The sequence below is a fragment of the Gorilla gorilla genome, chromosome 8, assembly GCF_029281585.2.
Source record: "Gorilla gorilla gorilla isolate KB3781 chromosome 8, NHGRI_mGorGor1-v2.1_pri, whole genome shotgun sequence".
Taxonomy (NCBI): Eukaryota; Metazoa; Chordata; class Mammalia; order Primates; family Hominidae; genus Gorilla; species Gorilla gorilla.
In genome coordinates, this window is record NC_073232.2 from 73,835,783 (window position 1) to 73,907,871 (window position 72,089).

Below are 72,089 nucleotides of genomic sequence, written 5' to 3' on the forward strand. Positions count from 1 at the left end.
TGAGAATGAGTCTCTCTAGTTTTTGAACGAGGATATATCCTTTTCTACCGTTGGCCCGAAAACGCTTGAAATCTCCACATGCAAATTCCTGAAAAAGAGGGTTTCCAATCTTCTCTGTCTAAAGGAAGGTTGTACTCTGTTAGTTGAACACACACAAACCAAAGAAGTTTCTGGTAATTCTTCCTTCTAGCATTAGATGAAGAAATCCCGCTTCGAACGAAATCCTCAAAGAGGTCCAAATATCCGCTTGCAGACTTCACAAACAGAGTGTTTCCAAACTGCTCTATGAAAGGAAAGGTTAAACTCTGTGAGTGGAACGCATGCATCATAAATTGGTTTCTGAGAATGATTATCACTAGTTTTTATACGAGGATATTTCCTTTTCTACCGTTGGCCCCAAAGCGCTTGAAATCTCCACTCGCACATTCCACAAAAAGAGGGTTTCCTATCTGCTATGTCTAAAGGAAGTTTGAACTCTGTTATTTGAACACATACAAATCAACGAAGTTACTGAGAAATCTTCTGTGTAGCATTAGATGAAGAAATCCCACTTCCAACGAAATCCTCTAAGAGGTCCAAATATCCACTTGCAGACTTTACAAACAGAGTGTTTCCAAACTGCTCTATGAAAAGAAAGGTTAAACTCTGTGCCTGGAACGCACACATCAAAAAGTGGTTTCTGAGAATGATTCTCTCTAATTTTTATGCGAGGATATTTCCTTTTCTACCGTTGGCCCCAAAGCGCTTGAAATCTCCACTCGCAAATTCCACAAAAGGAGGGTTTCCAATCTGCTATGTCTAAAGGAAGGTTGAACTCTGTTAGTTGAACACACACAAATCAACGAAGTTACTGAGAAATATTCTGTGTCGCATTAGATGAAGAAATCCCACTTCCAACGAAATCCTCAAAGAGGTCCTAATATCCACTAGCAGACTTTACAAACAGAGTGTTTCCAAACTGCTCTATGAAAAGAAAGGTTGAACTCTGTGAGTGGAATGCACACATCACAAAGTGCTTTCTGAGAATGATTCTCTCTAGTTTTTGAACGAGGATATTTCCTTTTCTACCGCTGACCCGAACACGCTTGAAATCTCCACATGCAAATTCCTCAAAAAGAGGGTTTCCCATCTGCTCTGTCTAAAGGAAGGTTCAACTCTGTTAGTTGAACACACGCAAATCAACGAAGTTTCTGAGAATTCTTCCTTCTAGCATTAGATGAAGAAATCCAGCTTCCAACGAAATCCTCAAAGAGGTCCAAATATCCGCTTGCAGACTTCACAAACAGAGTGTTTCCAAACTCCTCTATGAAAGGAAAGGTTAAACTCTGTGAGTGGAACGCACACATCACAAAGTGGTTTCTGAGAATGATTCTCTCTAGTTTTTATACGAGGATATTTCCTTTTCTACCGTTGGCCCCAAAACGCTTGAAATCTCCACATGCAAATTCCTCAAAAAGAGGCTTTCCTATCTGCTCTGTCTAAGGAAGGTTCAACACTGTTAGTTGAACACACACAAATCAAAGAAGTTTCTGAGAATTCTTCAATCTAGCATTAGATGAAGAAATCCCACTTCCAACGAAATCCTCAAAGTGGTCCAAATATCCGCTTGCAGACATCACAAACAGAGTGTTTCCAAACTGCTCTATGAAAGGAAAGGTTAAACTCTGTGAGTGGAACGCACACATCACAAAGTGGTTTCTGAGAATGATTCTCTCTAGTTTTCATACGAGGATATTTCGTTTTCTACCGTTGGCTCCAAAGCGCTTGAAATCTCCACTTGTAAATTCCACAAAAAGAGGGTTTCCAATCTGCTATGTCTAAAGGAAGGTTGAACACTGTTAATTGAACACACAGAAATCAACGAAGTTACTGAGAAATCTTCTGTGTAGCATTAGATGAAGAAATCCCGCTTCCAACGAAATCCTCAAAGAGGTCCAAATATCCACTTGCAGACTTTACAAACAGAGTGTTTCCAAAATGCTCTATGAAAGGAAAGGTTAAACTCTGTTACTGGAACGTACAGATCACAAAGTCGTTTCAGAGAATGATTCTCTCTAGTTTTTCTACGAGGATATTTCCTTTTCTACCGTTGGCCCCAAAACGCTTGAAATCTCAACATGCAAATCCCTCAAAAAGAGGGTTTCCAATCTGCTCTGTCTAAAGAATGGTTCAACTCTGTTTGTTGAACACACACAAATCAAAGTAGTTTCTGAGAATTCTTCCTTCTTGCATTAGATGAAGAAATCCCGTTTCCAACAAAATCCTCAAAGAGGTCCAAATATCCACTTGCAGACTTCACAAACAGAGTGTTTCCAAACTGCTCTATGAAAGGAAAGGTTAAACTTTGTGAGTGGAACGCACACATCCCAAAGTGGTTTCTGAGAATAATTCTCCCAAGTTTTTATAGAAGGATATTACCTTTTCTACCGTTGGCCCGAAAACGCTTGAAATCTCCACATGCAAATTCCTGAAAAAGAGGGTTTCCAATCTTCTCTGTCTAAAGGAAGGTTGTACTCTGTTAGTTGAACACACACAAACCAAAGAAGTTTCTGGTAATTCTTCCTTCTAGCATTAGATGAAGAAATCCCGCTTCGAACGAAATCCTCAAAGAGGTCCAAATATCCGCTTGCAGACTTCACAAACAGAGTGTTTCCAAACTGCTCTATGAAAGGAAAGGTTAAACTCTGTGAGTGGAACGCATGCATCATAAATTGGTTTCTGAGAATGATTATCACTAGTTTTTATACGAGGATATTTCCTTTTCTACCGTTGGCCCCAAAGCGCTTGAAATCTCCACTCGCACATTCCACATAAAGAGGGTTTCCTATCTGCTATGTCTAAAGGAAGTTTGAACTCTGTTATTTGAACACATACAAATCAACGAAGTTACTGAGAAATCTTCTGTGTAGCATTAGATGAAGAAATCCCACTTCCAACGAAATCCTCTAAGAGGTCCAAATATCCACTTGCAGACTTTACAAACAGAGTGTTTCCAAACTGCTCTATGAAAAGAAAGGTTAAACTCTGTGCCTGGAACGCACACATCAAAAAGTGGTTTCTGAGAATGATTCTCTCTAATTTTTATACGAGGATATTTCCTTTTCTACCGTTGGCCCCAAAGCGCTTGAAATCTCCACTCGCAAATTCCACAAAAGGTGGGTTTCCAATCTGCTATGTCTAAAGGAAGGTTGAACTCTGTTAGCTGAACACACACAAATCAACAAAGTTACTGATAAATATTCTGTGTCGCATTAGATGAAGAAATCCCACTTCCAAAGAAATCCTCAAAGAGGTCCTAATATCCACTAGCAGACTTTACAAACAGAGTGTTTCCAAACTGCTCTATGAAAAGAAAGGTTGAACTCTGTGAGTGGAATGCACACATCACAAAGTGCTTTCTGAGAATGATTCTCTCTAGTTTTTGAACGAGGATATTTCCTTTTCTACCGCTGACTCGAACACGCTTGAAATCTCCACATGCAAATTCCTCAAAAAGAGGGTTTCCCATCTGCTCTGTCTAAAGGAAGGTTCAACTCTGTTAGTTGAACACACGCAAATCAACGAAGTTTCTGAGAATTCTTCCTTCTAGCATTAGATGAAGAAATCCAGCTTCCAACGAAATCCTCAAAGAGGTCCAAATATCCGCTTGCAGACTTCACAAACAGAGTGTTTCCAAACTCCTCTATGAAAGGAAAGGTTAAACTCTGTGAGTGGAACGCACACATCACAAAGTGGTTTCTGAGAATGATTCTCTCTAGTTTTTATACGAGGATATTTCCTTTTCTACCGTTGGCCCCAAAACGCTTGAAATCTCCACATGCAAATTCCTCAAAAAGAGGCTTTCCTATCTGCTCTGTCTAAGGAAGGTTCAACGCTGTTAGTTGAACACACACAAATCAAAGAAGTTTCTGAGAATTCTTCAATCTAGCATTAGATGAAGAAATCCCACTTCCAACGAAATCCTCAAAGTGGTCCAAATATCCGCTTGCAGACATCACAAACAGAGTGTTTCCAAACTGCTCTATGAAAGGAAAGGTTAAACTCTGTGAGTGGAATGCACACATCAAAAAGTGGTTTCTGAGAATGATTCTCTCTAGTTTTAATAGGAGGATATTTCCTTTTCTACCGTTGGCCCCAAAGCGCTAGAAATATCCACTTGCAAATTCCACAAAAAGAGGGTTTCCATTCTGCTATGTCTAAAGGAAGGTTGAACAATGTTAGTTGAACACACACAAATCAACGAAGATACTGAGAAATCTTCTGTGTAGCATTAGATGAAGAAATACCGCTTCCAAAGAAATCCTCAAAGAGGTCCAAATATTCACTTGCAGACTTTACAAACAGAGTGTTTCCAAACTGCTCTATGAAAAGAGAGGTTAACTCTGTGAGTGGAACGCACACATCACAAAATGGTTTCTCAGAATGATTCTCTCTAATTTTTATACGAGGATATTTCCTTTTCTACTATTGGCCACAAAACGCTTCAAATCTCCACATGCAAATTCCTCAAAAAGAGGGTTTCCCATCTGCTCTGTCTAAAGGAAGTTTGTACTCTGTTAGTTGAACACACACAAATCAAAGAAGTTTCTGGGAATTCTTCCTTCTAGCATTACATGAAGAAATCCCGTATCCAACAAAATCCTCAAAGAGGTCCAAATATCCACTTCCAGACTTTACAAACAGAGTGTTTCCAAACTGCTCTATGAAAAGAAAGGTTAAACTCTGTGACTGGAACGCATACATCACAAAGTGGTTTCTGAGAATGATTCTCTCTAGTTTTTATACGAGGATATTTCTTTTTCTACCGTTGGCCCCAAAACGCTTGAAATCTCCACAGGCAAATCCCTCAAAAAGAGGGTTTCCAATCTGCTCTGTCCAAAGGAAGGTTCAACGCTGTTACTTGAACACACACAGATCAAAGAAGTTTCTGAGAATTCTTCGGTGTAGCATTAGATGAAGAAATCCCGCTTCCAACGAAATCGTCAAAGAGGTCCAAATATCCGCTTGCAGACTTCACAAACAGAGTGTTTCCAAACTGCTCAATTAGAGGAAAGGTTAAACTCTGTGAGTGGAACGCACACATCACAAAGTGGTTTCTGAGAATGATTCTCTCTAGTTTTTATACGAGGATATTTCCTTTTCTTCCGTTGGCCCCAAAACACTTGAAATCTCAACATGCAAATTCCTCAAAAAGAGGGATTCCAATCTGCTCTGTCTAAAGGAAGGTTCAACGCTGTTAGTTGAACACACACAGATCAAAGAAGTTTCTGAGAATTCTTCGGTGTAGCATTAGATGAAGAAATCCCACTTCCAACGAAATCCTCTAAGAGGTCCAAATATCCGCTTGCAGACATTACAAACAGAGTGTTTCCAAACTGCTCTATGAAAAGAAAGGTTAAACTCTGTGAGTGGAACGCACACATCACAAAGTGGTTTCTGAGAATGATTCTCTCTAGTTTTTATACGAGGATATTTCCTTTTCTACCGTTGGCCCCAAAGCGCTTGAAATCTCCACATGCAAATTCCTCAAAAAGGGGGTTTCCAATCTGCTCTGTCTAAAGGAACGTTCAACGCTGTTAGTTGAACACACACAAATCAAAGAAGTTTCTGAGAATTCTTCGGTGTAGCATTAGATGAAGAAATCCCGCTTCCAACGAAATCCTCAAAGAGGTCAAAATATCCACTTGCAGACTTTACAAACAGAGTGTTTCCAAACTGCTCTATCAAAAGAAAGGTTAAACTCTCTGAGTGTAACGCCCACATCACAAAGTGGTTTCTGAGAATGATTCTCTCTAGTTTTTAAAAGAGGATACTTCCTTTTCTACCGTTGGCCTCAAAGCGCTTGAAATCTCCACTCGCATATTCCACAAAAAGAGGGTTTCCAATCTGCTATGTCTAAAGGAAGGTTCAACTCTGTTAGTTGAACACACACAAATCAAAGAAGTCTCTGAGAATTCTTCCTTCTTGCATTAGATGAAGAAATCCGGCTTCCAACGAAATCCTCAAAGAGGTCCAAATATCCGCTTGCAGACGTCACAAACAGAGTTTTTCGAAACTGTTTTATGAAAGGAAAGGTTAAACCCTGTGAGAGGAACGCGCACATCACAAAGTGGTTTCTGAGAATGATTCTCTCTAGTTTTTATACGAGGATATTTCCTTTTCTACCGTTGGCCCAAAGCGCTTGAAATCTCCTCTTGCAAATGCCACAAAAAGAGGGTTTCCAATCTGCTCTGTCTAAAGGAAGGTTGAACACTGTTAGGGGAACACACACAAATCAACGAAGTTACTGAGAAATCTTCTGTATAGCATTAGATGAAGAAATACCGCTTCCAAAGAAATCCTCAAAGAGGTCAAAATATTCAGTTGCAGACTTTACAAACAGAGTGTTTCCAAACTGCACTATGAAATGAAAGGTTAACTCTGTGAGTGGAACGCACACATCACAAAGCTGTTTCTGAGAATGATTCTCTCTAGTTTTTATACGAGGACATTTCGTTTTCTACCGTTGGCCCCAAAGCGCTTGAAATCTCCACTCGCAAATTCCACAAAAAGAGGGTTTCCAATCTGCTATGTCTAAAGGAAGGTTGAACTCTGTTAGCTGAACACTCACAAATCAACCAAGTTACTGAGAAATCTTCTGAGTAGCATTAGATGAAGAAATGCCGCTTCCAACGAAATCCTCAAAGAGGTCCAAATATCCAATGGCAGACTTTACAAACAGAGTGTTTCCCAACTGCTCTATGAAAAGAAAGGTTAACTCTGTAAGTGGAACGCACACATCACAAGGTGGTTTCTGAGAAGGATTCTCTCTAGTTTTTATACGAGGATATTTCCTTTTCTACCGTTGGCCCCAAAACGCTTGAAATCTCCACATGCAAATTCCTCAAAAAGAGGCTTTCCTATCTGCTCTGTCTAAGGAAGGTTCAACGCTGTTAGTTGAACACACACAAATCAAAGAAGTTTCTGAGAATTCTTCAATCTAGCATTAGATGAAGAAATCCCACTTCCAACGAAATCCTCAAAGTGGTCCAAATATCCGCTTGCAGACATCACAAACAGAGTGTTTCCAAACTGCTCTATGAAAGGAAAGGTTAAACTCTGTGAGTGGAACGCACACATCACAAAGTGGTTTCTGAGAATGATTCTCTCTAGTTTTCATACGAGGATATTTCGTTTTCTACCGTTGGCCCCAAAGCGCTTGAAATCTCCACTTGTAAATTCCACAAAAAGAGGGTTTCCAATCTGCTATGTCTAAAGGAAGGTTGAACACTGTTAGTTGAACACACAGAAATCAACGAAGTTACTGAGAAATCTTCTGTGTAGCATTAGATGAAGAAATCCCGCTTCCAACGAAATCCTAAAAGAGGTCCAAATATCCACTTGCAGACTTTACAAACAGAGTGTTTCCAAACTGCTCTATGAAAGGAAAGGTTAAACTCTGTTACTGGAACGTAGAGATCACAAAGTCGTTTCAGAGAATGATTCTCTCTAGTTTTTCTACGAGGATATTTCCTTTTCTACCGTTGGCCCCAAAACGCTTGAAATCTCAACATGCAAATCCCTCAAAAAGAGGGTTTCCAATCTGCTCTGTCTAAAGGATGGTTCAACTCTGTTTGTTGAACACACACAAATCAAAGTAGTTTCTGAGAATTCTTCCTTCTTGCATTAGATGAAGAAATCCCGTTTCCAACAAAATCCTCAAAGAGGTCCAAATATCCACTTGCAGACTTCACAAACAGAGTGTTTCCAAACTGCTCTATGAAAGGAAAGGTTAAACTTTGTGAGTGGAACGCACACATCCCAAAGTGGTTTCTGAGAATAATTCTCCCAAGTTTTTATAGAAGGATATTTCCTTTTCTACTGTTGGCCCGAAAACGCTTGAAATCTCCACATGCAAATTCCTGAAAAAGAGGGTTTCCAATCTTCTCTGTCTAAAGGAAGGTTGTACTCTGTTAGTTGAACACACACAAACCAAAGAAGTTTCTGGTAATTCTTCCTTCTAGCATTAGATGAAGAAATCCCGCTTCGAACGAAATCCTCAAAGAGGTCCAAATATCCGCTTGCAGACTTCACAAACAGAGTGTTTCCAAACTGCTCTATGAAAGGAAAGGTTAAACTCTGTGAGTGGAACGCATGCATCATAAATTGGTTTCTGAGAATGATTATCACTAGTTTTTATACGAGGATATTTCCTTTTCTACCGTTGGCCCCAAAGCGCTTGAAATCTCCAATCGCACATTCCACAAAAAGAGGGTTTCCTATCTGCTATGTCTAAAGGAAGTTTGAACTCTGTTATTTGAACACATACAAATCAACGAAGTTACTGAGAAATCTTCTGTGTAGCATTAGATGAAGAAATCCCACTTCCAACGAAATCCTCTAAGAGGTCCAAATATCCACTTGCAGACTTTACAAACAGAGTGTTTCCAAACTGCTCTATGAAAAGAAAGGTTAAACTCTGTGCCTGGAACGCACACATCAAAAAGTGGTTTCTGAGAATGATTCTCTCTAATTTTTATACGAGGATATTTCCTTTTCTACCGTTGGCCCCAAAGCGCTTGAAATCTCCACTCGCAAATTCCACAAAAGGAGGGTTTCCAATCTGCTATGTCTAAAGGAAGGTTGAACTCTGTTAGTTGAACACACACAAATCAACGAAGTTACTGAGAAATATTCTGTGTCGCATTAGATGAAGAAATCCCACTTCCAACGAAATCCTCAAAGAGGTCCTAATATCCACTAGCAGACTTTACAAACAGAGTGTTTCCAAACTGCTCTATGAAAAGAAAGGTTGAACTCTGTGAGTGGAATGCACACATCACAAAGTGCTTTCTGAGAATGATTCTCTCTAGTTTTTGAACGAGGATATTTCCTTTTCTACCGCTGACCCGAACACGCTTGAAATCTCCACATGCAAATTCCTGAAAAAGAGGGTTTCCAATCTGCTCTGTCTAAAGGAAGGTTCAACTCTGTTAGTTGAACACACGCAAATCAACGAAGTTTCTGAGAATTCTTCCTTCTAGCATTAGATGAAGAAATCCAGCTTCCAACGAAATCCTCAAAGAGGTCCAAATATCCGCTTGCAGACTTCACAAACAGAGTGTTTCCAAACTCCTCTATGAAAGGAAAGGTTAAACTCTGTGAGTGGAACGCACACATCACAAAGTGGTTTCTGAGAATGATTCTCTCTAGTTTTTATACGAGGATATTTCCTTTTCTACCGTTGGCCCCAAAACGCTTGAAATCTCCACATGCAAATTCCTCAAAAAGAGGCTTTCCTATCTGCTCTGTCTAAGGAAGGTTCAACGCTGTTAGTTGAACACACACAAATCAAAGAAGTTTCTGAGAATTCTTCAATCTAGCATTAGATGAAGAAATCCCACTTCCAACGAAATCCTCAAAGTGGTCCAAATATCCGCTTGCAGACATCACAAACAGAGTGTTTCCAAACTGCTCTATGAAAGGAAAGGTTAAACTCTGTGAGTGGAACGCACACATCACAAAGTGGTTTCTGAGAATGATTCTCTCTAGTTTTCATACGAGGATATTTCGTTTTCTACCGTTGGCCCCAAAGCGCTTGAAATCTCCACTTGTAAATTCCACAAAAAGAGGGTTTCCAATCTGCTATGTCTAAAGGAAGGTTGAACACTGTTAGTTGAACACACAGAAATCAACGAAGTTACTGAGAAATCTTCTGTGTAGCATTAGATGAAGAAATCCCGCTTCCAATGAAATCCTCAAAGAGGTCCAAATATCCACTTGCAGACTTTACACACAGAGTGTTTCCAAACTGCTCTATGAAAGGAAAGGTTAAACTCTGTTACTGGAACGTACAGATCACAAAGTCGTTTCAGAGAATGATTCTCTCTAGTTTTTCTACGAGGATATTTCCTTTTCTACCGTTGGCCCCAAAACGCTTGAAATCTCAACATGCAAATCCCTCAAAAAGAGGGTTTCCAATCTGCTCTGTCTAAAGGATGGTTCAACTCTGTTTGTTGAACACACACAAATCAAAGTAGTTTCTGAGAATTCTTCCTTCTTGCATTAGATGAAGAAATCCCGTTTCCAACAAAATCCTCAAAGAGGTCCAAATATCCACTTGCAGACTTCACAAACAGAGTGTTTCCAAACTGCTCTATGAAAGGAAAGGTTAAACATTGTGAATGGAACGCACACATCCCAAAGTGGTTTCTGAGAATAATTCTCCCAAGTTTTTATAGAAGGATATTACCTTTTCTACAGTTGGCCCGAAAACGCTTGAAATCTCCACATGCAAATTCCACAAAAAGAGGGTTTCCTATCTGCTATGTCTAAAGGAAGTTTGAACTCTGTTATTTGAACACATACAAATCAACGAAGTTACTGAGAAATCTTCTGTGTAGCATTAGATGAAGAAATCCCACTTCCAACGAAATCCTCTAAGAGGTCCAAATATCCACTTGCAGACTTTACAAACAGAGTGCTTCCAAACTGCTCTATGAAAAGAAAGGTTAAACTCTGTGCCTGGAACGCACACATCAAAAAGTGGTTTCTGAGAATGATTCTCTCTAATTTTTATACGAGGATATTTCCTTTTCTACCGTTGGCCCCAAAGCGCTTGAAATCTCCACTCGCAAATTCCACAAAAGGAGGGTTTCCAATGTGCTATGTCTAAAGGAAGGTTGAACTCTGTTAGTTGAACACACACAAATCAACGAAGTTACTGATAAATATTCTGTGTCGCATTAGATGAAGAAATCCCACTTCCAAAGAAATCCTCAAAGAGGTCCTAATATCCACTAGCAGACTTTACAAACAGAGTGTTTCCAAACTGCTCTATGAAAAGAAAGGTTGAACTCTGTGAGTGGAATGCACACATCACAAAGTGCTTTCTGAGAATGATTCTCTCTAGTTTTTGAACGAGGATATTTCCTTTTCTACCGCTGACCCGAACACGCTTGAAATCTCCACATGCAAATTCCTCAAAAAGAGGGTTTCCCATCTGCTCTGTCTAAAGGAAGGTTCAACTCTGTTAGTTGAACACACGCAAATCAACGAAGTTTCTGAGAATTCTTCCTTCTAGCATTAGATGAAGAAATCCAGCTTCCAACGAAATCCTCAAAGAGGTCCAAATATCCGCTTGCAGACTTCACAAACAGAGTGTTTCCAAACTCCTCTATGAAAGGAAAGGTTAAACTCTGTGAGTGGAACGCACACATCACAAAGTGGTTTCTGAGAATGATTCTCTCTAGTTTTTATACGAGGATATTTCCTTTTCTACCGTTGGCCCCAAAACGCTTGAAATCTCCACATGCAAATTCCTCAAAAAGAGGCTTTCCTATCTGCTCTGTCTAAGGAAGGTTCAACGCTGTTAGTTGAACACACACAAATCAAAGAAGTTTCTGAGAATTCTTCAATCTAGCATTAGATGAAGAAATCCCACTTCCAACGAAATCCTCAAAGTGGTCCAAATATCCGCTTGCAGACATCACAAACAGAGTGTTTCCAAACTGCTCTATGAAAGGAAAGGTTAAACTCTGTGAGTGGAACGCACACATCACAAAGTGGTTTCTGAGAATGATTCTCTCTAGTTTTCATACGAGGATATTTCGTTTTCTACCGTTGGCCCCAAAGCGCTTGAAATCTCCACTTGTAAATTCCACAAAAAGAGGGTTTCCAATCTGCTATGTCTAAAGGAAGGTTGAACACTGTTAGTTGAACACACAGAAATCAACGAAGTTACTGAGAAATCTTCTGTGTAGCATTAGATGAAGAAATCCCGCTTCCAACGAAATCCTCAAAGAGGTCCAAATATCCACTTGCAGACTTTACAAACAGAGTGTTTCCAAACTGCTCTATGAAAGGAAAGGTTAAACTCTGTGAGTGGAACGCACACATCACAAAGTGGTTTCTGAGAATGATTCTCTCTAGTTTTTATAGAAGGATATTTCCTTTTCTACCGTTGGCCCCAAAACGCTTGAAATCTCCACATGCAAATTCCTCAAAAAGAGGGTTTCCAATCTGCCCTGTCTAAAGGAAGGTTCAACGCTCTTAGTTGAACACACGCAGATCAAAGAAGTTTCTGAGAATTCTTCGGTGTAGCATTAGATGAAGAAATCCCGCTTCCAACGAAATCCTCAAAGAGGTCGAAATATCCACTTGCAGACTTCACAAACAGAGTGTTTCCAAACTGCTCTATGAAAGGAAAGGTTAAACTCTGTGAGTGGAACGCACACATCAAAAAGTGGTTTCTGAGAATGATTCTCTCTAGTTTTAATAGGAGGATATTTCCTTTTCTACCGTTGGCCCCAAAGCGCTTGAAATATCCACTTGCAAATTCCACAAAAAGAGGGTTTCCATTCTGCTATGTCTAAAGGAAGGTTGAACAATGTTAGTTGAACACACACAAATCAACGAAGATACTGAGAAATCTTCTGTGTAGCATTAGATGAAGAAATACCGCTTCCAAAGAAATCCTCAAAGAGGTCCAAATATTCACTTGCAGACTTTACAAACAGAGTGTTTCCAAACTGCTCTATGAAAAGAGAGGTTAACTCTGTGAGTGGAACGCACACATCACAAAGTGGTTTCTCAGAATGATTCTCTCTAATTTTTATACGAGGATATTTCCTTTTCTACTATTGGCCACAAAACGCTTCAAATCTCCACATGCAAATTCCTCAAAAAGAGGGTTTCCCATCTGCTCTGTCTAAAGGAAGTTTGTACTCTGTTAGTTGAACACACACAAATCAAAGAAGTTTCTGGGAATTCTTCCTTCTAGCATTACATGAAGAAATCCCGTATCCAACAAAATCCTCAAAGAGGTCCAAATATCCACTTCCAGACTTTACAAACAGAGTGTTTCCAAACTGCTCTATGAAAAGAAAGGTTAAACTCTGTGACTGGAACGCATACATCACAAAGTGGTTTCTGAGAATGATTCTCTCTAGTTTTTATACGAGGATATTTCTTTTTCTACCGTTGGCCCCAAAACGCTTGAAATCTCCACAGGCAAATCCCTCAAAAAGAGGGTTTCCAATCTGCTCTGTCCAAAGGAAGGTTCAACGCTGTTACTTGAACACACACAGATCAAAGAAGTTTCTGAGAATTCTTCGGTGTAGCATTAGATGAAGAAATCCCGCTTCCAACGAAATCGTCAAAGAGGTCCAAATATCCGCTTGCAGACTTCACAAACAGAGTGTTTCCAAACTGCTCAATTAGAGGAAAGGTTAAACTCTGTGAGTGGAACGCACACATCACAAAGTGGTTTCTGTGAATGATTCTCTCTAGTTTTTATACGAGGATATTTCCTTTTCTACCGTTGGCCACAAAACACTTGAAATCTCAACATGCAAATTCCTCAAAAAGAGGGATTCCAATCTGCTCTGTCTAAAGGAAGGTTCAACCCTGTTAGTTGAACACACACAGATCAAAGAAGTTTCTGAGAATTCTTCGGTGTAGCATTAGATGAAGAAATCCCACTTCCAACGAAATCCTCTAAGAGGTCCAAATATCCGCTTGCAGACATTACAAACAGAGTGTTTCCAAACTGCTCTATGAAAAGAAAGGTTAAACTCTGTGAGTGGAACGCACACATCACAAAGTGGTTTCTGAGAATGATTCTCTCTAGTTTTTATACGAGGATATTTCCTTTTCTACCGTTGGCCCCAAAGCGCTTGAAATCTCCACATGCAAATTCCTCAAAAAGGGGGTTTCCAATCTGCTCTGTCTAAAGGAACGTTCAACGCTGTTAGTTGAACACACACAAATCAAAGAAGTTTCTGAGAATTCTTCGGTGTAGCATTAGATGAAGAAATCCCGCTTCCAACGAAATCCTCAAAGAGGTCCAAATATCCACTTGCAGACTTTACAAACAGAGTGTTTCCAAACTGCTCTATCAAAAGAAAGGTTAAACTCTCTGAGTGTAACGCACACATCACAAAGTGGTTTCTGAGAATGATTCTCTCTAGTTTTTAAAAGAGGATATTTCCTTTTCTACCGTTGGCCTCAAAGCGCTTGAAATCTCCACTCGCATATTCCACAAAAAGAGGGTTTCCAATCTGCTATGTCTAAAGGAAGGTTCAACTCTGTTAGTTGAACACACACAAATCAAAGAAGTCTCTGAGAATTCTTCCTTCTTGCATTAGATGAAGAAATCCGGCTTCCAACGAAATCCTCAAAGAGGTCCAAATATCCGCTTGCAGACGTCACAAACAGAGTTTTTCGAAACTGTTTTATGAAAGGAAAGGTTAAACCCTGTGAGAGGAACGCGCACATCACAAAGTGGATTCTGAGAATGATTCTCTCTAGTTTTTATACGAGGATATTTCCTTTTCTACCGTTGGCCCAAAGCGCTTGAAATCTCCTCTTGCAAATGCCACAAAAAGAGGGTTTCCAATCTGCTCTGTCTAAAGGAAGGTTGAACACTGTTAGGGGAACACACACAAATCAACGAAGTTACTGAGAAATCTTCTGTATAGCATTAGATGAAGAAATACCGCTTCCAAAGAAATCCTCAAAGAGGTCAAAATATTCAGTTGCAGACTTTACAAACAGAGTGTTTCCAAACTGCACTATGAAATGAAAGGTTAACTCTGTGAGTGGAACGCACACATCACAAAGCTGTTTCTGAGAATGATTCTCTCTAGTTTTTATACGAGGACATTTCGTTTTCTACCGTTGGCCCCAAAGCGCTTGAAATCTCCACTCGCAAATTCCACAAAAAGAGGGTTTCCAATCTGCTATGTCTAAAGGAAGGTTGAACTCTGTTAGCTGAACACTCACAAATCAACCAAGTTACTGAGAAATCTTCTGAGTAGCATTAGATGAAGAAATGCCGCTTCCAACGAAATCCTCAAAGAGGTCCAAATATCCAATGGCAGACTTTACAAACAGAGTGTTTCCCAACTGCTCTATGAAAAGAAAGGTTAACTCTGTAAGTGGAACGCACACATCACAAAGTGGTTTCTGAGAAGGATTCTCTCTAGTTTTTATACGAGGATATTTCCTTTTCTACCGTTGGCCCCAAAACGCTTGAAATCTCCACATGCAAATTCCTCAAAAAGAGGCTTTCCTATCTGCTCTGTCTAAGGAAGGTTCAACGCTGTTAGTTGAACACACACAAATCAAAGAAGTTTCTGAGAATTCTTCAATCTAGCATTAGATGAAGAAATCCCACTTCCAACGAAATCCTCAAAGTGGTCCAAATATCCGCTTGCAGACATCACAAACAGAGTGTTTCCAAACTGCTCTATGAAAGGAAAGGTTAAACTCTGTGAGTGGAACGCACACATCACAAAGTGGTTTCTGAGAATGATTCTCTCTAGTTTTCATACGAGGATATTTCGTTTTCTACCGTTGGCCCCAAAGCGCTTGAAATCTCCACTTGTAAATTCCACAAAAAGAGGGTTTCCAATCTGCTATGTCTAAAGGAAGGTTGAACACTGTTAGTTGAACACACAGAAATCAACGAAGTTACTGAGAAATCTTCTGTGTAGCATTAGATGAAGAAATCTCGCTTCCAACGAAATCCTCAAAGAGGTCCAAATATCCACTTGCAGACTTTACAAACAGAGTGTTTCCAAACTGCTCTATGAAAGGAAAGGTTAAACTCTGTTACTGGAACGTACAGATCACAAAGTCGTTTCAGAGAATGATTCTCTCTAGTTTTTCTACGAGGATATTTCCTTTTCTACCGTTGGCCCCAAAACGCTTGAAATCTCAACATGCAAATCCCTCAAAAAGAGGGTTTCCAATCTGCTCTGTCTAAAGGATGGTTCAACTCTGTTTGTTGAACACACACAAATCAAAGTAGTTTCTGAGAATTCTTCCTTCTTGCATTAGATGAAGAAATCCCGTTTCCAAAAAAATCCTCAAAGAGGTCCAAATATCCACTTGCAGACTTCACAAACAGAGTGTTTCCAAACTGCTCTATGAAAGGAAAGGTTAAACTTTGTGAGTGGAACGCACACATCCCAAAGTGGTTTCTGAGAATAATTCTCCCAAGTTTTTATAGAAGGATATTTCCTTTTCTACCGTTGGCCCGAAAACGCTTGAAATCTCCACATGCAAATTCCTGAAAAAGAGGGTTTCCAATCTTCTCTGTCTAAAGGAAGGTTGTACTCTGTTAGTTGAACACACACAAACCAAAGAAGTTTCTGGTAATTCTTCCTTCTAGCATTAGATGAAGAAATCCCGCTTCGAACGAAATCCTCAAAGAGGTCCAAATATCCGCTTGCAGACTTCACAAACAGAGTGTTTCCAAACTGCTCTATGAAAGGAAAGGTTAAACTCTGTGAGTGGAACGCATGCATCATAAATTGGTTTCTGAGAATGATTATCACTAGTTTTTATACGAGGATATTTCCTTTTCTACCGTTGGCCCCAAAGCGCTTGAAATCTCCACTCGCAAATTCCACAAAAGGAGGGTTTCCAATCTGCTATGTCTAAAGGAAGGTTGAACTCTGTTAGTTGAACACACACAAATCAACGAAGTTACTGAGAAATATTCTGTGTCGCATTAGATGAAGAAATCCCACTTCCAACGAAATCCTCAAAGAGGTCCTAATATCCACTAGCAGACTTTACAAACAGAGTGTTTCCAAACTGCTCTATGAAAAGAAAGGTTGAACTCTGTGAGTGGAATGCACACATCACAAAGTGCTTTCTGAGAATGATTCTCTCTAGTTTTTGAACGAGGATATTTCCTTTTCTACCGCTGACCCGAACACGCTTGAAATCTCCACATGCAAATTCCTCAAAAAGAGGGTTTCCCATCTGCTCTGTCTAAAGGAAGGTTCAACTCTGTTAGTTGAACACACGCAAATCAACGAAGTTTCTGAGAATTCTTCCTTCTAGCATTAGATGAAGAAATCCAGCTTCCAACGAAATCCTCAAAGAGGTCCAAATATCCGCTTGCAGACTTCACAAACAGAGTGTTTCCAAACTCCTCTATAAAAGGAAAGGTTAAACTCTGTGAGTGGAACGCACACGTCAAAAAGTGGTTTCTGAGAATGATTCTCTCTAATTTTTATACGAGGATATTTCCTTTTCTACCGTTGGCCCCAAAGCGCTTGAAATCTCCACTCGCAAATTCCACAAAAGGAGGGTTTCCAATCTGCTATGTCTAAAGGAAGGTTGAACTCTGTTAGTTGAACACACACAAATCAACGAAGTTACTGAGAAATATTCTGTGTCGCATTAGATGAAGAAATCCCACTTCCAACGAAATCCTCAAAGAGGTCCTAATATCCACTAGCAGACTTTACAAACAGAGTGTTTCCAAACTGCTCTATGAAAAGAAAGGTTGAACTCTGTGAGTGGAATGCACACATCACAAAGTGCTTTCTGAGAATGATTCTCTCTAGTTTTTGAACGAGGATATTTCCTTTTCTACCGCTGACCCGAACACGCTTGAAATCTCCACATGCAAATTCCTCAAAAAGAGGGTTTCCCATCTGCTCTGTCTAAAGGAAGGTTCAACTCTGTTAGTTGAACACACGCAAATCAACGAAGTTTCTGAGAATTCTTCCTTCTAGCATTAGATGAAGAAATCCAGCTTCCAACGAAATCCTCAAAGAGGTCCAAATATCCGCTTGCAGACTTCACAAACAGAGTGTTTCCAAACTCCTCTATGAAAGGAAAGGTTAAACTCTGTGAGTGGAACGCACACATCACAAAGTGGTTTCTGAGAATGATTCTCTCTAGTTTTTATACGAGGATATTTCCTTTTCTACCGTTGGCCCCAAAACGCTTGAAATCTCCACATGCAAATTCCTCAAAAAGAGGCTTTCCTATCTGCTCTGTCTAAGGAAGGTTCAACGCTGTTAGTTGAACACACACAAATCAAAGAAGTTTCTGAGAATTCTTCAATCTAGCATTAGATGAAGAAATCCCACTTCCAACGAAATCCTCAAAGTGGTCCAAATATCCGCTTGCAGACATCACAAACAGAGTGTTTCCAAACTGCTCTATGAAAGGAAAGGTTAAACTCTGTGAGTGGAACGCACACATCACAAAGTGGTTTCTGAGAATGATTCTCTCTAGTTTTCATACGAGGATATTTCGTTTTCTACCGTTGGCCCCAAAGCGCTTGAAATCTCCACTTGTAAATTCCACAAAAAGAGGGTTTCCAATCTGCTATGTCTAAAGGAAGGTTGAACACTGTTAGTTGAACACACAGAAATCAACGAAGTTACTGAGAAATCTTCTGTGTAGCATTAGATGAAGAAATCCCGCTTCCAATGAAATCCTCAAAGAGGTCCAAATATCCACTTGCAGACTTTACACACAGAGTGTTTCCAAACTGCTCTATGAAAGGAAAGGTTAAACTCTGTTACTGGAACGTACAGATCACAAAGTCGTTTCAGAGAATGATTCTCTCTAGTTTTTCTACGAGGATATTTCCTTTTCTACCGTTGGCCCCAAAACGCTTGAAATCTCAACATGCAAATCCCTCAAAAAGAGGGTTTCCAATCTGCTCTGTCTAAAGGATGGTTCAACTCTGTTTGTTGAACACACACAAATCAAAGTAGTTTCTGAGAATTCTTCCTTCTTGCATTAGATGAAGAAATCCCGTTTCCAACAAAATCCTCAAAGAGGTCCAAATATCCACTTGCAGACTTCACAAACAGAGTGTTTCCAAACTGCTCTATGAAAGGAAAGGTTAAACTTTGTGAGTGGAACGCACACATCCCAAAGTGGTTTCTGAGAATAATTCTCCCAAGTTTTTATAGAAGGATATTTCCTTTTCTACCGTTGACCCGAAAACGCTTGAAATCTCCACATGCAAATTCCTGAAAAAGAGGGTTTCCAATCTTCTCTGTCTAAAGGAAGGTTGTACTCTGTTAGTTGAACACACACAAACCAAAGTAGTTTCTGGTAATTCTTCCTTCTAGCATTAGATGAAGAAATCCCGCTTCGAACGAAATCCTCAAAGAGGTCCAAATATCCGCTTGCAGACTTCACAAACAGAGTGTTTCCAAACTGCTCTATGAAAGGAAAGGTTAAACTCTGTGAGTGGAACGCATGCATCATAAATTGGTTTCTGAGAATGATTATCACTAGTTTTTATACGAGGATATTTCCTTTTCTACCGTTGGCCCCAAAGCGCTTGAAATCTCCACTCGCACATTCCACAAAAAGAGGGTTTCCTATCTGCTATGTCTAAAGGAAGTTTGAACTCTGTTATTTGAACACATACAAATCAACGAAGTTACTGAGAAATCTTCTGTGTAGCATTAGATGAAGAAATCCCACTTCCAACGAAATCCTCTAAGAGGTCCAAATATCCACTTGCAGACTTTACAAACAGAGTGTTTCCAAACTGCTCTATGAAAAGAAAGGTTAAACTCTGTGCCTGGAACGCACACATCAAAAAGTGGTTTCTGAGAATGATTCTCTCTAATTTTTATACGAGGATATTTCCTTTTCTACCGTTGGCCCCAAAGCGCTTGAAATCTCCACTCGCAAATTCCACAAAAGGAGGGTTTCCAATCTGCTATGTCTAAAGGAAGGTTGAACTCTGTTAGTTGAACACACACAAATCAACGAAGTTACTGAGAAATATTCTGTGTCGCATTAGATGAAGAAATCCCACTTCCAACGAAATCCTCAAAGAGGTCCTAATATCCACTAGCAGACTTTACAAACAGAGTGTTTCCAAACTGCTCTATGAAAAGAAAGGTTGAACTCTGTGAGTGGAATGCACACATCACAAAGTGCTTTCTGAGAATGATTCTCTCTAGTTTTTGAACGAGGATATTTCCTTTTCTACCGCTGACCCGAACACGCTTGAAATCTCCACATGCAAATTCCTCAAAAAGAGGGTTTCCCATCTGCTCTGTCTAAAGGAAGGTTCAACTCTGTTAGTTGAACACACGCAAATCAACGAAGTTTCTGAGAATTCTTCCTTCTAGCATTAGATGAAGAAATCCAGCTTCCAACGAAATCCTCAAAGAGGTCCAAATATCCGCTTGCAGACTTCACAAACAGAGTGTTTCCAAACTCCTCTATGAAAGGAAAGGTTAAACTCTGTGAGTGGAACGCACACATCACAAAGTGGTTTCTGAGAATGATTCTCTCTAGTTTTTATACGAGGATATTTCCTTTTCTACCGTTGGCCCCAAAACGCTTGAAATCTCCACATGCAAATTCCTCAAAAAGAGGCTTTCCTATCTGCTCTGTCTAAGGAAGGTTCAACGCTGTTAGTTGAACACACACAAATCAAAGAAGTTTCTGAGAATTCTTCAATCTAGCATTAGATGAAGAAATCCCACTTCCAACGAAATCCTCAAAGTGGTCCAAATATCCGCTTGCAGACATCACAAACAGAGTGTTTCCAAACTGCTCTATGAAAGGAAAGGTTAAACTCTGTGAGTGGAACGCACACATCACAAAGTGGTTTCTGAGAATGATTCTCTCTAGTTTTCATACGAGGATATTTCGTTTTCTACCGTTGGCCCCAAAGCGCTTGAAATCTCCACTTGTAAATTCCACAAAAAGAGGGTTTCCAATCTGCTATGTCTAAAGGAAGGTTGAACACTGTTAGTTGAACACACAGAAATCAACGAAGTTACTGAGAAATCTTCTGTGTAGCATTAGATGAAGAAATCCCGCTTCCAACGAAATCCTCAAAGAGGTCCAAATATCCACTTGCAGACTTTACAAACAGAGTGTTTCCAAACTGCTCTATGAAAGGAAAGGTTAAACTCTGTGAGTGGAACGCACACATCACAAAGTGGTTTCTGAGAATGATTCTCTCTAGTTTTTATAGAAGGATATTTCCTTTTCTACCGTTGGCCCCAAAACGCTTGAAATCTCCACATGCAAATTCCTCAAAAAGAGGGTTTCCAATCTGCCCTGTCTAAAGGAAGGTTCAACGCTCTTAGTTGAACACACGCAGATCAAAGAAGTTTCTGAGAATTCTTCGGTGTAGCATTAGATGAAGAAATCCCGCTTCCAACGAAATCCTCAAAGAGGTCGAAATATCCACTTGCAGAATTCACAAACAGAGTGTTTCCAAACTGCTCTATGAAAGGAAAGGTTAAACTCTGTGAGTGGAACGCACACATCAAAAAGTGGTTTCTGAGAATGATTCTCTCTAGTTTTAATAGGAGGATATTTCCTTTTCTACCGTTGGCCCCAAAGCGCTTGAAATATCCACTTGCAAATTCCACAAAAAGAGGGTTTCCATTCTGCTATGTCTAAAGGAAGGTTGAACAATGTTAGTTGAACACACACAAATCAACGAAGATACTGAGAAATCTTCTGTGTAGCATTAGATGAAGAAATACCGCTTCCAAAGAAATCCTCAAAGAGGTCCAAATATTCACTTGCAGACTTTACAAACAGAGTGTTTCCAAACTGCTCTATGAAAAGAGAGGTTAACTCTGTGAGTGGAACGCACACATCACAAAGTGGTTTCTCAGAATGATTCTCTCTAATTTTTATACGAGGATATTTCCTTTTCTACTATTGGCCACAAAACGCTTCAAATCTCCACATGCAAATTCCTCAAAAAGAGGGTTTCCCATCTGCTCTGTCTAAAGGAAGTTTGTACTCTGTTAGTTGAACACACACAAATCAAAGAAGTTTCTGGGAATTCTTCCTTCTAGCATTACATGAAGAAATCCCGTATCCAACAAAATCCTCAAAGAGGTCCAAATATCCACTTCCAGACTTTACAAACAGAGTGTTTCCAAACTGCTCTATGAAAAGAAAGGTTAAACTCTGTGACTGGAACGCATACATCACAAAGTGGTTTCTGAGAATGATTCTCTCTAGTTTTTATACGAGGATATTTCTTTTTCTACCGTTGGCCCCAAAACGCTTGAAATCTCCACAGGCAAATCCCTCAAAAAGAGGGTTTCCAATCTGCTCTGTCCAAAGGAAGGTTCAACGCTGTTACTTGAACACACACAGATCAAAGAAGTTTCTGAGAATTCTTCGGTGTAGCATTAGATGAAGAAATCCCGCTTCCAACGAAATCGTCAAAGAGGTCCAAATATCCGCTTGCAGACTTCACAAACAGAGTGTTTCCAAACTGCTCAATTAGAGGAAAGGTTAAACTCTGTGAGTGGAACGCACACATCACAAAGTGGTTTCTGAGAATGATTCTCTCTAGTTTTTATACGAGGATATTTCCTTTTCTACCGTTGGCCACAAAACACTTGAAATCTCAACATGCAAATTCCTCAAAAAGAGGGATTCCAATCTGCTCTGTCTAAAGGAAGGTTCAACGCTGTTAGTTGAACACACACAGATCAAAGAAGTTTCTGAGAATTCTTCGGTGTAGCATTAGATGAAGAAATCCCACTTCCAACGAAATCCTCTAAGAGGTCCAAATATCCGCTTGCAGACGTCACAAACAGAGTTTTTCGAAACTGTTTTATGAAAGGAAAGGTTAAACCCTGTGAGAGGAACGCGCACATCACAAAGTGGTTTCTGAGAAGGATTCTCTCTAGTTTTTATACGAGGAAATTTCCTTTTCTACCGTTGGCCCAAAGCGCTTGAAATCTCCTCTTGCAAATGCCACAAAAAGAGGGTTTCCAATCTGCTCTGTCTAAAGGAAGGTTGAACACTGTTAGGGGAACACACACAAATCAACGAAGTTACTGAGAAATCTTCTGTATAGCATTAGATGAAGAAATACCGCTTCCAAAGAAATCCTCAAAGAGGTCAAAATATTCAGTTGCAGACTTTACAAACAGAGTGTTTCCAAACTGCACTATGAAATGAAAGGTTAACTCTGTGAGTGGAACGCACACATCACAAAGCTGTTTCTGAGAATGATTCTCTCTAGTTTTTATACGAGGACATTTCGTTTTCTACCGTTGGCCCCAAAGCGCTTGAAATCTCCACTCGCAAATTCCACAAAAAGAGGGTTTCCAATCTGCTATGTCTAAAGGAAGGTTGAACTCTGTTAGCTGAACACTCACAAATCAACCAAGTTACTGAGAAATCTTCTGAGTAGCATTAGATGAAGAAATGCCGCTTCCAACGAAATCCTCAAAGAGGTCCAAATATCCAATGGCAGACTTTACAAACAGAGTGTTTCCCAACTGCTCTATGAAAAGAAAGGTTAACTCTGTAAGTGGAACGCACACATCACAAAGTGGTTTCTCAGAAGGATTCTCTCTAGTTTTTATACGAGGATATTTCCTTTTCTACCGTTGGCCCCAAAACGCTTGAAATCTCCACATGCAAATTCCTCAAAAAGAGGCTTTCCTATCTGCTCTGTCTAAGGAAGGTTCAACGCTGTTAGTTGAACACACACAAATCAAAGAAGTTTCTGAGAATTCTTCAATCTAGCATTAGATGAAGAAATCCCACTTCCAACGAAATCCTCAAAGTGGTCCAAATATCCGCTTGCAGACATCACAAACAGAGTGTTTCCAAACTGCTCTATGAAAGGAAAGGTTAAACTCTGTGAGTGGAACGCACACATCACAAAGTGGTTTCTGAGAATGATTCTCTCTAGTTTTCATACGAGGATATTTCGTTTTCTACCGTTGGCCCCAAAGCGCTTGAAATCTCCACTTGTAAATTCCACAAAAAGAGGGTTTCCAATCTGCTATGTCTAAAGGAAGGTTGAACACTGTTAGTTGAACACACAGAAATCAACGAAGTTACTGAGAAATCTTCTGTGTAGCATTAGATGAAGAAATCTCGCTTCCAACGAAATCCTCAAAGAGGTCCAAATATCCACTTGCAGACTTTACAAACAGAGTGTTTCCAAACTGCTCTATGAAAGGAAAGGTTAAACTCTGTTACTGGAACGTACAGATCACAAAGTCGTTTCAGAGAATGATTCTCTCTAGTTTTTCTACGAGGATATTTCCTTTTCTACCGTTGGCCCCAAAACGCTTGAAATCTCAACATGCAAATCCCTCAAAAAGAGGGTTTCCAATCTGCTCTGTCTAAAGGATGGTTCAACTCTGTTTGTTGAACACACACAAATCAAAGTAGTTTCTGAGAATTCTTCCTTCTTGCATTAGATGAAGAAATCCCGTTTCCAACAAAATCCTCAAAGAGGTCCAAATATCCACTTGCAGACTTCACAAACAGAGTGTTTCCAAACTGCTCTATGAAAGGAAAGGTTAAACTTTGTGAGTGGAACGCACACATCCCAAAGTGGTTTCTGAGAATAATTCTCCCAAGTTTTTATAGAAGGATATTTCCTTTTCTACCGTTGGCCTGAAAACGCTTGAAATCTCCACATGCAAATTCCTGAAAAAGAGGGTTTCCAATCTTCTCTGTCTAAAGGAAGGTTGTACTCTGTTAGTTGAACACACACAAACCAAAGAAGTTTCTGGTAATTCTTCCTTCTAGCATTAGATGAAGAAATCCCGCTTCGAACGAAATCCTCAAAGAGGTCCAAATATCCGCTTGCAGACTTCACAAACAGAGTGTTTCCAAACTGCTCTATGAAAGGAAAGGTTAAACTCTGTGAGTGGAACGCATGCATCATAAATTGGTTTCTGAGAATGATTATCACTAGTTTTTATACGAGGATATTTCCTTTTCTACCGTTGGCCCCAAAGCGCTTGAAATCTCCACTCGCACATTCCACAAAAAGAGGGTTTCCTATCTGCTATGTCTAAAGGAAGTTTGAACTCTGTTATTTGAACACATACAAATCAACGAAGTTACTGAGAAATCTTCTGTGTAGCATTAGATGAAGAAATCCCACTTCCAACGAAATCCTCTAAGAGGTCCAAATATCCACTTGCAGACTTTACAAACAGAGTGTTTCCAAACTGCTCTATGAAAAGAAAGGTTAAACTCTGTGCCTGGAACGCACACATCAAAAAGTGGTTTCTGAGAATGATTCTCTCTAATTTTTATACGAGGATATTTCCTTTTCTACCGTTGGCCCCAAAGCGCTTGAAATCTCCACTCGCAAATTCCACAAAAGGAGGGTTTCCAATCTGCTATGTCTAAAGGAAGGTTGAACTCTGTTAGTTGAACACACACAAATCAACGAAGTTACTGAGAAATATTCTGTGTCGCATTAGGTGAAGAAATCCCACTTCCAATGAAATCCTCAAAGAGGTCCTAATATCCACTAGCAGACTTTACAAACAGAGTGTTTCCAAACTGCTCTATGAAAAGAAAGGTTGAACTCTGTGAGTGGAATGCACACATCACAAAGTGCTTTCTGAGAATGATTCTCTCTAGTTTTTGAACGAGGATATTTCCTTTTCTACCGCTGACCCGAACACGCTTGAAATCTCCACATGCAAATTCCTCAAAAAGAGGGTTTCCCATCTGCTCTGTCTAAAGGAAGGTTCAACTCTGTTAGTTGAACACACGCAAATCAACGAAGTTTCTGAGAATTCTTCCTTCTAGCATTAGATGAAGAAATCCAGCTTCCAACGAAATCCTCAAAGAGGTCCAAATATCCGCTTGCAGACTTCACAAACAGAGCGTTTCCAAACTCCTCTATGAAAGGAAAGGTTAAACTCTGTGAGTGGAACGCACACATCACAAAGTGGTTTCTGAGAATGATTCTCTCTAGTTTTTATACGAGGATATTTCCTTTTCTACCGTTGGCCCCAAAACGCTTGAAATCTCCACATGCAAATTCCTCAAAAAGAGGCTTTCCTATCTGCTCTGTCTAAGGAAGGTTCAACGCTGTTAGATGAACACACACAAATCAAAGAAGTTTCTGAGAATTCTTCAATCTAGCATTAGATGAAGAAATCCCACTTCCAATGAAATCCTCAAAGTGGTCCAAATATCCGCTTGCAGACATCACAAACAGAGTGTTTCCAAACTGCTCTATGAAAGGAAAGGTTAAACTCTGTGAGTGGAACGCACACATCACAAAGTGGTTTCTGAGAATGATTCTCTCTAGTTTTCATACGAGGATATTTCGTTTTCTACCGTTGGCCCCAAAGCGCTTGAAATCTCCACTTGTAAATTCCACAAAAAGAGGGTTTCCAATCTGCTATGTCTAAAGGAAGGTTGAACACTGTTAGTTGAACACACAGAAATCAACGAAGTTACTGAGAAATCTTCTGTGTAGCATTAGATGAAGAAATCCCGCTTCCAACGAAATCCTCAAAGAGGTCCAAATATCCACTTGCAGACTTTACAAACAGAGTGTTTCCAAACTGCTCTATGAAAGGAAAGGTTAAACTCTGTGAGTGGAACGCACACATCACAAAGTGGTTTCTGAGAATGATTCTCTCTAGTTTTTATAGAAGGATATTTCCTTTTCTACCGTTGGCCCCAAAACGCTTGAAATCTCCACATGCAAATTCCTCAAAAAGAGGGTTTCCAATCTGCCCTGTCTAAAGGAAGGTTCAACGCTCTTAGTTGAACACACGCAGATCAAAGAAGTTTCTGAGAATTCTTCGGTGTAGCATTAGATGAAGAAATCCCGCTTCCAACCAAATCCTCAAAGAGGTCGAAATATCCACTTGCAGAGTTCACAAACAGAGTGTTTCCAAACTGCTCTATGAAAGGAAAGGTTAAACTCTGTGAGTGGAACGCACACATCAAAAAGTGGTTTCTGAGAATGATTCTCTCTAGTTTTAATAGGAGGATATTTCCTTTTCTACCGTTGGCCCCAAAGCGCTTGAAATATCCACTTGCAAATTCCACAAAAAGAGGGTTTCCATTCTGCTATGTCTAAAGGAAGGTTGAACAATGTTAGTTGAACACACACAAATCAACGAAGATACTGAGAAATCTTCTGTGTAGCATTAGATGAAGAAATACCGCTTCCAAAGAAATCCTCAAAGAGGTCCAAATATTCACTTGCAGACTTTACAAACAGAGTGTTTCCAAACTGCTCTATGAAAAGAAACCTTAAACTCTCTGAGTGGAACGCACACATCACAAAGTGGTTTCTCAGAATGATTCTCTCTAATTTTTATACGAGGATATTTCCTTTTCTACTATTGGCCACAAAACGCTTCAAATCTCCACATGCAAATTCCTCAAAAAGAGGGTTTCCCATCTGCTCTGTCTAAAGGAAGTTTGTACTCTGTTAGTTGAACACACACAAATCAAAGAAGTTTCTGGGAATTCTTCCTTCTAGCATTACATGAAGAAATCCCGTATCCAACAAAATCCTCAAAGAGGTCCAAATATCCACTTCCAGACTTTACAAACAGAGTGTTTCCAAACTGCTCTATGAAAAGAAAGGTTAAACTCTGTGACTGGAACGCATAAATCACAAAGTGGTTTCTGAGAATGATTCTCTCTAGTTTTTATACGAGGATATTTCTTTTTCTACCGTTGGCCCCAAAACGCTTGAAATCTCCACAGGCAAATCCCTCAAAAAGAGGGTTTCCAATCTGCTCTGTCCAAAGGAAGGTTCAACGCTGTTACTTGAACACACACAGATCAAAGAAGTTTCTGAGAATTCTTCGGTGTAGCATTAGATGAAGAAATCCCGCTTCCAACGAAATCGTCAAAGAGGTCCAAATATCCGCTTGCAGACTTCACAAACAGAGTGTTTCCAAACTGCTCAATTAGAGGAAAGGTTAAACTCTGTGAGTGGAACGCACACATCACAAAGTGGTTTCTGAGAATGATTCTCTCTAGTTTTTATACGAGGATATTTCCTTTTCTACCGTTGGCCCCAAAACACTTGAAATCTCAACATGCAAATACCTCAAAAAGAGGGATTCCAATCTGCTCTGTCTAAAGGAAGGTTCAACGCTGTTAGTTGAACACACACAGATCAAAGAAGTTTCTGAGAATTCTTCGGTGTAGCATTAGATGAAGAAATCCCACTTCCAAAGAAATCCTCTAAGAGGTCCAAATATCCGCTTGCAGACATTACAAACAGAGTGGTTCCAAACTGCTCTATGAAAAGAAAGGTTAAACTCTGTGAGTGGAACGCACACATCACAAAGTGGTTTCTGAGAATGATTCTCTCTAGTTTTTATACGAGGATATTTCCTTTTCTACCGTTGGCCCCAAAGCGCTTGAAATCTCCACATGCAAATTCCTCAAAAAGGGGGTTTCCAATCTGCTCTGTCTAAAGGAAGGTTCAACGCTGTTAGTTGAACACACACAAATCAAAGAAGTTTCTGAGAATTCTTCGGTGTAGCATTAGATGAAGAAATCCCGCTTCCAACGAAATCCTCAAAGAGGTCAAAATATCCACTTGCAGACTTTACAAACAGAGTGTTTCCAAACTGCTCTATCAAAAGAAAGGTTAAACTCTCTGAGTGTAACGCACACATCACAAAGTGGTTTCTGAGAATGATTCTCTCTAGTTTTTAAAAGAGGATATTTCCTTTTCTACCGTTGGCCTCAAAGCGCTTGAAATCTCCACTCGCATATTCCACAAAAAGAGGGTTTCCAATCTGCTATGTCTAAAGGAAGGTTCAACTCTGTTAGTTGAACACACACAAATCAAAGAAGTCTCTGAGAATTCTTCCTTCTTGCATTAGATGATGAAATCCGGCTTCCAACGAAATCCTCAAAGAGGTCCAAATATCCGCTTGCAGACGTCACAAACAGAGTTTTTCGAAACTGTTTTATGAAAGGAAAGGTTAAACCCTGTGAGAGGAACGCGCACATCACAAAGTGGTTTCTGAGAAGGATTCTCTCTAGTTTTTATACGAGGATATTTCCTTTTCTACCGTTGGCCCAAAGCGCTTGAAATCTCCTCTTGCAAATGCCACAAAAAGAGGGTTTCCAATCTGCTCTGTCTAAAGGAAGGTTGAACACTGTTAGGGGAACACACACAAATCAACGAAGTTACTGAGAAATCTTCTGTATAGCATTAGATGAAGAAATACCGCTTCCAAAGAAATCCTCAAAGAGGTCAAAATATTCAGTTGCAGACTTTACAAACAGAGTGTTTCCAAACTGCACTATGAAATGAAAGGTTAACTCTGTGAGTGGAACGCACACATCACAAAGCTGTTTCTGAGAATGATTCTCTCTAGTTTTTATACGAGGACATTTCGTTTTCTACCGTTGGCCCCAAAGCGCTTGAAATCTCCACTCGCAAATTCCACAAAAAGAGGGTTTCCAATCTGCTATGTCTAAAGGAAGGTTGAACTCTGTTAGCTGAACACTCACAAATCAACCAAGTTACTGAGAAATCTTCTGAGTAGCATTAGATGAAGAAATGCCGCTTCCAACGAAATCCTCAAAGAGGTCCAAATATCCAATGGCAGACTTTACAAACAGAGTGTTTCCCAACTGCTCTATGAAAAGAAAGTTTAACTCTGTAAGTGGAACGCACACATCACAAAGTGGTTTCTGAGAAGGATTCTCTCTAGTTTTTATACGAGGATATTTCCTTTTCTACCGTTGGCCCCCAAACGCTTGAAATCTCCACATGCAAATTCCTCAAAAAGAGTTTTTCCAATCTCCACTTTCTAAAGGAAGGTTCAACGCTGTTAGTTGAACACACACAAATCAAAGAAGTTTCTGAGAATTCTACCTTCTAGCATTAGATGAAGAAATCCCGCTTCCAACGAAATCCTCAAAGAGGTCCAAATATCCAATTGCAGACTTTACAAACAGAGTGTTTCCAAACTCATCTATGAAAAGAAAGGTTAAACTCTGTGAGTGTAACTCACAAATCGCAAAGTGGTTTCTGAGAATGATTCTCTCTTCTCTTTATAGGAGGATATTTCCTTTTCTACCGTTGGCCCCAAAACGCTTGAAATCTCCACATGCAGATTCCTCAAAAAGTGGGTTTCCAAACTGCTCTGTCTAAAGGAAGGTTGAACTATGTTAGTTGAACACACACAAGTCAAAGAAGTTTCTGAGAATTCTTCCTTCTTGCATTAGATGAAGAAATCCCGTTTCCAACAAAATCCTCAAAGAGGTCCAAATATCCCCTTGCAGAGTTCACAAACAGAGTGTTTCCAAACTGCTCTATGAAAGGAAAGGTTAACCTCTGTGAGTGGAACGCACGCATCACAAAGTGTTTTCTGAGAATGATTCTCTCTAGTTTTTATACGAGGATATTTCCTTTTCTACCGTTGGCCCCAAAGCGCTTGAAATCTCCACATGCAAATTCCTCAAAAAGAGGGTTTCCAATCTGCTCTGTCTAAAGGAAGGTTCAACGCTGTTAGTTGAACACAAACAAATCAAAGAAGTTTCTGAGAATTCTTCCTTCTAGCATTAGATGAAGAAATCCGGCTTCCAACGAAATCCTCAAATTGGTCCAAATATCCGCTTGCAGAGTTCACAAACAGAGTGTTTCCAAACTGCTCTATGAAAGGAAAGGTTAAACTCTGTGAGTGGAACGCACACATCACAAAGTGGTTTCTGAGAATGATTCTCTCTAGTTTTTATACGAGGATAGTTCCTTTTCTACTGTTGGCCCCAAAGCGCTTGAAATCTCCACTTGCAAATTCCCCAAAAAGAGGGTTTCCAATCTGCTATGTCTAAAGGAAGGTTGAACACCGTTAGTGGAAAACACACAAATCAACGAAGTTACTGAGAAATCTTCTGTGTAGCATTAGATGAAGAAATCCCGCTTCCAACGAAATCCTCAAAGAGGTCCAAATATTCACCTGCAGACTTTACAAACAGAGTGTTTCCAAACTGCTCTATGAAAAGAAAGGTTAAACTCTGTGAGTGGAACGCACACATCCCAAAGTGGTTTCTGAGAATGATTCTCTCTAGTTTTTATACAAGGACATTTCCTATTCTACCGTTGGCCCGAAAACCCTTGAAATCTCCACATGCAAATTCCTCAAATAGAGGGTTTCCAATATCCACTTTCTAGAGGAAGGTTCAACGCTGTTAGTTGAACACACACAAATCAAAGAAGTTTCTGAGAATTCTTCGGTGTAGCATTAGATGAAGAAATCCCGCTTCCAACGAAATCCTCTAAGAGGTCCAAATATCCACTTGCAGACTTCACAAACAGAGTGTTTCCAAACTGCTCTATGAAAAGAAAGGTTAAACCCTGTGAGTGGAACGCACACATCACAAAGTGGTTTCTGAGAATGATTCTCTCTAGTTTTAATACGAGGATATTTCCTTTTCTACCGTTGGCCCCAAAGCGCTTGAAATCTCCACTTGCAAATTCCACAAAAAGAGGGTTTCCAATCTGCTATGTCTAAAGGAAGGATGAACACTGTTAGTTGAACACACACAAATTAACGAAGCTACTAAGAAATCTTCTGTGTAGCATCAGATGAAGAAATCCCCCTTCCAAAGAAATCCTCAAAGAGGTCCCAATATCCACTTGCAGACTTTACAAACAGAGTGTTTCCAAACTGCTCTATGAAAGGAAAGGTTAAACTCTGTGAGTGGAATGCACGCATCACAAAGTGGTTTCTGAGAATGATTGTCTCTAGTTTTTATACAAGGACATTTCCTTTTCTACCGTTGGCCCGAAAACGCCTGAAATCTCCGCATGCAAATTCCTCAAAAAGAGGGTTTCAAATCTTCTCTTTCTAAAGGAAGGTTCAACGCTGTTAGTTGAACACTCACAAATCAAAGAAGTTTCTGAGAATTCTTTGGTGTAGCATTTGATGAAGATATCCCGCTTCCAACGAAACCCTCAAAGAGGTCCAAATATCCACTTGCAGACTTTAGAAACTGAGGGTTTCCAAACTGCTCTATGAAAAGAAAGGTTAACCTCTGTGAGTGTAACTCACAAATCACAAAGTGGTTTCTGAGAATGATTCTCTCTTCTTTTTATACGAGGATATTTCCTTTTCTACCGTTGGCCCCAAAACGCTTGAAATCTCCACATGCAGATTCCTCAAAAAGAGGGTTTCCAAACTGCTCTGTCTAAAGGAAGGTTGAACTCTGTTAGTTGAACACACACAAATCAAAGAAGTTTCTGAGAATTCTTCCTAATTGCATTAGATGAAGAAATCCCGTTTCCAAAAAAATCCTCAAAGAGGTCCAAATATCCCCTTGCAGACTTCACAAACAGAGTGTTTCCAAACTGCTCTATGAAAGGAAAGGTTAAACTCTGTGAGTGGAACGCACGCATCACAAAGTGTTTTCTGAGAATGATTCTCTCTAATTTTTATACCAGGATATTTCCCTTTGTACCGTTGGCCCCAAAGCGCTTGAAATCTCCACATGCAAATTCCTCAAAAAGAGGGTTTCCAATCTGCTCTGTCTAAAGGAAGGATCAACGCTGTTAGTTGAACACAAACAAATCAAAGAAGTTTCGGAGAATTCTTCCTTCTAGCATTAGATGAAGAAATACGGCTTCCTACGAAACCCTCAAAGAGGTCCAAATATCCGCTTGCAGACTTCACAAACAGAGTGTTTCCAAACTGCTCTATGAAAGGAAAGGTTAAACTCTGTGAGTGGAACGCACACATCACAAAGTGGTTTCTGAGAATGATTCTCTCTAGTTTTTATACGAGGATAGTTCCTTTTCTACCGTTGGCCCCAAAGCGCTTGAAATCTCCACTTGCATATTCCCCAAAAAGAGGGTTTCCAATCTGCTATGTCTAAAGGAAGGTTGAACACCGTTAGTTGAACACACACAAATCAACGAAGTTACTGAGAAATCTTCTGTGTAGCATTAGATGCAGAAATCCCGCTTCCAACGAAATCCTCAAAGAGGTCCAAATATCCACTTGCAGACTTTATAAACAGAGTGTTTCCAAACTGCTCTATGAAAAGAAAGGTTAACTCTGTAAGTGGAACGCACACATCGCAAAGTGGTTTCTGAGAATGATTCTCTCTTGTTTTTATACGAGGATATTTCCTTTTCTACTGTTGGCCCCCAAAAGCTTGAAATCTCCACATGCAAATTCCTCAAAAAGAGGGTTTCCAATCTCCACTTTCTAAAGGAAGGTTCAACGCTGTTAGTTGAATACACACAAATCAAAGAAGTTTCTGAGAATTCTACCTTATAGCATTAGATGAAGAAATCCCGCTTCCAACGAAATCCTCAAAGAGGTCCAAATATCCAATTGCAGACTTTACAAACAGAGTGTTTCCAAACACCTCTATGAAAAGAAAGGTTAAACTCTGTGAGTGTAACTCACAAATCACAAAGTGGTTTCTGAGAATGATTCTCTCTAGTTTTTATACGAGGATATTTCGTTTTCTACAGTTGACCCCAAAGCACTTGAAATCTCCACTTGCAAATTCCACAAAAAGAGGGTTTCCTATCTGCTATGTCTAAATGAAGGTTGAACACTGTTAGTTGAACACACACTAATAAACGAAGTTACTGAGAAATCTTCTGCGTAGCATTAAATGAAGAAATCCCGCTTCCAACGAAATCCTCAAAGAGGTCGAAATATCCACTTGCAGACTTCAAAAACAGAGTGTTTCGAAACTGCTCTATGAAAGGAAAGGTTAAACTCTGTGAGTGGAACGCACGCATCACAAAGTGGTTTCTGAGAATGATTCTCTCTGGTTTTTATACGGGGATATTTCGTTTTCTACCGTTGGCCCCAAAGCTCTTGAATTCTCCACTCGCAAATTCCACAAAAAGAGGGTTTCCAATCTGCTATGTCTAAAGGAAGGTTCAACTCTGTTAGCTGAACACTCACAAATCAACCAAGTTACTGAGAAATCTTCTGAGTAGCATTAGATGAAGAAATGCCGCTTCCAACGAAATCCTCAAAGAGGTCCAAATATCCAATTGCAGACTTTACAAACAGAGTGTTTCCAAACTGCTCTATGAAAAGAAAGGTTAAACTCTGTGAGTGGAACGCACACATCCCAAAGTGGTTTCTGAGAATGATTCTCTCTAGTTTTTATACAAGCACATTTCCTTTTCTACCGTTGGCCCGAAAACGCTTGAAATCTCCACATGCAAATTCCTCAAAAAGAGGGTTTCCAATCTCCACGTTCTAAAGGAAGGTTCAACGCTGTTAGTTGAACACACACATATCAAAGAATTTTCTGAGAATTCTTCCTTCTAGCATTAGATGAAGAAATCCCGTTTCCAACAAAATCCTGAAAGAGGTCCAAATATCCACTTGCAGACTTTACAAACAGAGTGTTTCCAAACTCCTCTATGAAAAGAATGGTTAAACTCTGTGAGTGTAACTCACAAATCACAAAGTGGTTTCTGAGAACGATTCTCTCTTCTTTTTACGAGGATATTTCCTTTTCTACCGTTGGCCCAAAAACGCTTGAAATCTCCACATGCAGATTCCTCAAAAAGAGGGTTTCCAGACTGCTCTGTCTAAAGGAAGGTTGAACTATGTTAGCTGAACACACACAAATCAAAGAAGTTTCTGAGAATTCTTCCTTCTTGCATTAGATGAAGAAATCCCGTTTCCAACAAAATCCTCAAAGAGGTCCAAATATCCCCTTGCAGACTTCACAAACAGAGTGTTTCCAAACTGCTCTATGAAAGGAAAGGTTAAACTCGGTGAGTGGAACGCACGCATCACAAAGTGTTTTCTGAGAATGATTCTCTCTAGTTTTTATACGAGGATATTTCCTTTTCTACCGTTGGCCCCAAAGCGCTTGAAATCTCCACTTGCGAATTCCACAAAAAGAGGGTTTCCAATCTGCTATGTCTAAAGGAAGGTTGAACACTGTTAGTTGAACACACACAAAACAACGAAGTTACTGAGAAATCTTCTGTGTAGCATTAGATGAAGAAATCCCGCTTCCAAAGAAATCTTCAAAGAGGTCCAAATATCCACTTGCAGACATTACAAACAGAGTGTTTCCAAACTGCTCTATGAAAAGTAAGGTTAACCCTGTAAGTGGAACGCACACATCACAAAGTGGTTTCTGAGAATGATTCTCTCTAGTTTTCATACGAGGATATTTCTTTTCTACTGTTGGCCCCCAAACGCTTGAAATCTCCACATGCAAATTCATCAAAAAGAGGGTTTCCCATCTGATCTGTCTAAAGGAAGGTTGTACTCTGTTAGTTGAACACACACAAATCAAAGAAGTTTCTGAGAATTCTTCGGTGTAGCATTAGATGAAGAAATCCCGCTTCCAACGAAATCCTCAAAGAGGTCAAAATATCCACTTGCAGACTTCACAAACAGAGTGTTTCCAAACTGCTCTATGAAAGGAAAGGTTAAACTCTGTGAGTGGAACGCACGCATCACAAAGTGGTTTCTGAGAATGATTCTCTCTAGTTTTTATACGAGGATATTTCGTTTTCTACCGTTGGCCCCAAAGCGCTTGAAATCTCCACTCGCAAATTCCACAAAAAGAGGGTTTCCAATCTGCTATGTCTAAAGGAAGGTTCAACTCTGTTAGCTGAACACTCACAAATCAACCAAGTTATTGAGAAATCTTCTGAGTAGCATTAGATGAAGAAATGCCGCTTCCAACGAAATCCTCAAAGAGGTCCAAATATCCAATTGCAGACTTTACAAACAGAGTGTTTCCAAAGTGCTCTATGAAAAGTAAGGTTAACTCTGTGAGTGGAACGCACACATCACAAAGTGGTTTCTGAGAATGATTCTCTCTAGTTTTCATACGAGGATATTTCCTTTTCTACTGTTGGCCCCCAAACGCTTGAAATCTCCACATGCAAATTCCTCAAACAGAGGGTTTCCCATCTGCTCTGTCTAAGGGAAGGTTGTACTCTGTTAGTTGAACACACGCAAATCAAAGAAGTTTCTGAGAATTCTTCGGTGTAGCATTAGATGAAGAAATCCTGCTTCCAATGAAATCCTCAAAGAGGTCCAAATATCCACTTGCAGACTTTACAAACAGAGTGTTTCCAAACTGCTCTATGAAAGGAAAGGTTAAACTATGTGAGTGGAACGCACACATCACAAAGTGGATTCTGAGAATGATTCTCTCTAGTTTTTATACGAGGATATTTCCTGTTCAACCGTTGGCCCCAAAGTGCTTGAAATCTCCACTTGCAAATTCCTCAAAAAGAGGGTTTCCAATCTGCTCTTTCTAAAGAAAGGTTCAACGCTGTTAGTTGAACACACACAAATCAAAGAATTTTCTGAGAATTCTTCCCTCTAGCATTAGATGAAGAAATTCCGTTTCCAACAAAATCCTCAAAGAGGTCCAAATATCCACTTGCAGACTTTACAAACAGAGTGATTTCAAACTACTCTATGAAAAGAAAGGTTAAACTCTGTGACTGGAACGCACACATCACAAAGTGGTTTCTGAGAATGATTCTCTCTAGTTTTTATACGAGGATATTTCCTTTTCTACTGTTGGCCCCAAAACGCTTGAAATCTCCACATGCAAATTCCTCAAAAAGAGGGTTTCCAATCTGCTCTGTCTAAAGGAAGGTTGTACTCTGTTAGTTGAACACACAAAAATCAAAGAAGTTTCTGAGAGTTCTTTGGTGTAGCATTAGATTAAGAAATCCCTCTTCCAACGAAATCCTCAAAGAGGTCCAAATATCCAATTGCAGACTTTACAAACAGAGAGTTTCCAAACTGCTCTATGAAAAGAAAGGTTAAACTCTGTGAGTCGAATGCACACATCACAAAGTGGTTTCTGAGAATGATTCTCTCTAGTTTTTATACGAGGATATTTCCTGTTCAACCGTTGGCCCCAAAGTGCTTGAAATCTCCACTTGCAAATTCCTCAAAAAGAGGGTTTCCAATCTCCACTTTCTAAAGGAAGGTTCAACGCTGTTAGTTGAACACACACAAATCAAAGTAGTTTCTGAGAATTCTACCTTCTAGCATTAGATGAAGAAATCCCGCTTCCAAAGAAATCCTCAAAGAGGTCCAAATATCCAATTGCAGACTTTACAAATAGAGTGTTTCCAAACTCCTCTATGAAAAGAATGGTTAAACTCTGTGAGTGTAACTGACAAATCACAAAGTGGTTTCTGAGAATGATTCTCTCTAGTTTTTATACGAGGATATTTCGTTTTCTACAGTTGACCCCAAAGCACTTGAAATCTCCACTTGCAAATTCCACAAAAAGAGGGTTTCCTATCTGCTATGTCTAAAGGAAGGTTGAACTCTGTTAGTTGAACACACACTAATAAACGAAGTTACTGAGAAATCTTCTGCGTAGCATTAGATGAAGAAATCCCGCTTCCAACGAAATCCTCAAAGAGGTCCAAATATCCACTTGCAGACTTCACAAACAGAGTGTTTCCAAACTGCTCTATGAAAGGAAAGGTTAAACTCTGTGAGTGGAACGCACGCATCACAAAGTGGTTTCTGAGAATGATTCTCTCTAGTTTTTATACGGGGATATTTCGTTTTCTACCGTTGGCCCCAAAGCCCTTGAAATCTCCACTCGCAAATTCCACAAAAAGAGGGTTTCCAATCTGCTATGTCTAAAGGAAGGTTCAACTCTGTTAGCTGAACACTCACAAATCAACCAAGTTACTGAGAAATCTTCTGAGTAGCATTAGATGAAGAAATGCCGCTTCCAACGAAATCCTCAAAGAGGTCCAAATATCCAATTGCAGACTTTACAAACAGAGTGTTTCCAAACTGCTCTATGAAAAGAAAGGTTAAACTCTGTGAGTGGAACGCACACATCCCAAAGTGGTTTCTGAGAATGATTCTCTCTAGTTTTTATACAAGCACATTTCCTTTTCTACCGTTGGCCCGAAAACTCTTGAAATCTCCACATGCAAATTCCTCAAAAAGAGGGTTTCCGATCTCCACTTTCTAAAGGAAGGTTCAACGCTGTTAGTTGAATACACACATATCAAAGAATTTTCTGAGAATTCTTCCTTCTAGCATTAGATGAAGAAATCCCGTTTCCAACAAAATCCTCAAAGAGGTCCAAATATCCACTTGCAGACTTTACAAACAGAGTGTTTCCAAACTCCTCTATGAAAAGAATGGTTAAACTCTGTGAGTGTAACTCACAAATCACAAAGTGGTTTCTGAGAATGATTCTCTCTAGTTTTTATACGAGGATATTTCCTTTTCTACCGTTGGCCCCAAGGCGCTTGAAATCTCCACTTGCAAATTCCACAAAAAGAGGGTTTCCAATCTGCTATGTCTAAAGGAAGGTTGAACACTGTTAGTTGAACACACACAAATCAACGAAGTTACTGAGAAATCTTCTGTGTAGCATTAGATGAAGAAATCCCGCTTCCAAAGAAATCCTCAAAGAGGTCCAAATATCCACTTGCAGACTTTACAAACAGTGTGTTTCCAAACTGCTCTATGAAAAGTAAGGTAAACCGTGTAAGTGGAACGCACACATCACAAAGTGGTTTCTGAGAATGATTCTCTCTAGTTTTTATACGAGGATATTTCCTTTTCTACTGTTGGCCCCCAAACGCTTGAAATCTCCACATGCAAATTCCTCAAAAAGAGGGTTTCCCATCTGATCTGTCTAAAGGAAGGTTGTACTCTGTTAGTTGAACACACGCAAATCAAAGAAGTTTCTGAGAATTCTTCGGTGTAGCATTAGATGAAGAAATCCCGCTTCCAACGAAATCCTCAAAGAGGTCAAAATATCCACTTGCAGACTTCACAAACAGAGTGTTTCCAAACTGCTCTATGAAAGGAAAGGTTAAACTCTGTGAGTGGAACGCACGCATCACAAAGTGGTTTCTGAGAATGATTCTCTCTAGTTTTTATACGAGGATATTTCGTTTTCTACCGTTGGCCCCAAAGCGCTTGAAATCTCCACTCGCAAATTCCACAGAAAGAGGGTTTCCAATCTGCTATGTCTAAAGGAAGGTTCAACTCTCTTAGCTGAACACTCACAAATCAACCAAGTTACTGAGAAATTTTCTGAGTAGCATTAGATGAAGAAATGCCGCTTCCTACGAAATCCTCAAAGAGGTCCAAATATCCAATGGCAGACTTTACAAACAGAGTGTTTCCAAACTGCTCTATGAAAAGAAAGGTTAAACTCTGTGAGTGGAACGCACACATCCCAAAGTGGTTTCTGAGAATGATTCTCTCTAGTTTTTATACAAGGACATTTCCTTTTCTACAGTTGGCCCGAAAACGCTTGAAATCTCCACATGCAAATTCCTCAAAAAGAGGGTTTCCAATCTCCACTTTCTAAAGGAAGGTTCAACGCTGTTAGTTGAACACACACAAATCAAAGAAGTTTCTGAGAATTCTACCTTCTAGCATTAGATGAAGAAATCCCGCTTCCAACGAAATCCTCAAAGAGGTCCAAGTATCCAATTGCAGACTTTACAAACAGAGTGTTTCCAAACTCCTCTATGAAAAGAAAGGATAAACTCTGTGAGTGTAACTCACAAATCACAAAGTGGTTTCTGAAAATGATTCTCTCTTCTTTTTATACGAGGATATTTCCTTTTCTACCGTTGGCCCCAAAACGTTTGAAATCTCCACATGCAGATTCCTCAAAAAGAGGGTTTCCAGACTGCTCTGTCTAAAGGAAGGTTGAACTATGTTAGTTGAACACACACAATTCAAAGAAGTTTCTGAGAATTCTTCCTTCTTGCATTAGATGAAGAAATCCCGTTTCCAACAAAATCCTCAAAGAGGTCCAAATATCCCCTCGCAGATTTCACAAACAGAGTGTTTCCAAACTGCTCTATGAAAGGAAAGGTTAAACTCGGTGAGTGGAACGCACGCATCACGAAGTGTTTTCTGAGAATGATTCTCTCTAGTTTTTATACGAGGATATTTCCTTTTCTACAGTTGGCCCCAAAGCGCTTGAAATCTCCACTTGCAAATTCCTCAAAAAGAGGGTTTCCTATCTGCTATGTCTAAAGGAAGGTTGAACACTGTTAGTTGAACACACACTAATAAACGAAGTTACTGAGAAATCTTCTGTGTAGCATTAGATGAAGAAATCCCGCTTCCAACGAAATCCTCAAAGAGGTCAAAATATCCACTTGCAGACTTCACAAACAGAGTGTTTCCAAACTGCTCTATGAAAAGAAAGGTTAAACTCTGTGAGTGGAACGCACACATCACAAAGTGGTTTCTGAGAATGATTCTCTCTAGTTTTTATACGAGGATATTTCCTTTTCTACCGTTGGCCCCCAAACGCTTGAAATCTCCACATGCAAATTCCTCAAACAGAGGGTTTCCCATCTGCTCTGTCTAAGGGAAGGTTGTACTCTGTTAGTTGAACACACGCAAATCAAAGAAGTTTCTGAGAATTCTTCGGTGTAGCATTAAATGAAGAAATCCTGCTTCCAACGAAATCCTCAAAGAGGTCCAAATATCCACTTGCAGACTTTACAAACAGAGTGTTTCCAAACTGCTCTATGAAAGGAAAGTTAAACTATGTGAGTGGAACGCACACATCACAAAGTGGATTCTGAGAATGATTCTCTCTAGTTTTTATACGAGGATATTTCCTGTTCAACCGTTGGCCCCAAAGTGCTTGAAATCTCCACTTGCAAATTCCTCAAAAAGAGGGTTTCCAATCTGCTCTTTCTAAAGAAAGGTTCAATGCTGTTAGTTGAACACACACAAATCAAAGAATTTTCTGAGAATTCTTCCCTCTAGCATTAGATGAAGAAATTCCGTTTCCAACAAAATCCTCAAAGAGGTCCAAATATCCACTTGCAGACTTTACAAACAGAGTCATTCCAAACTACTCTATGAAAAGAAAGGTTAAACTCTGTGACTGGAACGCACACATCACAAAGTGGTTTCTGATAATGATTCTCTCTAGTTTTTATACGAGGATATTTCCTTTTCTACTGTTGGCCCCAAAACGCTTGAAATCTCCACATGCAAATTCCTCAAAAAGAGGGTTTCCAATCTGCTCTGTCTAAAGGAAGGTTGTACTCTGTTAGTTGAACACACAATAATCAAAGAAGTTTCTGAGATTTCTTTGGTGTAGCATTAGATTAAGAAATCCCTCTTCCTACGAAATCCTCAAAGAGGTCCAAATATCCAATTGCAGACTTTACAAACAGAGAGTTTCCAAACTGCTCTATGAAAAGAAAGGTTAAACTCTGTGAGTCGAATGCACACATCACAAAGTGGTTTCTGAGAATGATTCTCTCTCGTTTTTATACGAGGATATTTCCTGTTCAACCGTTGGCCCCAAAGTGCTTGAAAGCTCCAATTGCAAATTCCTCAAAAAGAGGGATTCCAATCTCCACTTTCTAAAGGAAGGTTCAACGCTGTTAGGTGAACACACACAAATCAAAGAAGTTTCTGAGAATTCTACCTTCTAGCATTAGATGAAGAAATCCCGCTTCCAACGAAATCCTCAAAGAGGTCCAAATATCCAATCGCAGACTTTACAAACAGAGTGTTTCCAAACTCCTCTATGAAAAGAATGGTTAAACTCTGTGAGTGTAACTCACAAATCACAAAGTGGTTTCTGAGAATGATTCTCTCTAGTTTTTATACGAGGATATTTCGTTTTCTACAGTTGACCCCAAAGCAATTGAAATCTCCACTTGCAAATTCCACAAAAAGAGGGTTTCCTATCTGCTATGTCTAAAGGAAGGTTGAACACTGTTAGTTGAACACACACTAATAAACGAAGTTACTGAGAAATCTTCTGCGTAGCATTAGATGAAGAAATCCCGCTTCCAATGAAATCCTCAAAGAGGTCAAAATATCCACTTGCAGACTTCACAAACAGAGTGTTTCCAAACTGCTCTATGAAAGGAAAGGTTAAACTCTGTGAGTGGAACGCACACATCACAAAGTGGTTTCTGAGAATGATTCTCTCTAGTTTTTATACGAGGATATTTCCTTTTCTACTGTTGGCCCCAAAACGCTTGAAATCTCCACATGCAAATTCGTCAAAAAGAGGGTTTCCAATCTGCTCTGTCTAAAGGAAGGTTGTACTCTGTTAGTTGAACACACAATAATCAAAGAAGTTTCTGAGAGTTCTTTGGTGTAGCATTAGATTAAGAAATCCCTCTTCCAACGAAATCCTCAAAGAGGTCCAAATATCCAATTGCAGACTTTACAAACAGAGAGTTTCCAAACTGCTCTATGAAAAGAAAGGTTAAACTCTGTGAGTCGAATGCACACATCACAAAGTGGTTTCTGAGAATGATTCTCTCTAGTTTTTATACGAGCATATTTCCTGTTCTACCATTGGCCCCAAAGCGCTTGAAATCTCCACTCGCAAATTCCACAAAAAGAGGGTTTCCAATCTGCTATGTCTAAAGGAAGTTTGAACTCTGTTAGTTGAACACTCACAAATCAATGATGTTACTGAGAAATCTTCTGAGTAGCATTAGATGAAGAAAACCCGCTTCCAACAATATCCTCGAAGAGGTCCAAATATCCAATTGCAGACATTACAAACAGAGTGTTTCCAAACTGCTGCATGAAAAGAAAGGTGAAACTCTGTGAGTGGAATGCACACATCACAACGTGGTTTCTGAGAATGATTCTCTCTAGTTTTTATACGAGGATATTTCCTTTTCTACTGTTGGCCCCCAAACGCTTGAAATCTCCACATGCAAATTCCTCAAACAGAGGGTTTCCCATCTGCTCTGTCTAAAGGAAGTTTGTACTCCGTTAGTTGAACACACGCAAATCAAAGAAGTTTCTGAGAATTCTTCGGTGTAGCATTAGATGAAGAAATCCCGCTTCCGAAGAAATCCTCAAAGAGGTCAAAATATCCACTTGCAGACTTCACAAACAGAGTGTTTCCAAACTGCTCTATGAAAGGAAAGGTTAAACTCTCTGAGTGGAATGCACACATCACAAAGTGATTTCTGAGAATGACTCTCTCTAGTTTTTATATGAGGATATTTCCTTTTCTACCGTTGGCTCTAAGCACTTCAAATCTCCACTTGCAAATTCCACAAAAAGAGGGTTTCCAATCTGCTAGGTCTAAAGGAAGGTTGGACACTGTTAGTTGAACACACACGAATCAACGAAGTTACTGAGAAATCTTCTGTGTAGCATTAGATGAAGAAATCCCACTTCCAACGAAATCCTCAAAGAGGTCCAAATATCCAATTGCAGACTTTACAAACAGAGAGTTTCCAAACTGCTCTATGAAAAGAAAGGTTAAACTCTGTGAGTGGAACGCACACATCTCAAAGTGGTTTCTGAGAATGATTCTCTCTAGTTTTTATACGAGGATATTTCCTTTTCTACTGTTGGCCCCAAAACGCTTGAAATCTCCACATGCAAATTCCTCAAAAAGAGGGTTTCCAATCTGCTCGGCCTAAAGGAAGGTTCAACTCTGTTAGTTGAACACACACAAATCAAAGAAGTTTCTGAGAATTCTTCGGTGTAGCATTAGATGAAGAAATCCCGCTTCCAACAAAATCCTCAAAGAGGTCCAAATATCCACTTGCAGACTTTACAAACTGAGGGTTTCCAAACTGCTCTATGAAAAGAAAGGTTAAACTCTGTGAGTGGAACGCACGCATCACAAAGTGGTTTCTGAGAATGATTCTCTCTAGTTTTTATACGAGGATATTTCCTTTTCTACCGTTGGCCCCAAAACGCTTGAAATCTCCACATGCAAATTCCTCAAAAAGAGGGTTTCCAATCTGCTCTGTCTAATGGAAGGTTGAACACTGTTAGTTGAACACACACAAATCAACGAAGTTACTGAGAAATCTTCTGTGTAGCATTAGATGAAGAAATCCCGCTTCCAAAGAAATCCTCAAAGAGGTCCAAATATCCCCTTGCAGACTTTACACACAGAGTGTTTCCAAACTGCTCTATGAAAAGAAAGTTTAACTCTGTGAGTGGAACACACACATCACAAAATGGTTTCCGAGAATGATTCTCTCTAGTTTTTATGCAAGGATATTTCTTATTCTACCGTTGGCCCGAAAACACTTGAAATCTCCACATGCAAATTCCTCAAACAGAGGGTTTCCCATCTGCTCTGCCTAAAGGAAGGTTGTACTCTGTTAGTTGAACACACACAAATCAAAGAAGTTTCTGAGAATTCTTTGGTGTAGCATAAGATGAAGAAATACCGCTTCCAAAGAAATCCTCAAAGAGGTCCAAATATCCGCTTCCAGACTTCACAAACAGAGTGTTTCCAAACTGCTCTATGAAAGGAAAGGTTAAACTCTGTGAGTGGAACGCACACATCACAAAGTGGTTTCTGAGAATGATTCTGTCTAGTTTTTATACAAGGATATTTCCTTTTCTACCGTTGGCCCCAAAGCGCTTGAAATCTCCACTTGCAAATTCCACAAAAAGAGGGCTTACAATCTGCTCTGTCTAAAGGAAGGTTGAACTCTGTTAGTTGAACACACACAAATCAACGAAGTTACTGAGAAATCTTCTGTGTAGCATTAGATGAAGAAATCCCACTTCCAACGAAATCCTCAAAGAGGTCCAAATATCCACTTGCAGACTTTACAAACAGAGTGTTTCCAAACTGCTCTATGAAAGGAAAGGTTAAACTCTGTGAGTGGAACGCACACATCACAAAGTGGTTTCTGAGAATGATTCTCTCTAGTTTTTAAACGAGGATATTTCCTGTTCTACCGTTGGCCCCAATGCGCTTGAAATCTCCGCTCGCAAATTCCACAAAAAGAGGGTTTCCAATCTGCTATGTCTTAAGGAAGTTTGAGCTCTGTTAGCTGAACACTCACATATTAACGAAGTTACTGAGAAATGCTCTGAGTAGCATTAGACAAAGAAATCCCGCTTCCAACGAAATCCTCAAAGAGGTCCATATATCCAATTGCAGACTGTACAAACTGAATGTTTCCAAACTGCTCTATGAAAAGAAAGGTTGAACTCTGTGAGTGGAACGCACACATCACAATGTGGTTTCTGAGAATGATTCTCTCTAGTTTTTATACGAGGATATTTCCTTTTCTACCGTAGGCCCCAAACCGCTTGAAATCCACACATGCAAATTCCTCAAAAAGAGGGTTTCCAATCTGCTATGTCTAAAGGTAGGTTCAACTCTGTTAGTTGAACACACACAAATCAAAGAAGTTTCTGAGAATTCCTCCTTCTAGCATTAGATGAAGAAATCACATTTCCAAAGAAATCCTCAAAGAGGTCCAAATATCCACTTGCAGAATTCACAAACAGAGTGCTTCCAAACAGCTCTATGAAAGGAAAGGTTAAACTCTTTCAGTGGAACGCGCACATCACAAAGTGGTTTCTGAGAATGATTCTGTCTAGTTTTTATACGAGGATATTTCCTTTTCTACCATTGGCCCCAAAGCACTTGAAATCTCCACTTGCAAATTCCACAAAAAAAGGGTTTCCAATCTGCTCTGTCTAAAGGTAGGTTCAACGCTGTTAGTTGAACACACACAAATCAAAGAAGTTTCTGAGAATTCTTCCTTCTAGCATTAGATGAAGAAATCCCTCTTCCAACGAAATCCTCAAAGAGGTCCAAATATCTGCTTGCAGACTTCACAAACAGAGTGTTTCCAATCTGCTCTATGAAAGGAAAGGTTAAACTCTGTGAGTGGAACGCACACATCACAAAGTGGTTTCTGAGAATGATTCTCTCTAGTTTTTATACGAGGATGTTTCCTTTTCTACCGTTGGCCCCAAACCGCTTGAAATCTCCACATGCAAGTTCCTCAAAAAGAGGGTTTCCCATCTGCTATGTCTAAAGGAAGGTTGTACTCTGTTAGTTGAACACACACAAATCAAAGAAGTTTCTGAGAATTCCTCCTTCTAGCATTAGATTAAGAAATCCCGTTTCCAACGAAATCCTCAAAGAGGTCCAAATATCCAATTGCAGACTTTACAAACAGAGTGTTTCCAAACTGCTCTATGAAAAGAAAGGTTAAACTCTGTGAGTGGAACACACACATCCCAAATTGGTTTCTGAGAATGATTCTCACTGTTTTTATACGAGGACATTTCCTTTTCTATCGTTGGGCCGAAAACGCTTTAAATCTCCACACGCAAATTCCTCAAAAAGAGGGTTTCCTATCTGCTCTTTCTAAAGGATGGTTGAACTCTGTTAGTTGAACACTCACAAATCAACGAAGTTACTGAGAAATCTTCTGTGTAGCATTAGATGAAGAAATCCCATTTCCAACGAAATCCTCAAAGAGGTCCAAATATCTGCTAGCAGACTTTACAAACAGAGTGTTTCCAAACTGCTCTATGAAAGGAAAGGTTAAACTCTGTGAGTGTAACGCACACATCACAAAGTGGTTTCTGAAAATGATTCTCTCTAATTTTTATACGAGGATAGTTCCTTTTCTACCGTTGGCCCCAAAGCGCTTGAAATCTCCACTTGCAAATTCCCCAAAAAGAGGGTTTCCAATCTGCTATGTCTAAAGGAAGGTTGAACTCTGTTAGTTGAACACACACAAATCAAAGAAGTTTCTGAGAATTCTTCCTTCTAGCATTAGATGAAGAAATCCAGCTTCCAACGAAATCCTCAAAGAGGTCCAAATATCCGCTTGCAGACTTCACAAACAGAGTGTTTCCAAACTGCTCTATGAAAGGAAAGGTTAAACTCTGTGAGTGGAACGCACACATCACAAAGTGGTTTCTGAGAATGATTCTCTCTAGTTTTTATACGAGGGTATTTCCTTTTCTACCGTTGGCCCCAAAGAGCTTGAAATCTCCACTTGCAAATTCCACAAAAAGAGGGTTTCGAATCTGCTGTGTCTAAAGGAAGGTTGAACTCTGTTAGTTGAACACACACAAATCAACGAAGTTACTGAGAAATCTTCTGTGTAGCATTAGATGAAGAAATCCCGCTTCCAACGAAATCCTCAAAGAGGTCCAAATATCCACGTGCAGACTTTACAAACAGAGTGTTTCCAAACTGCTCTATGAAAAGAAAGGTTAAACTCTGTGAGTAGAAAGCACACATCACAAAGTCGTTTCTGAGAATGATTCTCTCTAGTTTTTATATGAGGATATTTCCTTTTCTACCATTGGCCCGAAAGCGCTTGAAATCTCCACATGCAAATTTCTCAAAAAGAGGGTTTCCAATCTGCTCTGTCTAAAGGAAGGTTCAACACTGTTAGTTGAACACACACAAATCAAAGAATTCTCTGAGAATTCTTCCTTCTAGCATTAGATGAAGAAATCCCTCTTCCAACGAAATCCTCGAAGAGGTCCAAATATCCTCTTGCAGACTTCACAAACAGAGTGTTTCCAAACTGCTCTATGAAAGGAAAGGTTAAACTCTGTGAGTGGAACGCACACATCATAAACTGGTTTCTGAGAATGATTGTCTCTAGTTTTTATACGAGGGTATTTCCTGTTCTACCGTTGGCCCCAAAGCGCTTGAAATCTCCACTTGCAAATTTCACAAAAAGAGGGTTTCCAATCTGCTATGTCTAAAGGAAGGTTGAACTCTGTTAGTTGAACACACACAAATCAACGAAGATACTGAGAAATCTTCTGTGTAGCATTAGATGAAGAAATCCCGCTTCCAACGAAATCCTCAAAGAGGTCCAAATATCCACTTGCAGACTTTACAAACAGATTGCTTCCAAACAGCTCTATGAAAAGAAAGGTTAAACTCTGTGAGTGGAAAGCACACATCACAAAGTCGTTTCTGAGAATGATTCCCTCTACTTTCTATATGAGGATATTTCCTTTTCTACTGTAAGCCCCAAAACGCTTGAAATCTCCACATGCAAATTCCTCAAACAGAGGGTTTCCCATCTGCTCTGTCTAAAGGAAGGTTGTACTCTGTTAGTTGAACACACACAAATCAAAGAAGTTTCTGAGAATTCTTCGGTGTAGCATTAGATGAAGAAATCCCGCTTCCAACGAAATCCTCAAAGAGGTCCAAATATCCGCTTGCAGACTTCACAAACAGAGTGTTTCCAAACTGCTCTATGATAGGAAAGGTTAAACTCTATGAGTGGAACGCACGCAACACAAAGTGGTTTCTGAGAATGATTCTCTGTAGTTTTTATACGAGTATATTTCCTGTTCTACCATTGGCCCCAAAGGCCTTGAAATCTGCACATGCAAATTCCTCAGAAAGAGGGTTTCCAATCTGCTCTGTCTAAAGGAAGGTTCAACGCTGTTAGTTGAACACACTCAAATCAAAGAAGTTTCTGAGTATTCTTCCTTCTTGCATTAGATGAAGAAATCCGGCTTTCAACGAAATCCTCAAAGAGGTCCAAATATCCGCTTGCTGACTTCACAAACAGAGTGTTTCCATACTGCTCTATGAAAGGAAAGGTTAAACTCTGTGAGTGGAACGCACTCATCACAAAGTTGTTTCTGAGAATGATACTCTCTTGTTTTTCTACGAGGATATTTCCTTTTCTACCGTTGGCCCCAATGCGCTTGAAATCTCCACTTGCAAATTCCACAAAAAGAGGGTTTCGAATCTGCTATGTCTAAAGGAAGGTTGATCTCTGTTAGTTGAACACACACAAATCAACGAAGTTACTGAGAAATCTTCAGTGAAGCATTAGATGAAGAAATCAGGCTTCCAACGAAATCCTCAAAGAAGTCCCAATATCCACTTGCACACTTTACAAACAGAGTGTTTCCAAACTGCTCTATGAAAAGAAAGGTTAAACTCTGTGAGTGGAACGCACACATCACAAAGTCGTTTCTGAGAATGATTCTCTCTACTTTTTAAAAGAGGATATTTCCTTTTCTAGAGTTGGCCCCAAAACGCTTGAAATCTCCAATTGCAAATTCCACAAAAAGAGGGTTTCCAATCTGCTATGTCTAAAGGAAGGTTGAACACTGTTAGTTGAACACCCACAAATCAAGGAAGTTTCTGAAAGTTCTTCCTTCTAGTATTAGATGTAGAAATCCGGTTTCCAACGAAATCCTCAAAGAAGTCCAAATATCCACTTGCAGACTTTACAAACAGAGTGTTTCCAAACCGTTCTATGAAAAGAAAGGTTAAACTCTGTGACTGGAACGCACACATCACAAAGTGGTTTCTGAGAATGATTCTCTCAAGTTTTATTACGAGGATATATCGTTTACTACCGTTGGCCCGAAAACGCTTGAAATCTCCACATGCAAATTCCTCAAAAAGAGGCTTTCCTATCTGCTCTGTCTAAAGGAAGGTTCAACTCTGTTAGTTGAACACACACAAATCAAAGAAGTTTCTGAGAATTCTTCGGTGTAACATTAGATGAAGAAATCCCGCTTCCAAAGAAATCCTCAAAGAGGGCCAAATATCCACTTGCAGGCTTTACAGAGTGTTTCCAAACTGCTCGGTGAAAAGAAAGGTTAAACTCTGTGAGTGGAACGCACACATCCCAAAGTGGTTTCTGAGTATGATTCTCTATAGTTTTTATACAAGGACGTTTCCTTTTATACCGTTGGCCCGAAAACGCTTGAAATCTCCACATGGAAATTCCTCAAAAAGATGGTTTCCAATCTGCTCTTTCTAAAGGAAGGTTCAACGCTGTTAGTTGAACACACACAAATCAAAGAAGTTTCTGAGAATTCTTCCTTCTAGCATTAGATGAAGAAATCCCTCTTCCAACGAAATCCTCAAAGAGGTCCAAATATCTGCTTGCAGACTTCACAAACAGAGTGTTTCCAATCTGCTCTATGAAAGGAAAGGTTAAACTCTGTGAGTGGAACGCACACATCACAAAGTGGTTTCTGAGAATGATTCTCTCTAGTTTTTATACGAGGATGTTTCCTTTTCTACCGTTGGCCCCAAACCGCTTGAAATCTCCACATGCAAGTTCCTCAAAAAGAGGGTTTCCCATCTGCTATGTCTAAAGGAAGGTTGTACTCTGTTAGTTGAACACACACAAATCAAAGAAGTTTCTGAGAATTCCTCCTTCTAGCATTAGATTAAGAAATCCCGTTTCCAACGAAATCCTCAAAGAGGTCCAAATATCCAATTGCAGACTTTACAAACAGAGTGTTTCCAAACTGCTCTATGAAAAGAAAGGTTAAACTCTGTGAGTGGAACACACACATCCCAAATTGGTTTCTGAGAATGATTCTCACTGTTTTTATACGAGGACATTTCCTTTTCTATCGTTGGGCCGAAAACGCTTTAAATCTCCACACGCAAATTCCTCAAAAAGAGGGTTTCCTATCTGCTCTTTCTAAAGGATGGTTGAACTCTGTTAGTTGAACACTCACAAATCAACGAAGTTACTGAGAAATCTTCTGTGTAGCATTAGATGAAGAAATCCCATTTCCAACGAAATCCTCAAAGAGGTCCAAATATCTGCTAGCAGACTTTACAAACAGAGTGTTTCCAAACTGCTCTATGAAAGGAAAGGTTAAACTCTGTGAGTGTAACGCACACATCACAAAGTGGTTTCTGAAAATGATTCTCTCTAATTTTTATACGAGGATAGTTCCTTTTCTACCGTTGGCCCCAAAGCGCTTGAAATCTCCACTTGCAAATTCCCCAAAAAGAGGGTTTCCAATCTGCTATGTCTAAAGGAAGGTTGAACTCTGTTAGTTGAACACACACAAATCAAAGAAGTTTCTGAGAATTCTTCCTTCTAGCATTAGATGAAGAAATCCAGCTTCCAACGAAATCCTCAAAGAGGTCCAAATATCCGCTTGCAGACTTCACAAACAGAGTGTTTCCAAACTGCTCTATGAAAGGAAAGGTTAAACTCTGTGAGTGGAACGCACACATCACAAAGTGGTTTCTGAGAATGATTCTCTCTAGTTTTTATACGAGGGTATTTCCTTTTCTACCGTTGGCCCCAAAGAGCTTGAAATCTCCACTTGCAAATTCCACAAAAAGAGGGTTTCGAATCTGCTGTGTCTAAAGGAAGGTTGAACTCTGTTAGTTGAACACACACAAATCAACGAAGTTACTGAGAAATCTTCTGTGTAGCATTAGATGAAGAAATCCCGCTTCCAACGAAATCCTCAAAGAGGTCCAAATATCCACGTGCAGACTTTACAAACAGAGTGTTTCCAAACTGCTCTATGAAAAGAAAGGTTAAACTCTGTGAGTAGAAAGCACACATCACAAAGTCGTTTCTGAGAATGATTCTCTCTAGTTTTTATATGAGGATATTTCCTTTTCTACCATTGGCCCGAAAGCGCTTGAAATCTCCACATGCAAATTTCTCAAAAAGAGGGTTTCCAATCTGCTCTGTCTAAAGGAAGGTTCAACACTGTTAGTTGAACACACACAAATCAAAGAATTCTCTGAGAATTCTTCCTTCTAGCATTAGATGAAGAAATCCCTCTTCCAACGAAATCCTCGAAGAGGTCCAAATATCCTCTTGCAGACTTCACAAACAGAGTGTTTCCAAACTGCTCTATGAAAGGAAAGGTTAAACTCTGTGAGTGGAACGCACACATCATAAACTGGTTTCTGAGAATGATTGTCTCTAGTTTTTATACGAGGGTATTTCCTGTTCTACCGTTGGCCCCAAAGCGCTTGAAATCTCCACTTGCAAATTTCACAAAAAGAGGGTTTCCAATCTGCTATGTCTAAAGGAAGGTTGAACTCTGTTAGTTGAACACACACAAATCAACGAAGATACTGAGAAATCTTCTGTGTAGCATTAGATGAAGAAATCCCGCTTCCAACGAAATCCTCAAAGAGGTCCAAATATCCACTTGCAGACTTTACAAACAGATTGCTTCCAAACAGCTCTATGAAAAGAAAGGTTAAACTCTGTGAGTGGAAAGCACACATCACAAAGTCGTTTCTGAGAATGATTCCCTCTACTTTCTATATGAGGATATTTCCTTTTCTACTGTAAGCCCCAAAACGCTTGAAATCTCCACATGCAAATTCCTCAAACAGAGGGTTTCCCATCTGCTCTGTCTAAAGGAAGGTTGTACTCTGTTAGTTGAACACACACAAATCAAAGAAGTTTCTGAGAATTCTTCGGTGTAGCATTAGATGAAGAAATCCCGCTTCCAACGAAATCCTCAAAGAGGTCCAAATATCCGCTTGCAGACTTCACAAACAGAGTGTTTCCAAACTGCTCTATGATAGGAAAGGTTAAACTCTATGAGTGGAACGCACGCAACACAAAGTGGTTTCTGAGAATGATTCTCTGTAGTTTTTATACGAGTATATTTCCTGTTCTACCATTGGCCCCAAAGGCCTTGAAATCTGCACATGCAAATTCCTCAGAAAGAGGGTTTCCAATCTGCTCTGTCTAAAGGAAGGTTCAACGCTGTTAGTTGAACACACTCAAATCAAAGAAGTTTCTGAGTATTCTTCCTTCTTGCATTAGATGAAGAAATCCGGCTTTCAACGAAATCCTCAAAGAGGTCCAAATATCCGCTTGCTGACTTCACAAACAGAGTGTTTCCATACTGCTCTATGAAAGGAAAGGTTAAACTCTGTGAGTGGAACGCACTCATCACAAAGTTGTTTCTGAGAATGATACTCTCTTGTTTTTCTACGAGGATATTTCCTTTTCTACCGTTGGCCCCAATGCGCTTGAAATCTCCACTTGCAAATTCCACAAAAAGAGGGTTTCGAATCTGCTATGTCTAAAGGAAGGTTGATCTCTGTTAGTTGAACACACACAAATCAACGAAGTTACTGAGAAATCTTCAGTGAAGCATTAGATGAAGAAATCAGGCTTCCAACGAAATCCTCAAAGAAGTCCCAATATCCACTTGCACACTTTACAAACAGAGTGTTTCCAAACTGCTCTATGAAAAGAAAGGTTAAACTCTGTGAGTGGAACGCACACATCACAAAGTCGTTTCTGAGAATGATTCTCTCTACTTTTTAAAAGAGGATATTTCCTTTTCTAGAGTTGGCCCCAAAACGCTTGAAATCTCCAATTGCAAATTCCACAAAAAGAGGGTTTCCAATCTGCTATGTCTAAAGGAAGGTTGAACACTGTTAGTTGAACACCCACAAATCAAGGAAGTTTCTGAAAGTTCTTCCTTCTAGTATTAGATGTAGAAATCCGGTTTCCAACGAAATCCTCAAAGAAGTCCAAATATCCACTTGCAGACTTTACAAACAGAGTGTTTCCAAACCGTTCTATGAAAAGAAAGGTTAAACTCTGTGACTGGAACGCACACATCACAAAGTGGTTTCTGAGAATGATTCTCTCAAGTTTTATTACGAGGATATATCGTTTACTACCGTTGGCCCGAAAACGCTTGAAATCTCCACATGCAAATTCCTCAAAAAGAGGCTTTCCTATCTGCTCTGTCTAAAGGAAGGTTCAACTCTGTTAGTTGAACACACACAAATCAAAGAAGTTTCTGAGAATTCTTCGGTGTAACATTAGATGAAGAAATCCCGCTTCCAAAGAAATCCTCAAAGAGGGCCAAATATCCACTTGCAGGCTTTACAGAGTGTTTCCAAACTGCTCGGTGAAAAGAAAGGTTAAACTCTGTGAGTGGAACGCACACATCCCAAAGTGGTTTCTGAGTATGATTCTCTATAGTTTTTATACAAGGACGTTTCCTTTTATACCGTTGGCCCGAAAACGCTTGAAATCTCCACATGGAAATTCCTCAAAAAGATGGTTTCCAATCTGCTCTTTCTAAAGGAAGGTTCAACGCTGTTAGTTGAACACACACAAATCAAAGAAGTTTCTGAGAATTCTTCCTTCTAGCATTAGAGGAAGAAATCCCGTTTCCAACAAAATCCTCAAAGAGGTCCAAATATCCACTTGCAGACTTTACAAACAGAGTGTTTCCAAACTGCTCTATGAAAAGAAAGGTTAAACTCTGTGAGTGGAACGCACACATCACAATGTGGTTTCTGAGAATGATTCTCTCTAGTTTTTATACGAGGATATTTCCTGTTCTACCGTTGGCCCCAAAGCACTTGAAATCTCCAATCGCAAATTCCATAAAAAGAGGGTTTCCCATCTGCTCTGTCTAAAGGAAGGTTGAACTCTGTTAGTTGAACACGCACATATCAACGAAGTTACTGAGAAATCTTCTTTGTAGCATTAGATGAAGAAATCCCGTTTCCAATGAAATCCTCAAAGAAGTCCAAATATCCAGTTGCAGACTTCACAAACAGAGTGCTTCCAAACAGCTCTATGAAAGGAAAGGTTAAAGTCTGTCAGTGGAACGCACACATCACAAAGTGGTTTCTGAGAATGATTCTCTCTAGTTTTTATACGAGGATATTTCCTTTTCTACCGTTGGCCCCAAAGCGCTTGAAATCTCCACTTGAAAATTTCACAAAAAGAGGGTTTCCAATCTGCTATGTCTAAAGGAAGTTTGAACTCTGTTAGTTGAACACACACAAATCAACGAAGTTACTGAGAAATCTTCTGTGTAGCATTAGATGAAGAAATCACGCTTCCAACAAAATCCTCAAAGAGGTCCAAATATCCACTTGCAGACATTACAAACAGAGTGTTTCCAAACTGCTCTGTGAAAAGAAAGGTTAAACTCTGTGAGTGGAAAGCACACATCACAAAGTCGTTTCTGAGAATGATTCCCTCTACTTTCTATATGAGGATATTTCCTTTTCTACTGTAAGCCCCAAAACGCTTGAAATCTCCACATGCAAATTCCTCAAACAGAGGGTTTCCCATCTGCTCTGTCTAAAGGAAGGTTGTACTCTGTTAGTTGAACACACACAAATCAAAGAAGTTTCTGAGAATTCTTCGGTGTAGCATTAGATGAAGAAATCCCGCTTCCAACGAAATCCTCAAAGAGGTCCAAATATCCGCTTGCAGACTTCACAAACAGAGTGTTTCCAAACTGCTCTATGATAGGAAAGGTTAAACTCTATGAGTGGAACGCACGCAACACAAAGTGGTTTCTGAGAATGATTCTCTGTAGTTTTTATACGAGTATATTTCCTGTTCTACCATTGGCCCCAAAGGCCTTGAAATCTGCACATGCAAATTCCTCAGAAAGAGGGTTTCCAATCTGCTCTGTCTACAGGAAGGTTCAACGCTGTTAGTTGAACACACTCAAATCAAAGAAGTTTCTGAGTATTCTTCCTTCTTGCATTAGATGAAGAAATCTGGCTTTCAACGAAATCCTCAAAGAGGTCCAAATATCCGCTTGCTGACTTCACAAACAGAGTGTTTCCAAACTGCTCTATGAAAGGAAAGGTTAAACTCTGTGAGTGGAACGCACTCATCACAAAATTGTTTCTGAGAATGATACTCTCTTGTTTTTCTACGAGGATATTTCCTTTTCTACCGTTGGCCCCAATGCGCTTGAAATCTCCACTTGCAAATTCCACAAAAAGAGGGTTTCGAATCTGCTATGTCTAAAGGAAGGTTGATCTCTGTTAGTTGAACACACACAAATCAACGAAGTTACTGAGAAATCTTCAGTGAAGCATTAGATGAAGAAATCAGGCTTCCAACGAAATCCTCAAAGAAGTCCCAATATCCACTTGCACACTTTACAAACAGAGTGTTTCCAAACTGCTCTATGAAAAGAAAGGTTAAACTCTGTGAGTGGAACGCACACATCACAAAGTCGTTTCTGAGAATGATTCTCTCTACTTTTTAAAAGAGGATATTTCCTTTTCTAGAGTTGGCCCCAAAACGCTTGAAATCTCCAATTGCAAATTCCACAAAAAGAGGGTTTCCAATCTGCTATGTCTAAAGGAAGGTTGAACACTGTTAGTTGAACACCCACAAATCAAGGAAGTTTCTGAAAGTTCTTCCTTCTAGTATTAGATGTAGAAATCCGGTTTCCAACGAAATCCTCAAAGAAGTCCAAATATCCACTTGCAGACTTTACAAACAGAGTGTTTCCAAACCGTTCTATGAAAAGAAAGGTTAAACTCTGTGACTGGAACGCACACATCACAAAGTGGTTTCTGAGAATGATTCTCTCAAGTTTTATTACGAGGATATATCGTTTACTACCGTTGGCCCGAAAACGCTTGAAATCTCCACATGCAAATTCCTCAAAAAGAGGCTTTCCTATCTGCTCTGTCTAAAGGAAGGTTAAACGCTGTTAGTTGAACACACACAAATCAAAGAAGTTTCTGAGAATTCTTCGGTGTAACATTAGATGAAGAAATCCCGCTTCCAAAGAAATCCTCAAAGAGGGCCAAATATCCACTTGCAGGCTTTACAGAGTGTTTCCAAACTGCTCTGTGAAAAGAAAGGTTAAACTCTGTGAGTGGAACGCACACATCCCAAAGTGGTTTCTGAGTATGATTCTCTATAGTTTTTATACAAGGACGTTTCCTTTTATACCGTTGGCCCGAAAACGCTTGAAATCTCCACATGGAAATTCCTCAAAAAGATGGTTTCCAATCTGCTCTTTCTAAAGGAAGGTTCAACGCTGTTAGTTGAACACACACAAATCAAAGAAGTTTCTGAGAATTCTTCCTTCTAGCATTAGAGGAAGAAATCCCGTTTCCAACAAAATCCTCAAAGAGGTCCAAATATCCACTTGCAGACTTTACAAACAGAGTGTTTCCAAACTGCTCTATGAAAAGAAAGGTTAAACTCTGTGAGTGGAACGCACACATCACAATGTGGTTTCTGAGAATGATTCTCTCTAGTTTTTATACGAGGACATTTCCTGTTCTACCGTTGGCCCCAAAGCACTTGAAATCTCCAATCGCAAATTCCATAAAAAGAGGGTTTCCCATCTGCTCTGTCTAAAGGAAGGTTGAACTCTGTTAGTTGAACACGCACATATCAACGAAGTTACTGAGAAATCTTCTTTGTAGCATTAGATGAAGAAATCCCGTTTCCAATGAAATCCTCAAAGAAGTCCAAATATCCAGTTGCAGACTTCACAAACAGAGTGCTTCCAAACAGCTCTATGAAAGGAAAGGTTAAAGTCTGTCAGTGGAACGCACACATCACAAAGTGGTTTCTGAGAATGATTCTCTCTAGTTTTTATACGAGGATATTTCCTTTTCTACCGTTGGCCCCAAAGCGCTTGAAATCTCCACTTGAAAATTTCACAAAAAGAGGGTTTCCAATCTGCTATGTCTAAAGGAAGTTTGAACTCTGTTAGTTGAACACACACAAATCAACGAAGTTACTGAGAAATCTTCTGTGTAGCATTAGATGAAGAAATCACGCTTCCAACAAAATCCTCAAAGAGGTCCAAATATCCACTTGCAGACATTACAAACAGAGTGTTTCCAAACTGCTCTGTGAAAAGAAAGGTTAAACTCTGTGACTGGAACGTACATATCCCAAAGTCGTTTCTGAGAATGATTCTCTCTAGTTTTTATAAAAGGACATTTCCTTTTCTACCGTTGGCCCGAAAACGCTTGAAATCTCCACATGCAAATTCCTCAAAAAGAGGGTTTCCAATCTGCTCTGTCTAAAGGAAGGTTCAACTCTGTTAGTTGAACACACACAAATCAAAGAAGTTTCTGAGAATTCTTCCTTCTAGCATTAGATGAAGAAATCCCGTTTCCAAAAAAAATCCTCAAATAGGTCCAAATATGCACTCCAGACTTTACAAACAGAGTTTTTCCAAACTGCTCTATGAAAGGAAAAGTTAAACTCTGTGAGTGGAACGCACCCATCACAAAGTGGTTTCCGAGAATGATTCTCTCTAGTTTTATACGAGGATATTTCCTTTTCTACCGTTGGCCCCAAGGGGCTTGAAATCTCCACTTGCAAATTCCCCAAAAAGAGGGTTTCCAATCTGCTATGTCTAAAGGAAGGTTGAACTATGTTAGTTGAACACACACAAATCAACGGAGTTACTGAGAAATCTTCAGTGTAGCATTAGATGAAGAAATCTCGCTTCCAACGATATCTACAAAGAAGTCAAAATATCCACTTGCAGACTTTACAAACAGAGTGTTTCCAAACTGCGATATGAAAAGAAAGGTTAACTCTGTGAGTGGAACGCACACATCACAAAGTGGTTTCTGAGAATCATTCTCTCTAGTTTTTATACGAGGATATTTACTTTTCTACCGTTGCCCCCAAAGCGCTTGAAATCTCCACATGCAAGCTCCTCAAAAAGAGGGTTTCCAATCTGCTCTTTCTAAAGGAAGGTTGTACTCCGTTAGTTGAACACCCACAAATCAAAGAAGTTTCTGAAAATTCTTCCTTCTAGTATTAGATGTAGAAATCCGGTTTCCAAAGAAATCCTCAAAGAAGTCCAAATATCCACTTGCAGACTTTACAAACAGAGTGTTTCCAAACCGTTCTATGAAAAGAAAGGTTAAACTCTGGGACTGGAACGCGCACATCACAAAGTGGTTTCTGAGAATGATTCTCTCTAGTTTTTATATGGGTATATTTCCTTTTCTACCGTTGGCCCCAAAACACTTGAAATCTCCACACGCAAATCCCTCAAAAAGAGGGTTTCCAATCTGCTCTGTCTAAAGGAAGGTTCAACGTGGTTAGTTGAACACACACAAATCAAAGAAGTTTCTGAGAATTCTTCCTTCTAGCATTAGATAAAGACATCCGGCTTCCAACGAAAACCTCAATCAGGTCCAATTATTCACTTGCAGACTTCACAAAGAGAGTGTTTCCAAACTGCTCTATGAAAGGAAAGGTTAAACACTGTGAGTGGAATGCACACGTCACAAAGTGGTTTCTGAGAATGATTCTCTATAGTTTTTATACGAGGATATTTCCTTTTCTACCGACGGCCCCAAAGCGCTTGAAATCTGCACTCGCAAATTCCACAAAAAGAGGGTTTCCAATCTGCTATGTCTAAAGGAAGGTTGAACTTTGTTTGTTGAACGCACACAAAAGAACGAAGTTACTGAGAAATCTTCTGTGTAGCATTAGATGAAGAAATCCCACTTCCAATGAAATCCTCAAAGAGGTCCAAATATCCAATTTCAGACTTTACAAACAGAGTGTTTCCAAACAGCTCTATGAAAAGAAAGGTTAAACTCTGTGAGTCGAACGCACACATCAAAAAGTGGTTTCTGAGAATGATTCTCTCTAGTTTTTATACGAGGATATTTCCTTTTCAACCGTTGGCCCCAAATCGCTTGAAATCTCCACATGCAAATTCCTGAAAAAGAGGGTTTCCAATCTGCTCTGTATAAAGGAAGGTTCAACTCTGTTAGTTGAACACACACAAATCAAAGAAGTTTCTGAGAATTCTTCAGTGTAGCATTAGATGAAGAAATCACGCTTCCAACGAAATCCTCAAAGAGGTCCAAATATCCACTTTCAGACTTTACAAACAGAGTGTTTCCAAACTGCTCTATGAAAAGAAAGGTTAAACTCTGTGACTGGAATGCATACGTCACAAAGTGGTTTCTGAGAATGATTCTCTCTAGTTTTTATTCGAGGATATTTCCTGTTCTACCGGTGGCCCCAAAGCACTTGAAATCTCCACTCGCAAATTCCACAAAAAGAGGGTTTCCCATCTGCTCTGTCTAAAGGAAGGTTGAACTCTGTTAGTTGAACACACACAAATCAACGAAGTTACTGAGAAATCTTCTCTGTAGCATTAGATGAAGAAATCCCGTTTCCAACGAAATCCTCAAAGAGGTCCAAATATCCACTTGTAGACTTCACAAACAGAGTGCTTCGAAACAGCTCTATGAAAGCAAAGGTTAAACTCTGTCAGTGGAACGCACACATCACAAAGTGATATCTGTGAATGATTCTCTCTAGTTTTTATACGAGGATATTTCCTTTTCTACTGTTGTCCCCAAAACTCTTGAAATCTCCACATGCAAATTCCTCAAAAAGAGGGTTTCCAATCTGCTCTTTCTAAAGGAAGGTTGAACGCGGTTAGTTGAACACACACAAATCAAAGAAGTTTCTGAGAATTCTTCCTTCTAGCATTAGATGAAGAAATCCGGCTTCCAACGAAATCCTGAAAGAGGTCCAAATATCCACATGCAGACTTCAAAAACAGAGTGTTTCCAAACTGCTCTGTGAAAAGAAAGGTTAAACTCTGTGAGTGGAACTCACACATCACAAAGTCGTTTCTGAGAATGATTCTCTCTAGTTTTTATACGAGGATATGTCCTTTTCTGCCGTTGGCCCCAAAACGCTTGAAATCTCCACATGCAAATTCCTCAAAAAGAGGGTTTCCAATCTGCTCTGTCTAAAGAAAGGTTCAACTCTGTTTGTTGAACACACACAAATCAAAGAAGTTTCTGAGAAATCTTCTGTGCAGCATAAGATGAAGAAATCCCGCATCCAATGAAATCCTCAAAGAGGTCCAAATATCCACTTGCAGACTTACAAACAGAGTGTTTCCAAACTGCTCTATGAAAGGAAAGGTTAAACTCTGTGAGTGGAACGCACACATCAGAAAGTGGTTCCTGAGAATGATTCTCTCTAGTTTTTATTCGAGGATATGTCCTTTTCTACCGTTGGCCCCAAAACGCTTGAAATCTCCACATGCAAATTCCTCAAAAAGAGAGTTTCCAATATGCTCTCTCTAAAGGAAGGTTCAGCGCGGTTAGTTGAACACACACAAATCAAAGAAGTTTCTGAGAATTCTTCCTTCTAGCATTAGATGAAGAAATCCCGCTTCCAAAGAAATCCTCAAAGAGGTCCAAATATCCGCTTGCAGATTTCACAAACAGAGTGTTTCCAAACTGCTCTATGAAAGGAAAGGTTAAACTCTGTGAGTGGAATGCACACATGGCAAAGTAGTTTCTGAGAATGATTCTCTGTAGTTTTTATACGAGGATAATTCCTTTTCTACCGTTGGCCCCAAAGCACTTGAAACCTCCACTTGCAAATTCCACAAAAAGAGGGTTTCCAATCTGCTATGTCTAAAGGAAAGTTGAACACTGTTAGTTGAACACACACAAATCAACGAAGTTACAGAGAAATCTTCTGTGTAGCATTAGATGAAGAAATCCCGCTTCCAACGAAATCCTCAAGGAGGTCCAAATATCCACTTGCCGACTTTACAAACAGAGTGTTTCCAAACTGCTCTATGAAAAGAAAGGTTAACCTCTGTGAGTGGAACGCACACATCACAAAGTGGTTTCTGAGAATGATTCTCTCTAATTTTTATATGAAGATATTTCCTTTTCTTCCTATGGCCCCAAAGCGCCTGAAATCTCCACTTGAAAATTCCACAAAAAGAGGGTTTCAAATCTGCTCTGTCCTAAGGAACGTTCAACTCTGTTAGTTGAACACACGCAAATCGAAGAAGTTACTGAGAATTCTTCTGTGCATCATTAGCTGAAGAAATCCCTCTTCCAAGGAAATCCACAAAGAGGTGCAAATATCCACTTGCAGACTTCACAAACAGAGTGTTTCCAAACTGCTCTATGAAAAGAAAGGTTAAACTCTGTGAGCAGAACGCACACATCACAAAGTGGTTTCTGAGAAGGATTCTCTCTAGTTTTTATACGAGGATATTGCCTTTTCTACCGTTGGCCCAAAAACGCTTGAAATCTCCAACATGAAAATTCCTCAAAAAGAGGGTTTCCAATCTGCTCTGTCTAAAGGAAGGTTCAACTCTGTTAGTTGAACACACACAAATCAAAGAAGTTTCTGAGAATTCTTCCTTCTAGCAGTAGATGTAGAAATCCCACTTCCAACGAAATCCTCAAAGAGGTCCAAATATCCGCTTGCAGAATTCACAAACAGAGTGTTTCCAAACTGCACTATGAAAGGAAAGGTTAAACTCTGTGAGTGGAACGCACACATGGCAAAGTAGTTTCTGAGAATAATTCTCTGTAGTTTTTATACGAGGATATTTCCTTTTCTACCGTTGGCCCCAAAGCGCTTGAAATCTCGACTTGCAAATTCCACAAAAAGAGGGGTTCCAATGTGCTATGTCTAAAGGAAGGTTGAACTCTGTTAGTTGAACACACACAAATCAACGAAGTTACTGAGAAATCTTCTGTGTAGCATTAGATGAAGAACTCCCGCTTCCAACGATATCCTCAAAGAGGTCCAAATGTCGACTTGCAGACTTTACAAACAGAGTGTTTCCTAACTGCTATATGAAAAGAAAGGTTAAACTCTGTGAGTGGAATGCACACATCCCAAAGTGGTTTCTGAGAATGATTCTCTCTAGTTTTTATTCGAGGATAATTCCTTTTCTACCGTTGGCCCCAAAACGCTTGAAATCTCCACATGCAAATTCCTCAAAGGAGGGTTTCCAATCTGCTCTGTCTAAAGGAAGGTTCAACTCTGTTAGATGAGCACACACAAATCAAAGAAGTTTCTGAGAGTTCTTCAGTGTAGCATTAGATGAAGAAATCCCGCTTCCAACGAAATCCTCAAAGAGGTCCAAATATCCGCTCTGAGACTTCACAAACAGAGTATTTCCATACTGCTCTATGAAAGGAAAGATTAAACTCTGTGAGTGGAACGCACACATCACAAAGTGGTTTCTGAGAATGATTCTCTCTAGTTTTTATATGAAGATATTTCCTTTTCTACCGTTGGCCCCAAAGCGCTTGAAATCTCCACTTGCAAATTCCACAAAAAGAGGTTTTCAAATGTGTTCTGTCTAAAGCAAGGTTCAACTCTGTGAGTTGAACACACGCAACACAGAGAATTTATTGAGACGTCTTCGGTGTAGCATTAGATGAAGAAACCCCGCTACCAACGAAATCCTCAAGGAGGTCAAAATATCCACTTTCAGACTTACAAACATAGTGTTTCCAAACTGCTCTATGAAAAGAAAGGTTAAACTCTGTGAGTGGAATGCACACATCACAAAGTGGTTTCTGATAATGATTCTCTGTAGTTTTTACATGAAGATATTTCCTTTTCTACCTTTGGCCCCAAAGCGCTTGAAATCTCCAATTGCAAATTCCACAAAAAGAGGGTTTCAAATCTGCTCTGTCTTAAGGAACGTTCAACTCTGTTAGTTGAACACACACAAATCGAAGAAGTTACTGAGAATTCTTCTGTGCATCATTAGATGAAGAAATCCCTCTTCCAATGAAATCTACAAAGATGCCCAAATATCCACTTGCAGACTTTACAAACAGAGTGTTTCCAAACTGCTCTATGAAAAGAAATGTTAAACTCTGTGAGTGGAACGCACACATCACAAAGTGGTTTCTGAGAATGATTCTCTCTTGTTTTTTTTTGAAGATATTTCCTATTCTACAGTTGGCCCCAAAGCGCTTGAAATCTCCACTTGCAAATTCCACAAATGGAGGGTTTCAAATTTGCTGTGTCTTAAGGAAGGTTCAATTCTGTTAGTTGAACACACACAAATCAACGAAGTTACTGAGAATTCTTCTGTGTAGCTTTAGATGAAGAAATCGCGCTTCCAACGAAATCCTCAAAGAGGTCCAAATATCCGCTTGCAGACTTCACAAAAAGAGTCTTTCCAAACTGCTCTGTGAAAGGAAAGGTTAAATTCTGTGAGTGGAACGCACACATCCCAAAGTGGTTTCTGAGAATGATTGTCTCTAGTTTTTATATGAAGATATTTCCTTTTCTACCGTTGGCCCCAAAGCGCTTGAAATCTCCACTTGCAAATTCCACAAAAAGAAGTTTTCCAATCTGCTATGTCTAAGGGAAGGTTGAACTCTGTTAGTTGAACACACACAAATCAACGAAGTTACTGAGAAATCTTCTGTGTGGCATTAGATGAAGAAACCCCGTTTCCAATGACATCCTCAAAGAGGTCCAAATCTCCACTTGCAGACTTTACAAACAGAGTGTTTCCAAACTGCTCTATGAAAAGAAACCTTAAACTCTGTGAGTGGAACGCACACATCACAAAGTGGTTTCTGAGAATCATTCTCTCTAGTATTTATACGAGGATATTTCCTTTTCTACCGTTGGCCCCAAAAAACGCTTGAAATCTCCACATGCAAATTCCTCAAAAACAGGGTTTCCAATCTGCTCTGTCTAAAGGAAGGTTCAACTCTGTCAGTTGAACACACACAAATCAAAGAAGTTTCTGAGAATTCTTCCTTCTAGCATTAGATGAAGAAATCCCGTTTCCAACGAAATCCTCAAAGAGGTCCAAATATCCACTTGCAGAATTTACAAACAGAGTGTTTCCAATCTGCTCTATGACAAGAAAGGTTAAACTCCGTGAGTGGGACGCACACATCACAAAGTGGTTTCTGAGAATGATTCTCTCTACTTTTTATACCAGGATAAATCCTTGTCTACATTTGGCCCCAAAGCGCTAGGAGTCCCCAATTGCAAATTCCACAAAAAGAGGGTTTCAAATCTGCTCTGTCTAGAGGAAGTTTCAAATCTGTGATTTGAACACACCCATCCCAAAGAAGTTACTGAGAATTCTTCTGTCTAGCATTAGATGCAGAAATCCCGTTTCCATTGAAATCCTCAAAGAGGTCCAAATATCCACTTGCAGACTTTACAAACAGAGTGTTTCCAAACTGGTCTATGAAAAGAGAGGTTAAATTCTGTGAGTGGAATGCACTCATCACAAAGTTGTTTCTGAGAATGATTCCGTCTAGTTTTTATACGAAGATATTTCCTTTTCTAAGGTTGGCCCAAAATCATTTGAAATCTCCACTTCCAAATTCCACTAAAAGAAGGTTTCGAATCTGCTCTGTCTAAAGGAAGGTTCAGCTCTGTTAGTTGAAAACACACAAATCAAAGAAGTTTCTGAGAATACTTCCTTCTAGCATTAGATGAAGATAACCCGCTTCCAACGAAATCCACAAAGAGGTACAAATATCCACTTGCAGACTTCACAAACAGAGTGTTTCCAAACTGCTCTATGAAAAGAAAGGTTAAACTATGTGAGTGGAACCTACACATCACAAAGTGGTTTCTGAGAATGATTCTCTCTAGTTTTTATACGAGGATATTTCCTTTTCTAATGTTGTCCCCAACACGCTTGAAATCTCCACATGCAAATTCCTCAAAAAGAGGGTTTCCAATCTGCTCTGTCTAAAGGAAGGTTCAGCTCTGTTAGTTGAGCACACACAAATCAAAGAAGTTTCTGAGAATTCTTCCTTCTAGCATTAGATGAAGAAATCCTCTTTCCAACGAAATCCTCAAAGACGTCCAAATATCCACTTGCAGACTTCACAAACAGAGTGTTTCCAAGCTGCTATATGAAAGGAAAGGTTAGACTCTGTGACTGGAACGCACACATCACAAAGTGGTTTCTGAGAATGATTCTCTCCAGTTTTTATACGAGGATATTTCCTTTTCTACCGTTGGCCCCAAAGCGCTTGAAATCTCCACTTGCAAATTCCACAAAAAGAGGGTTTCCAATCTGCTATGTCTAAGGGAAGGTTGAACTCTGTTAGTTGAACACACACAAATCAACGAAGTTACTGAGAAATCTTCTGTATAGCATTTGATGGAGAAATCCCTATTCCAACGAAATACTCAAAGAGGTCCAAATCTCCACTTGCAGACTTTACAAACAGAGTGTTTCCAAACTGCTCTATGAAAAGAAAGGATAAACTCTGTGAGTGGAAGGCACACATCACAAAGTGGTGCCTGAGAATGATTCTCTCTAGTTCTTATACGAATATACTTCCTTTTCTACCATTGTCCCCAAAAAGGTTTGAAATCTATACATGCAAATTCCTCAAAAAGAGGTTATCCAATCTGCTCTGTCTAAAGGAAGGTTCAGCTCTGTTAGTTGAACACACACAAATCAAAGAAGTTTCTGAGAATTCTTCCTTCTAGCATTAGATGAAGAAATCCCGTTTCCAACGAAATCCTCAAAGAGCTCCAAATATCCACCTGCAGACTTCACAAACAGAGTGTTTCCAAACTGCTCTATGAAAGGAAAGGTTAAACTCTGTGAGTGGAACGCACACATCACAAAGTGGTTTCTGAGAATGATTCTCTCCAGTTTTTGTACGAGGATATTTCCATTTCTACTGTTGGCCCCAAAGAGCTTGAAATCTCCACTTGCAAATTCCACAAAAAGAGGTTTCCAATCTGCTATGACTAACGGAAGGTTGAACTCTGTTAGTTGAACACACACAAATCAACGAAGTTACTTAGAAATCTTCTGTGTAGCATTAGATGAAGAAATCCTGCTTCCAACGAAATCCTCAAAGAGGTCCAAATCTCCACTTGCAGACTTTACAAACAGAGTGTTTCCAAACTGCTCTATGAAAAGAAACCTTAAACTCTGTGAGTGGAACGCACACATCACAAAGTGGTTTCTGAGAATGATTCTGTCTAGTTTTTATACGAGGATATTTTCTTTTCTACCGTTGGTCCCAAAACGCTTGAAATCTCCACTTGCAAATTCCACAAAAAGAGGGATTCAAATCTGCTCTGTCTAAAGGAAAGTTCAACTCTGTGAGTTAAACACACGCATCCCAAAGAAGTTACGGAGAATTCTTCTGTCAAGCATTAGATGAAGAAATCCCGTTTCCAACGAAATCCTCAAAGAGGTCCAAATCTCCACTTGCAGACTTTACAAACAGTGTTTCCAAACTCCTCTATGAAAAGAAAGGCTAAACTCTGTGAGTGAAACGCACACATCACAAAGTGGTTCCTGAGAATGATTCTCTCTAGTTCTTATACGAATATATTTCCTTTTCTACCATAGGCTCCGAAGTGCTTTAAATCTCCACTTGCAAATTCCACAAATGAGGGTTTCAAATCTGCTCTGTCTAGAGGAAGTTTCAACTCTGTGATTTGAACACACCCATCCCTAAGAAGTTACTGAGAATTCTTCTGTGTAGCATTAGATGAAGAAATCCCGTTTCCAACGAAATCCTCAAAGAGGTCCAAATATCCACTTGCAGAATTTACAAACAGAGTGTTTCCAATCTGCTCTATGACAAGAAAGGTTAAACTCCGTGAGTGGGACGCACACATCACAAAGTGGTTTCTAAGAATGATTCTCTCTACTTTTTATACCAGGATAAATCCTTGTCTACATTTGGCCCCAAAGCGCTAGGAGTCCCCACTTGCAAATTCCACAAAAAGAGGGTTTCAAATCTGCTCTGTCTAGAGGAAGTTTCAAATCTGTGATTTGAACACACCCATCCCAATGAAGTTACTGAGAATTCTTCTGTCTAGCATTAGATGCAGAAATCCCGTTTCCATCGAAATCCTCAAAGAGGTCCAAATATCCACTTGCAGACTTTACAAACAGAGTGTTTCCAAACTGGTCTATGAAAAGAGAGGTTAAATTCTGTGAGTGGAATGCACTCATCACAAAGTTGTTTCTGAGAATGATTCCGTCTAGTTTTTATACGAAGATATTTCCTTTTCTAAGGTTGGCCCAAAATCATTTGAAATCTCCACTTCCAAATTCCACTAAAAGAAGGTTTCGAATCTGCTCTGTCTAAAGGAAGGTTCAGCTCTGTTAGTTGAAAACACACAAATCAAAGAAGTTTCTGAGAATACTTCCTTCTAGCATTAGATGAAGATAACCCGCTTCCAACGAAATCCACAAAGAGGTACAAATATCCACTTGCAGACTTCACAAACAGAGTGTTTCCAAACTGCTCTATGAAAAGAAAGGTTAAACTATGTGAGTGGAACCCACACATCACAAAGTGGTTTCTGAGAATGATTCTCTCTAGTTTTTATACTAGGATATTTCCTTTTCTAATGTTGTCCCCAACACGCTTGAAATCTCCACATGCAAATTCCTCAAAAAGAGGGTTTCCAATCTGCTCTGTCTAAAGGAAGGTTCAGCTCTGTTAGTTGAGCACACACAAATCAAAGAAGTTTCTGAGAATTCTTCCTTCTAGCATTAGATGAAGAAATCCTCTTTCCAACGAAATCCTCAAAGACGTCCAAATATCCACTTGCAGACTTCACAAACAGAGTGTTTCCAAGCTGCTATATGAAAGGAAAGGTTAGACTCTGTGACTGGAACGCACACATCACAAAGTGGTTTCTGAGAATGATTCTCTCCAGTTTTTATACGAGGATATTTCCTTTTCTACCGTTGGCCCCAAAGCGCTTGAAATCTCCACTTGCAAATTCCACAAAAAGAGGGTTTCCAATCTGCTATGTCTAAGGGAAGGTTGAACTCTGTTAGTTGAACACACACAAATCAACGAAGTTACTGAGAAATCTTCTGTATAGCATTTGATGGAGAAATCCCTATTCCAACGAAATACTCAAAGAGGTCCAAATCTCCACTTGCAGACTTTACAAACAGAGTGTTTCCAAACTGCTCTATGAAAAGAAAGGATAAACTCTGTGAGTGGAAGGCACACATCACAAAGTGGTGCCTGAGAATGATTCTCTCTAGTTCTTATACGAATATACTTCCTTTTCTACCGTTGTCCCCAAAAAGGTTTGAAATCTATACATGCAAATTCCTCAAAAAGAGGTTATCCAATCTGCTCTGTCTAAAGGAAGGTTCAGCTCTGTTAGTTGAACACACACAAATCAAAGAAGTTTCTGAGAATTCTTCCTTCTAGCATTAGATGAAGAAATCCCGTTTCCAACGAAATCCTCAAAGAGCTCCAAATATCCACCTGCAGACTTCACAAACAGAGTGTTTCCAAACTGCTCTATGAAAGGAAAGGTTAAACTCTGTGAGTGGAACGCACACATCACAAAGTGGTTTCTGAGAATGATTCTCTCCAGTTTTTGTACGAGGATATTTCCATTTCTACTGTTGGCCCCAAAGAGCTTGAAATCTCCACTTGCAAATTCCACAAAAAGAGGTTTCCAATCTGCTATGACTAACGGAAGGTTGAACTCTGTTAGTTGAACACACACAAATCAACGAAGTTACTTAGAAATCTTCTGTGTAGCATTAGATGAAGAAATCCTGCTTCCAACGAAATCCTCAAAGAGGTCCAAATCTCCACTTGCAGACTTTACAAACAGAGTGTTTCCAAACTGCTCTATGAAAAGAAACCTTAAACTCTGTGAGTGGAACGCACACATCACAAAATGGTTTCTGAGAATGATTCTGTCTAGTTTTTATACGAGGATATTTTCTTTTCTACCGTTGGTCCCAAAACGCTTGAAATCTCCACTTGCAAATTCCACAAAAAGAGGGATTCAAATCTGCTCTGTCTAAAGGAAAGTTCAACTCTGTGAGTTAAACACACGCATCCCAAAGAAGTTACGGAGAATTCTTCTGTCAAGCATTAGATGAAGAAATCCCGTTTCCAACGAAATCCTCAAAGAGGTCCAAATCTCCACTTGCAGACTTTACAAACAGTGTTTCCAAACTCCTCTATGAAAAGAAAGGCTAAACTCTGTGAGTGAAACGCACACATCACAAAGTGGTTCCTGAGAATGATTCTCTCTAGTTCTTATACGAATATATTTCCTTTTCTACCATAGGCTCCGAAGTGCTTTAAATCTCCACTTGCAAATTCCACAAAAAGAGGGTTTCAAATCTGCTCTGTCTAGAGGAAGTTTCAACTCTGTGATTTGAACACACCCATCCCTAAGAAGTTACTGAGAATTCTTCTGTGTAGCATTAGATGAAGAAATCCCGTTTCCAACGAAATCCTCAAAGAGGTCCAAATATCCACTTGCAGAATTTACAAACAGAGTGTTTCCAATCTGCTCTATGACAAGAAAGGTTAAACTCCGTGAGTGGGACGCACACATCACAAAGTGGTTTCTAAGAATGATTCTCTCTACTTTTTATACCAGGATAAATCCTTGTCTACATTTGGCCCCAAAGCGCTAGGAGTCCCCACTTGCAAATTCCACAAAAAGAGGGTTTCAAATCTGCTCTGTCTAGAGGAAGTTTCAAATCTGTGATTTGAACACACCCATCCCAATGAAGTTACTGAGAATTCTTCTGTCTAGCATTAGATGCAGAAATCCCGTTTCCATCGAAATCCTCAAAGAGGTCCAAATATCCACTTACAGACTTTACAAACAGAGTGTTTCCAAACTGGTCTATGAAAAGAGAGGTTAAATTCTGTGAGTGGAATGCACTCATCACAAAGTTGTTTCTGAGAATGATTCCGTCTAGTTTTTATACGAAGATATTTCCTTTTCTAAGGTTGGCCCAAAATCATTTGAAATCTCCACTTCCAAATTCCACTAAAAGAAGGTTTCGAATCTGCTCTGTCTAAAGGAAGGTTCAGCTCTGTTAGTTGAAAACACACAAATCAAAGAAGTTTCTGAGAATACTTCCTTCTAGCATTAGATGAAGATAACCCGCTTCCAACGAAATCCACAAAGAGGTACAAATATCCACTTGCAGACTTCACAAACAGAGTGTTTCCAAACTGCTCTATGAAAAGAAAGGTTAAACTATGTGAGTGGAACCCACACATCACAAAGTGGTTTCTGAGAATGATTCTCTCTAGTTTTTATACGAGGATATTTCCTTTTCTAATGTTGTCCCCAACACGCTTGAAATCTCCACATGCAAATTCCTCAAAAAGAGGGTTTCCAATCTGCTCTGTCTAAAGGAAGGTTCAGCTCTGTTAGTTGAGCACACACAAATCAAAGAAGTTTCTGAGAATTCTTCCTTCTAGCATTAGATGAAGAAATCCTCTTTCCAACGAAATCCTCAAAGACGTCCAAATATCCACTTGCAGACTTCACAAACAGAGTGTTTCCAAGCTGCTATATGAAAGGAAAGGTTAGACTCTGTGACTGGAACGCACACATCACAATGTGGTTTCTGAGAATGATTCTCTCCAGTTTTTATACGAGGATATTTCCTTTTCTACCGTTGGCCCCAAAGCGCTTGAAATCTCCACTTGCAAATTCCACAAAAAGAGGGTTTCCAATCTGCTATGTCTAAGGGAAGGTTGAACTCTGTTAGTTGAACACACACAAATCAACGAAGTTACTGAGAAATCTTCTGTATAGCATTTGATGGAGAAATCCCTATTCCAACGAAATACTCAAAGAGGTCCAAATCTCCACTTGCAGACTTTACAAACAGAGTGTTTCCAAACTGCTCTATGAAAAGAAAGGATAAACTCTGTGAGTGGAAGGCACACATCACAAAGTGGTGCCTGAGAATGATTCTCTCTAGTTCTTATACAAATATACTTCCTTTTCTACCGTTGTCCCCAAAAAGGTTTGAAATCTATACATGCAAATTCCTCAAAAAGAGGTTATCCAATCTGCTCTGTCTAAAGGAAGGTTCAGCTCTGTTAGTTGAACACACACAAATCAAAGAAGTTTCTGAGAATTCTTCCTTCTAGCATTAGATGAAGAAATCCCGTTTCCAACGAAATCCTCAAAGAGCTCCAAATATCCACCTGCAGACTTCACAAACAGAGTGTTTCCAAACTGCTCTATGAAAGGAAAGGTTAAACTCTGTGAGTGGAACGCACACATCACAAAGTGGTTTCTGAGAATGATTCTCTCCAGTTTTTGTACGAGGATATTTCCATTTCTACTGTTGGCCCCAAAGAGCTTGAAATCTCCACTTGCAAATTCCACAAAAAGAGGTTTCCAATCTGCTATGACTAACGGAAGGTTGAACTCTGTTAGTTGAACACACACAAATCAACGAAGTTACTTAGAAATCTTCTGTGTAGCATTAGATGAAGAAATCCTGCTTCCAACGAAATCCTCAAAGAGGTCCAAATCTCCACTTGCAGACTTTACAAACAGAGTGTTTCCAAACTGCTCTATGAAAAGACACCTTAAACTCTGTGAGTGGAACGCACACATCACAAAGTGGTTTCTGAGAATGATTCTGTCTAGTTTTTATACGAGGATATTTTCTTTTCTACCGTTGGTCCCAAAACGCTTGAAATCTCCACTTGCAAATTCCACAAAAAGAGGGATTCAAATCTGCTCTGTCTAAAGGAAAGTTCAACTCTGTGAGTTAAACACACGCATCCCAAAGAAGTTACGGAGAATTCTTCTGTCAAGCATTAGATGAAGAAATCCCGTTTCCAACGAAATCCTCAAAGAGGTCCAAATCTCCACTTGCAGACTTTACAAACAGTGTTTCCAAACTCCTCTATGAAAAGAAAGGCTAAACTCTGTGAGTGAAACGCACACATCACAAAGTGGTTCCTGAGAATGATTCTCTCTAGTTCTTATACGAATATATTTCCTTTTCTACCATTGGCTCCGAAGTGCTTTAAATCTCCACTTGCAAATTCCACAAAAAGAGGGTTTCAAATCTGCTCTGTCTAGAGGAAGTTTCAACTCTGTGATTTGAACACACCCATCCCTAAGAAGTTACTGAGAATTCTTCTGTGTAGCATTAGATGAAGAAATCCCGCTTCCAACGAAATCCTCAAAGAGGTCCAAGTATCCACTTGCAGACTTCAGAAACAGAGTGTTTCCAAACGGCTCTTTGAAAAGAAAGGTTAATCTCTGAGTGGAACGCACACATCACAAAGTGGTTTCTGAGAATGATTCTCTCCAGTTTTTATACGAGGATATTTCCTTTTCTACCATTGGCCCCAAAACGCTTGAAATCTCCACTTGCAAATTCCTCAAAAAGAAGGTTTCCAATCTGCCATGTGTAAGGGAAGGTTGAACTCTGTTAGTTGAACACACACAAATCAACGAAGTTACTGAGAAATCTTCTGTGTAGCATTAGATGAAGAAATCCCGCTTCCAATGAAATCCTGAAAGAAGTCCAAATATCCATTTGCAGACTTCAGAAACAGAGTGTTTCCAAACGGCTCTGTGAATAGAAAGGTTAAACTCTGTAAGTGGAATGCAAACACCACAAAGTGGTTTCTGAGAATGATTCTCTCTAGTTTTTATACGAGGATATTTCCTTTTCTACCGTTGGCCACAAAACGCTTGA